Genomic DNA, 72,089 nt, shown 5'->3' with positions numbered 1-72,089 from the left:
AATTGTTAGATATTTGATTGAATTTATGATGATGATTAAGAAGGATTTTGATCATGAAGGAGTGGGAAACTTATAGTTTCTACTCACTCTATTTTCTTTGATTTGTTTCTTCATAATACTTTCTCTCTCTACACATGGTCAATATAAGACCATAGAGATAAGATAACATATGGACATATATTGTCCATACAATTCTACTACTACTTATATTCTTACACTCCTATTACATTTGAACATTACATTAACAATCAACAGAATCGAGTACTTTTTTTTGTCAAAACATTCCTTGTTATCAGGTTTTTTATTCATTTGTGCATTCAAAAATTGAAAATCTTCAAAACTAGATGTTTTATGTTTAACTAGAATTGTTCGATATGAATGCCAACAACAACCAATTCTCGGATTAATAAGTCGTTGTGCAGATATATATCGACCGATTGATTTTGATATTCTTCATAGTTGAAGAACACCGACACATAATTTGTAACATTATGTACTTTTTATGGTTTTAACTGAACCCATAAGGGTTAGAAATCAAACTCTACACTCTAAAAATAAAATAAAATAAAGCCAATAGTTGTGTGCATTTATGCTAAGCATTATGGTGCACGATTTCGCTCCATTATAGCTTAATTGTAGCGAAACCTATACTATGGTCTTCCATGTTATTTAAATGTGGCGATATCTCTTAAAAACACTTCAAGTATTATTAAATCTGACCCACCTTGTAGCCAAGGGAAATAAACTACTTTATGAAAACTCATTTTCCGTTTGATTTTCTACGAATACCGAGTATCCATTTCTGGTTTTTACATTTTTACACTAAAACTTTTCATTTAGTAAAACTCTTTTTCTTACCTACTATGTCTTTTTTTTTCTTTTCTTAGTTATTTTTTAACCTATACAAATATTCCAACTGATAAAAAAATTGGTAAAGAAAAACAGATATTCAGTTTCGGACTTTCCGTTTAGAACTTTCAGTTTGTGCAAGGTTTAGCTAAGGGATGGCGACGCGCCATAATGAAGTTCGCCCGAGACGTATATCCCTTAGCTTCAAATAAGCTATAGCTAACGAAAATGGAAAATCCTTCACCATAGTGCGCCTTTTGATTTTGAGCGCAAACAGTGGTTCCTAACCAGAAAGTTTGTCTTAATAACCTTGTATGCAAGTTGTACACGTGTTACTCTTCTTCTAGTTTTTAACGGGAGGGAAAATAAAAGAGGCAGGGAAAAAAGGGAAAGAGAGGGGAGGAGGGATTCTGTCTACTCTTGGAGTTCATATACGATTATTTTCTTTTCGAAACCCCAAGAACCCTGATCATCTTAGAGAGATCAACCAATGACTTATTTTGATATTCATACTTGAACAAATGGAGTTTGTGGTGAGTTTTGAGTTAAGTTAGGGCCATAGAATCAGCGAGAATATAGATACTAGATAAGAAAATACCTCTGACTTCCATTGCCAAATGGTGATGTTTCTTCCATTATTTGAGAAGATTGTCAAATAGGTTTCAAGTGATTTAGGGACCTGGTTGTTCATGAAGAATGGGTTTTGGTTGTATTCCAATGTCAAAAGAGATTTGCATGGCATTAGACGGTGGGTATAGGCGTGACAATAGCTGACTAACACTAGATGTTGCTGCTGATTTTTCGCAGTGAATGGTTGAGAAAATGTTTTGGTGTTATGAATGCTTAAAATTGTTGGGCTTGGTGTTAAACTTGAAATTGCAGGTGTAGGTACACATTTCATCTTACGCCACGTGTCCACAAAGACACACGTGGAGGACATGCGACTGAGAACATCAAGATATGATATCACACGTGGACAGCCAAGAGACGCGCCTTATCAAGATAGCGTCGCCACCCACCAGATCCAACGGTAGAGGATCGAGGAAGACGGAAGCACTAGAACACTGCGAAGCACTGAAGGATAACCCAAGATTCACTTTATCCTATCCCCAGAAAGATCTAAGATCTACGGCCGAGGATAGTCAGACTGACGCAGACAAGACAGGGGCAGAGGACAACTGTCTACCGCGGACAGACATCTCAACTACCCGCATTAAATACCCTCAAACAGCATACGTGTCAGTCATCCTGTGGAGGAAGCGCAGATAGCGCTGAATATTCCAACGGAACACGCATAGAAGACCAAGAAGACGAAGACCTCTGCGTAAGCGGCACAAGACACAAGAGAATAAGGTTATAACGGGCCTCAGAAGTGGACCCCATGTAACCACCCTATATATACCCCTCTCTCCCAAGTGAAGAGGGGAGGAAGAAGCATTGAGGAGAGAATAGGAGAGAGACATAGAAATAGAGAAAGTGTAAGTGAGGTTCCTCCTGCTACGCAGGCTGATATTGGTCTCAAAGTCATCCGACTATTTCTGTAACCCTCACAAATATAAAGAAAAACCCAACCCTGGAGACAGAGATCTGAGGGAGAATCATATAAGTTAATCGTTTCGTCTATGTTCATACATCTATACTTTGTATATTCAATTCGTTACTTATAGCATATCATGTTCGTACATTTTATACTTCGTCCACTATTTATCTTATTGTATGAGCCATGGACAATGATTTTAGTTGATGAGACGAGGAAGAGTATTAGAACTCTGAATCAAGGATTCGACATAACCAATCCATTCCCTTCAGGCGCATCCTATTTACTGTATTATCATGAGTCTGCGCGCATTGTTTGTAAATACTCAGATGACATTAATCTGCGTGTTCACAATCTGGCGCTCGAAGGAGGGGCATTCATCCCGGTAAAAGATTTATCTTCTCCTGTGACTTGTTTCAGGCTTCGTTTTCTGAAAATAACGATGTATGGAACACTACGGTTTTTTCCGTTCATGATTTCAAAAACCAAGATTATGAACAGATCCGCGTTTATCTAAGTGGATCTGATTTTTCATGCATTTTCTAAGTTTTCACACCTTTGAAAACTAAAATTATGAACAGATCCGCGTTTATCTAAGTGAATCTGATTTTTCATGCATTTTCTAAGTTTTCACACCTTTGAAAACTAAAATTATGAACAGATCCGCGTTTATCTAAGTGGATATGATTTTTCATGCATTTTTTAAGTTTTCACACCTTTGAAAACTAAAATTATGAACAGATCCGCGTTTATCTAAGTGGATCTGACTTTTCATACATTTTCTAAGTTTTCACGTCCTTGAAAATCAAAACTTCGAACAGATCTGCGGTCATCTACATAGATGGGTGCCTTTTGTATCTTCAAGATTTTACACCTTTGAGAACTCAAAACGCTAATAAACATCACGTGGGACCCATTGTCTTCGTGATTTTTCTCTCTTTTTCACGGAAATATTAAAAGATGGAGAAAAGCAAAGATATCGGGAAGGCAAAAGCTTCGTCAAAAGAGATGCCAAGGACAACCCCAGTGGTAACTAGGAGTAAGCAGAGAGGTGAAAAGCTGAAGGCAGCGGATAGGGCGCAGGATAATGCGGAAAGCACGACCTCCATCAATGCCAAAATCATCGCAGCAAACGCAGTAAATACCGCGGCAGCCAAAGCAGGAGCTTCAAGAGCTGGCGGATCCAAGGTTGGAGCTCCCAGAATAACCAATGCTCAACTAAAGGAACATCAGGAAGTCGTAGCAGAGTCAGGAATACAACAACCCCTCTATGGGATGCCCTTAACCAACGAACATAACATACCTTTCCCGACCAAGCAACCGCTTCTAATAGCAGGTCAACCCTCACAACAACCGTCGGGGTCCCAGGTTGCACGGTTAGATCCACCATAGCCAGTAATACAGATCGTGGATGAGGAACAGACCATAGCCGCCGATGAGCGATTGCGGGCAGGAACACCAAATCAAGGGTCAAATCATTCCGCTCAGATGATGGCCGAGCTGGAAGAATTAAGGAAGAACCAGAAGGCATACGCAGATGCTGTGGAGATATTAGCACAAGAGAACCAAACACTCAAGGAAATAATCATTCATAGCGCAGAGGTAGAGAACCAACGCGACGAAGCTAACTCCAAGGCTGTAGAACCTAATCAAGATAGAAGAATGGTGATAGCAAACAACCCGATTTCATTGAAACGAAGAGGAGCAAGGAGAAGCCAAAGATCAGACCCTGAGTACAATCCCGAAAACTCGGACTACTACGACGGTACCACCCTCCTAAGAGCAAAATCTACCATTCTTGAAGAGCACCAGATCGCAATGGAAAATCTGCATGCTGAGATGCTGGCATAAATCAAGGAGCTAAAAACTAGGCAGGGAGGCGGAAGACTAGAGCAAGTGATGAAGGAAGCAAACACTACCCCGATGACGCCACACTTGGCCAGGGCTTCCAAACCGCAGAAATGTTCGGTTCCTGCTTTCGATTGCTATGACGGGTCAGCTGATCCTGCGGCTCATCTTCGATATTATAATCGAATGATGGCCCGTTGGGATAATGAAGACTCCATACTGTGCAGATACTTCCCATCAAGTCTAAAAGGGTCCGCGTTATCATGGTTCGACAACCTGCCGTCAAACTCCATCGATTCCTACGACCAACTCACAGAAAAATTTCTGGCAACATACATGTACAACAAGGTTGTCAATACCGGCATGGACAAGCTATTCTCGTTGGAGATGAAATACAAAGAGATCATCAGAGAATACACTGATAGTGGTACAAGATTTTCCAAGCTATTGGCAACGTAGATCCTGTGGTTAGTATCAACTGCTACAAATGGGGGATGGACGGGATGAGTCCTTTGTTTGTGGAGATCCACGGGACCATCCCTACCACCGAAGGAGATCTCCGGATAATCATAGAAAAGCATGCAAGGTTAGAGGAAATTAGGCGTGAAAATCCCAGATCTCATACTCTACGTCCCACACGCACAAATTCCGTGGATCAAGCCAGCGGGTCCAAAAGAGGAATCACAGAAGAGCATCCCAACATAGAAAGGAAAGAACGAAGGGATGATAGACGAAGAGATGATCGAAAATTTGAAGATCAAGTCTATACCAAGTTGAATACCAGTTATTCGCGCATCTTGAGAGAGATCAAAGGGAGGGAAAACTTCGATTGGCCATGGTCCAAGGGAAAGCAGCCTCCTTGATCAGAAAAATCCAAGGAATACTGTGAATACCATTGTTTCAACGGTCATCAAACATAAAAGTGAAAAATTCTCAAGATAATGATTCAAAAACTAATCGACGCATGAGACCTGAAGCAATATATATGGAAGATTGATAACGAAGATAGAACCAAGAGAGGCAAGCAGGTTCAATTACCGGAAGGCAACCGCACCCTCAACACGATTTCATGTTCAGAGATTCAAGGACCATCCCTAACCGCCCATATTGGAAAGAGATTGAGAAAACATTTCGAAGATTATTGTGAGCTTTATAAGATCGATGGGAAAGAGGTAAACGAGCACGAACAATGGATGGACACGCCCATGAACTTCGACGCAGACGATGTGGAAAAATACATGGAATACCATAATGATCCTCTAGTCCTCACACTCCAAATAGCAGGGTGCAATGTCAAGAAAATTGTCATCGATGGAGGAAGATCAGTCAACGTCCTGTTCTATGACACGTTCAAACGTATGGAACTCAACGACGAGCAACTGCTGTCATATTACTACACCATCTACAGATTCAACGGCGCAGCTACAAAGCCCCTAGGGGACATTGTCTTACAAGTAGACGCAGGGCCCATGAAAGTGGACACTCGATTCAGCGTCGTAGATGCACCTTCACCTTACAACGCCATCATCGGAAGAAGATGGGTTCACAATCTCAAAGGATTAGCGTCAACTTACCATCAATATCTCAGATTCCCAACACCCCAGGGAGTCATGGAAATTAAAGGAGACCAAGTAACTGCGCGGGAATGTCAGACCTTACAGAATCAGATCAACAACGAGCGGGATGAAAACCACCAGTCCCGAAGAGCCAAAAATAAGGAAATAACCATAGATACATATTTGGAAGAAATCTCCGGAAAAAGCCTCCTAAACGTGAGCACCACTGGCAACGCAGAAGCCAGCACCTCCGCGACAAAAGAAGACGGAGAGCACACCAAATAGCAATCAAAGAATGTTCCTCTCTTGGGGGAACCAAAACCCACGTTTACGCCTGTCGAAGCAGCTAAAAAAATCAACATAGGTACTGAGAGAAATCCGAAAATTATCAGAATAGGCACCTTGATGGATGAAGAAAGAGAAGCCGCGCTAATCAAACTTCTAAAGGAATACGCGGACATATTTTCTTGGAAATTAGGGGACATGCAGGGAATTGACCCAAAGTTGGTTCATCACGAACTTCGAATAAAACCAGGTACCCCCCTTGGCAGAAGGTGCGCAAAGTAGCTCCAGAATACCATCGAGCAGTTGAAGTGGAACTCCTCAAACTACTGGACGCAGGATTCATCAAAGAAGTTAAGTACCCAACATGGATCTCTAACATGGTCATCGTACCGAAGAAAAATGGCAGAGTAAGGATATGCATCAACTTCACCAACCTCAATAAGGCTTTCTCTAAAGATAGCTACCCACTGCCAAGCATTGACCAACTTGTTGAGGCAGTTGAAGGATACGAAGAAATGTCATTCATGGATGGATACTCTGGATACAATCAATTATTCCTAGCAGAAGAAGATCAACAACATACAACATTCTATACACCACACGACCTCTATTGCTACGTAAGAATGCCCTTTGGATTGCGAAACGCAGGGGAAACCTACCAAAGAATGGTGGATGCAATTTTCAAACCATGGATTGGAAGTACGCTGGAAGTATATGTGGATGATATGCTCGTTAAAAGCAAGCTGCTGCAAAGATCATCACCAAGACCTAAAAGATATTTTCCAAGCAATGACAGTGCACAACATGAAGGTAAACCCAGAGAAGTGCACTTTTGGTGTCACTTCCGGAAAGTTCCTCGGATATTTGGTGACGAGGGGCATTGAAGTCGATCCCGCTAAAATTGAAGCCATCGTAAGAATGCCATCCCCAAAGAGTTTAAAAGAGGTTCAGAAACTCAATGGTTCGCTGGCTGCGCTGGGGAGGTTCATATCCAGGTCCTCGGACAGATGTAAGCACTTTTTTAACATTCTCAAAAAAGGAAGCAAATTCGAATGGACGCAGAGTGCGAGGAAGCTTTTCGAAATATCAAAGAATACCTGGCTGAGATCCCTATATTACAAAACCAGACCCTGATGAAGTGTTGGCACTATACATAGCAGCAACAGAAGATGCAGTCAGCGCAGTATTGGTTAAAACCAACACGAAGATAGAGCAGCCCATCTATTACATCAGCAAGACTCTGAACGCAGCAGAAAGAAACTACACGAAGATCGAGCAGCTCATCTTGGCGTTAGTATGGGCAACCCTGAAACTCAGAACTTACTTTTTGACTCACTACGTCCGCGTCCCATGCAAAGCTCCGCTAGAAGCAGTCCTTAAAAACGCAGGAAAAGTAGGCAGAATTGCAAAATGGAATACTCACCTAGATCAATTCAATATCATCCATGAACTACCACTCTCAGAAGTCACAAGTATTAGCAGATTTCCTAGCAGACTTACCATTGGATAACTGCGAAGAAGTCATCATCGAAGGACGAAAGGCAGCAGGACTACCAGAAATGGACGAAGGTAAAGACCCTATAGACATCTTGGAACCAAAAAATCCTAGGCAATGGGAAGTCTTCGTAGATGGGTCGAAAAATAAAGAAGGGGCGGGGATAGGCATCGTAATCACCACCCCAACAGGAGACAGGATCATACATGCTTTCAGGTTAGAATTCAAGGGGCATACCAACAACATAGTTGAATATGAAGCAGTGGTGCATGCCCTTCAGTTGATAATAGAAATGGGCATAACTGACGTGCGTCTGACAAGCGATTCACAGCTGGTCATCCGACAAATAGGGTTGCAATATAATGTTTATGACAGAACATTGTCAGCATACATGGAATTGGTGCAAACACTGGCATCACAAATCCCAAACATCAAATTCCGACACCTGGCAAGGAAGGAACTCAGGCACGCGGATGCCCTGGCCTACATATCATCGATGCTCAGAAACGAGGACGTCAAAGCAATCAAAGTAACCAGGATTTACGAGCCTTCAATTGATATTCAAGAACTCTGCGCTGCACACAGAGGAACCACGCAGAAGAAGAAGATATTGCAGATGATGACGTGGGAGAATTCATCGCGGATGATTTCCAAGAAGACGACATCATGGCTAAGGCAGATCAAGATGAAGACTTCAGCAAAGAAGAAGATTGGAGATCTGAGATTCATCTTTTCCTAAAAGAAAGAATTCTACCCTCAGATCTAAAGCAAGCCAGAAAAATACAGTCAAAGGCAGGAAGATATGATCTGAGAAAAGAAATTTTGTACAAAAAATCTTTTCTCGGACCATTATTACGTTGCCTATCCAGATCCGAAGGACATTTGATTTTGAAAGACATACACCGCGGCGACGCAGGCAATCACAGCGGAATGAGATCCCTAGCAGATAAGGCGAAAACTCAAGGATATTACTGGCCAACAATGATACGAGACGCTGCAAGAATGTCACGAAGATGCGAAGAATGCCAGCGTTTCGCCAAAAAAATCCACGCACCAGCAACAATGTTAAACCCAGTAGACCCCTTGGCCATTCTCAAAATGGGGCATAGACATCGTGGGTCCCCTAATCGAAGGATCAGGGAAGAGAAGATTCTTGATAGTGGCCACGGACTATTTCAGCAAATGGGTAGAGGCTAAAGCCCTGGCAAGGATTCGAGACGCAGATGTCTTCACATTCATTTTCAAAACATCATTTGCAGGTTTGGCATACCAGCTGAGATTGTATCTGACAATGGCAAGCAATTCCAGGGAAAAAACATCGACTTACTCTTCGATACTTTCAAAATTCGAAAGAACAAGTCAACACCAATTTACCCTCAAAGCAATGGTCAGGCAGAAGCCACAAACAAAACCCTCGCACTCATCCTCAAAAAGCAGTTGGACGAATACAAGAAGCGTTGGTGTGAGCAACTACACAACGTTTTGTGGGCTTATAGGACAACTCGAAGATCCCACGGGAGAATCCCCATTCTTACTCACCTATGGAGCCGAAGCTATTATCCCAACAGAAATAATCATGCCAACTACGAAGACTGAAGCATGGGAAAAGAACCTCACAGCGGACATGATGTTGGAAAGGTTGGATGATCTAGAAGAGAGGAGGGAGGCAGCACTACAAAAAATGGAAAACTATCAAAGGAAACTAGCAAGGGAGTATAATAAGAGGGTTAAGCTTAGAAATTTCGTAGAAGGGCAGTATGTGCTGAGGACCATTCCCCAATACCAACGAGAAAAGAAGTGGGGCAAATTAGCACCAACATGGGGGGGACCCTTCGTCATACATGATGTTGCAGGAAATGGGTCTTATTATCTGCGCAACCTAAAAGGGGAGATCCTCAAACACCCATGGAATGCAAAATATCTCAAGCCATACTACCCGTAGAGGGCAACGCAGACCTGCATCTACGTGAAGAGCGCCAGAAGAAGAAAACGACGCTTGCGATCGACATGTTTCTATCTCTGAGAGAGGAATAGCAAACCTCAACCTATCAATCAAGCAAACTTTTGGCAAAAAATAGTCAATACATGGAGCAACATAGTAACAAGACGACTGCGTGTAAATATAACACCTCACGAGAACCCTACACCTGTAAATACAGCCTCCGCGTCAATACTTCATCCTCCTGTTTTTTACTATTTGCTACCTCAGAGGTTCCATCAATGGAATTCTTTTATAGACACTTTAACCCTCTTTCACCCGTGGACGTAGACACTCTGCTGTCGAACCACGTAAACACTGGTGTTAATTGTTCTATTTTACTTGGGGAAAGTAGTCACCTACAATCTCTCGGGACTCCCCTATCAGCGTCTATAAGTGTAGGACCATGGGGAAGGCATCCAGCAGAAAGTGATACCCAACCAATCTTATGGCAGCGGGTTAACGGAATGAAAGTACATACTAAACAACTCATATCCTAGAACGCTGCCCCGACCCCCACCCTTTGGGAATCCTCTGGCTCAGGATTATCCAGCGGGGTGACAGGTCTCAAGACGTTCACGAAGATACACATATCTTCAGGTTCACACTCAAACACTTCTCTTACACTTATGGCAGCGGGTCGACTAAATGAACGTACATTCCAAACAACTCATATCCTAGAACGCTGCCCGACACCCACCGTCTGGGAATCCTCTGCCCAGGATTAGCCAGCGGGGTGACAGGTCTCAAGACGTTCACGAAGATACACATATCTTCGGGTTCGCACCCAAACACTTCACTATCCCTGATTACAGTCAGTTATATTCCAAATTAACCATAACAGTTATCAATTCATTAAAAGTTGATTACAGGCTTGGCAATGATACGCGGAAACAAGAAATTACAAAAGGAATCTCACGAAGCCTCATAATCAACAAAGATCAACTCTCTACAAAAATCTACTTGGATGTTCAACCCCACCAGCAGGTTTAGCAATCTTCCCCTTCTGCGTTGAAGGTACGCTCCCACCCGAGGAAGGGCCTGAAGAACCAGATGGGGGCAGGGGTTTCTCACGGCGCGGATAGTCCTGATAAGGCCATGCTCGGTCTAAATGCTATCCAGAATTTTGTTGGTCTCTTCCACTAGTTGACACCGAGCCTTGTACGCAATAACAGTATTCATCATCTCAGCCTTTGACAACAACGAGGAAAGCGACTCACTTCCTTCGAAGCGGCTTGGGAAGCCTCGTCCCTTGCTGTAGCTAAACCTTTATGATAATTAATCTGACTTTCCTGATGCACTAATTGAGATTGAGCCTCCGCAAGCTCTTCATTTGCAGTACGAAGCTGTCCCTGGAGCTCTGCAAGGAAAAGAAAAACGCAGATGGTTAGGTCCAGGAAATTGCAGAATCACACTCGATAATATAAGCATATACCTTCGACTCTCGCCGAAGCTATTTCATATTCGTTAACAGCAGCATCACGGGCTTCACCAAGAAAATCATACTCATCTGACAACTTCTTATAATCCGCTTGAAGGGTTGAAAGGGCGTACTGACTCGCATCTAATTCTACCTGTTTCATTGAATCCAAGTGACGAAGATGATTGACCTCATTGTTTAAACCCTCCAGACCCTTGTTGAGCCGATACATATTTACTTCAAGATTCCTCTCAGCCTCAGCTTGGCGTACATCAGCCCTAGACGCAGCTAAAGCTTTGCTAAGAGCACCAGCCTCAGCCCTAGCGTCATCTCTCTCCCTAGCAAGACGCTGAAGGTAATCTTTAACATCAGAAGACTGAGAAGAACGAGCTTGACGCAATTCTTCTTCCAAGAGATTGATTTTAGCTTCCAATGATGAGACTGTTCTCGGATTCACGAAGATTATCACGCGTCCACAACAACGTTCCATCAAACAAACGACGATCATTGTTATATTGGTTCTGCAAATCAATCATTTGGACTCGTCTGACCCGCCACTTCTCTGCCAGAGCATTATGTTCATCGGCACGAGCATTCCACTTATCAGCTCGCTCTTTATCTTCTCTACCAACTCTGCGATGCGAGATTTCTGACGCTGCCGCTCTTTCCGAAGCCATACTAACTCAGGAACTCCACCCACTGAAGATAGGGTGGGGGAGGGAGACTCAGACAGAACACTAATTACGGTAAAGGACAACAAGGAAGAGAGAACAGATAATCAAACCTGTAACAGCCGAAGAATTCTTCTTGGCCTCCTCCAACTCACTACGAACCATAGCAAGATCCATACGAAGCTTCTCCTCCTCCTTGCCTTGTTGCTCCTTAGCCTTGAGGAGACTCTTCAACTCACATATCTCCCTATCCCTATCAGCGATGACAGTCTCAGCGCAGTAAGCTCCTCTTCCCGAAGACGAAGCTTAGCCTCCAACTTAAGGGATTTGGCCTTAAAAAACTGGTACAACATGTGATTGCAATGCTCACTCCTCATCATCTGCGAATCAGAAGATTAGAACACCCTGACTCTAAAAATTGCTAAAAACTGATACCAGGAAAATGATAAGAGAACTCACCTCTAACATCCGTTGTTGGGGAAATCCATACTGATACCCATCAGCCAACGCCATCATATCAGCAACAGTCGAGGGAGCGTCGACTACTAGAAGCTCCGAGGCCCGAAGATTCTTATCCCACGCTACTGCAACCTGGTCCTCGGGAGACAATTGCATCATCTTACGGGTATAGGCATCAGATTTCTTCTCACCCTCCACCACAGGGCTGGATTGGGTACGAACATCAAGTTCTTCTTCTTAAACCAAGCTAAGATGGCATCATCACCCTCCAGGATCAGTGACTGAGGAAAATCATCTCCAGAAGACCCAACCGAGGCCTTACCCATGTCCGTGAATTTAGCACCCGAAGAGTTCGAGGCTACTCCTGCGTCCAAATCTGGAAGGTCTCTAGCACCGCTCCCCTCTGGAACATCACTAGCATCCACGACTCCCTTACCCTTCCCGTCCACCTTGTTAGAATTACCAAGAACATCCCAATCATCATTGGGGGAAAGCAGATTGAACTCACAAGCCAGGCCCAGGGAAGCGTTTATGTCAAAACCATCCTCCGCAGAATAAATCCGACCAAAGGAAAACTCCTGAGACATAGAAGGAATTTCACCACCAGCACCATCATCACCAAGGCCAGTGCTATCATCACCAGCATCACTGCAACCCGCAGGATTAGCTTCCGCACCAGCATCATGACACCTTGCGGGATCAATCTCACCACCAATACCGCTGCCACCAGCGGTAGTATTCCCTTCAACAAATTCATCATCATCATGACCGGGAGGGGATGTATCAGTACGCTCTTCTATGTCAGACACGTCTTCATCCTCGCCAAACTCAGTCACATGACTGTTAACTTCTTCATAAACCTCCGTCTCCTCGATTGTTGCGGTGGTGGACTGCTTGGGATTTATCCTCCTCTTCTTCATCGCCTAAAATGACAAGGCACAAGAATAAAAATCCCCGCCTTTGAAAAGAATTAAAACTGCGTCAACTAAAGGACAAGGCATATAGAAATCTTACCTTGACAACCGCAGCATTCTTCGCCTGAAGATCAGCATCGGAACTCTGTTCGTCATCTCCATCAACAACATCGAGGGAATATTGGAAATTCATGCCCTCAAAATTCAAAAGCCAAGGACGGAAATTCCCATAACGAGCAGGAGGAGCCGTACGTATCTGGATATCTGCGGTAGGACGCCATCCTTGCGGACCTGGAACCCACCCCCAAGCCCAGGGACCAACAACCTCAATAACAGTTGCGTGCCATTCATAGTCATGATCACGCTTGATCCGCTCACGAGTAGGAAACACCAGTTTGTTAGTAGAATTCTCCATACCCGGGACGTACTTCACCTTAGCACCACTTAGTTCACTCAGAAGGCGGATCTCACCACGAGGAGCGGCAATATTCTGAAGACTCACAATCCACGGTTTACGATTCCTAATGTTAACATAGTCACCGAAAGACTTGTTAAAATTCTCAGGCGTATACCACTCCCTTTCCTCAGGTTTGGGAACATAAAGAGTCATCCTTGTCTCTCCTTTACTCCGAAGATAACACTCCCTCAGTGCACGAATATAATTCCCATGAAGTTGGGAAATAGAGCGACAGTGTGTGTTCTTAGAATAACCCTCTCGACCAACCAGCACATCATAATAAAAAGAATCCCCAGACTTGTACAAAGGAAACATAAGACCCGCTTCAAAGGCCCCCACCGTGGTCAGTAGATGAAATTCATCAAACTTATACGTCGATATCATCTCATAAGTAATATCATCATCAGCAGCGTAAAAACGAATATCGAATAGTTGAAGACCATGTTTTTCCTTGAAAACCTCCAGATCAAAATATTTGAAGGTCACTTTCTTCTCCCCAACAGCGACGCTGCGTATCTCCTGAGAAATATCCTCCTCCTCCACGGTATGAGGCGCAGAATCCTTCGAAGGGTTTCTATCGGAAGCTTTTCTCTTAGGCTGAACCTTAGATGCATCAGTCTTCGAAATCAATTCTTTCGAAGACCTCACCTTGGGTTGAGACACTGGAGGGGGAGGTAGAGGATGTTGGTGAGACGCGGAAGGAGGCGCCACTGACCGAAGAGGTAGGACATCCCGCGTTCTCTTAGGATCATCACGCGGATTAGCTGAGGGACGAGAAACAGCATACCGGGAGCGAGGAGTCTCTTTTGGCCGGTCCCCCCTTTCTCCGTATTCCCTCTATGCGACTCACTCCTCTTAGAAGTTAAGCGCCTCTGACCAGAAGAAGACAAAACCCTGTGACCGCGGGCATCACCTTGGGAAGATTTAGACGAACCTCCACCAGGCGGAGAAACATCAGGATCCCTAAGCGGAGGAGATCTACGCGGACTAGGCGGTGGAGTTTGATAAGAAACCCGCGGATGATCAGCCATGTCTGCGTAGTACACAAACAAGTTTCAGATTTCCGCGGATACAAAACGAAAATCAACAAACCCAATTTTATCCAGTTCTTCATAATCATGAACCAGATGGAAAATAATAACAAAACCTAAATAAAAAGAGGAAATAACAAATAGGGGCAACCATGCAGGAAGGACGATATTATTACTGTTTATAATGACGAACAGGGGCAATCATACACACATCTATATACATGTTCTTCATCACAAACACATATAGCAGCAACAGAAAACAAACATATTTTTCAAAAGATAATCAAACACAGTAGAACCACTTACCTATAAAGGAAAAATCAGGATCGTAAAGAAAGCTTCGAGGAACAACAACAGCAACAGCATAAAAGCTCCGAGGAACGATAACAGCAGCAGCAACAACAATTAATAACAAGGAAACAAAAGCAGAAAACAAGAGTTCTGAGGAAAGAGAAGGAGTGAAATTTATGACTAGAGAATTTCCATATTCCTTCTCATATATATATACAAAGAGAAATAAAACCGCCCCACTATCCAAGAAGAAGTTATTGCAAATAGTGGGGAACGTACCCTAAAATCTAGGAAAATAATAAAGATGAAGAGAGTAACAAAGAGAAATAAAACCGCCCCACTACCCAAGAAGAAGTTATTGCAAATAGTGGGGAACGTGCCCTAAAATCTAGGAAAATAACAAAGAGAAGATGAAGAGAGTAACACGTTTTTTCTTCCCACTTCGACTAACCGCCCAGTAGGATGAAAAGGGGCAAATTGTAGGTACACATTTCATCTTCCTCCACATGTCCACAAAGACACACGTGGAAGACATGCGGCTGAGAACATCAAGATATGATATCACACGTGGACAGCCAAGAGACGCGCCTTATCAAGATAGCGTCGCCACCCACCAGATCCAACGGTAGAGGATCGAGGAAGACGGAAGCACTAGAACACTGCGAAGCACTGAAGGATAACCCAAGATTCACTTTATTCTATCCCAAGAAAGATCTAAGATCTACGGCTGAGGATAGTCAGACTGACGCAGACAAGACAGGGGCAGAGGACAGCTGTCTACCGCGGGCAGACATCTCAACTACCCGCATTAAATACCCTCAAACAGCATACGTGTCATTCATCCTGTGGAGGAAGCGCAGATAGCACTGAATATTCAAACGGAACGCGCAGAGAAGACCAAAAACACGAAGACCTCTGCGTAAGCGGCACAAGACACAAGAGGATAAGGTTATAACGGGCCTCAGAAATGGACCCCATGTAACCACCCTATATATACCCCTCTCTCCCAAGTGAAGAGGGGAGGAAGAAGCATTGAGGAGAGAATAGGAGAGAGACAGAGAAATAGAGAAAGTGTAAGTGAGGTTCCTCCTGCTACGCAGGATGATATTGGTCTCAAAGTCATCCGACTATTTCTGTAACCCTCACAAATATAAATAAAAACCCAACCCTGGAGACAGAGATCTGAGGGAGAATCATATAAGTTAATCGTTTCGTCTATGTTCATACATCTATACTTTATATATTCAATTTGTTACTTATGGCATATCATGTTCGTACATTTTATACTTCGTCCACTATTTATCTTATTGTATGAGCCATGGACAATGATTGTAGTTGATGAGACGAGGAAGAGTATTAGAACTCTGAGTCAAGGATTCAACATAACCAATCCATTCCCTTCAGGCGCAGCCTATTTACTGTATTATCATGAATCTGCGCGCATTGTTTGTGAATACTCAGATGACATTAACATGCGTGTTCACAGCAGGTATAGCAGTTTAAAGAGGAGCTCAATGCATTAAGGAAAAACGTACCTGTCGACACCAACGAAGCTGCACACCAAGTGCTTGATAAATGCCTGAAAAAGAGAGGAAAGTGGTTAAAGGTTCTCATTGCCTTCTATACGTGTTTTTATGAATTTTGATGTATTCTCTTTTGGTTAATTATCAGATGCTATATATTTCATATGGTTTGCTAATGCCAACTGCCAAGTCTCCTTAGATTAGTATGGTCAACATTAGCAATGCTTAGCAGTTTGTATTAGACAAATGAAAAGATATAGCAGGATAAGTTTTTGCTAATAATTTATGGTGTTTGTGGTCTGATGCGTATGTACTAGTTTATGTGGTTTCTACTGATAGTGGATAGTTGGTGTAAATGATTTTTTAGCAGTAGTATGGTTTAGTTGCTTTCTCGGGTCAGAGATTGGTGATCCATTTTTCCACCAGTTCATTGTCATTGTGTTGGTCTATAACAAAGAATCTTTGTTTTATAGTAGAGGATAAGTGTTAGATTACTGTGTCCCTATCAATATCACTTACAATCTTTTTTGTTGACGTTCTCACTGTCTTTCAGAAACGGTTAATAATCTCAAGCTACTTTGTGTAAGTGAATGGTGTTTTGGCTTGTTTGTTAACGCTGTTGGTTCTCATTCCATTGTTTACGTGGGTGTTGGTTGTGCTGTCTTTATAAGGCGATAGTTTTGTTACTTAAAAGAGACACAATTATGGATAGCTAATTTCTAATTTGCTTTTGCAGGACATTTAAAGGTCAGTTCCTCCTTCAGACTTTAATTCGAGGTTAGGATTTATAGTTTAAACTTTAAAACCAGCTTAAGTGTTCTACTTCTGATTATGTATACTAGTGTCTCGCCCGTGCTTTGCACGTGCCTAAGTTTATACTTTGGAGGCTTATATTCCAGGGCTTAAATTTGGTATCATAAAGATTAACGAACAGAGACTATTTATCCATTGGAACTATATATTGGCTGATCAGGCGACCTACTATTGGAATTGGATAAACAGATACCTGCATGTTGCATACACGCGTATCCATTTAGAGTCTTCAAGACAAAACTCCCCCTATTGCTGTAAATTATATGCATTTATCTGTTCAGCCAACACCAAATGGTGTTGGATATTCATATCTTTCTTTATAACATAAGCACAACTCGTACGTAGGTGCAGTATTGCATCAAAGTCAAGATGCATTACTAAGACATCCATCAATTTACTAACATCACCTACAACAATGATTGGGAACTGCTCAAAGAAGAACAGCTAAATGGTTTTTGGAATGAAACTACAGGTGCACATGGAATACAAATAAAAATAACAGGAAGGCCGACAAATGCATCTACACATTGACAACTATAGATTGTTTAAAGTTAAAGTAAAATGCCACAATGCTCTCCCTTAAGTTGATGCGTAAAGGCGGAACATATTTTGGTTGTCCACTAACATATACTGCTGCAAAATCATACCAGGTTGATGCGTCAGGGTTTTCCCTGAACTAATCTCAGAAATACAATCTCCACCCGGAAGCCACGGGTCATCTTGAGACTGATAAGGTGTAGGTTGAGTAGTGCCCAATTTATTGTGGAGGTACCTGACGTGAATCGAACACGTAACCTTCTGACATGGAGTCAAACGCACCACCATTGCACCATAGATCCGTAGTGCAAAATCTTGTCTTACTATGGGACAGAAACATGATTTACCTCCGGTGCTAGTCTTTTCAATAGCCTGCCATTGTTTCTGCACCTCAGAAGTCCTTTCGCCTGAAGAGAGGATAAGCATGTGTTGGCTTCCAAGATCTTCATCATCTGTACTTCAATTGTTCCCCCTGGAAACCACAACGACTAAACTTCACAGGAAGTCCATAGATAATTGACAGAGCAAGAAAAGGCTTCACACCATGTTGATAAAAGTTTCGTATTAAAACGAACAGATCAGTTGTACCAATTTAAGGGACTAAAAGTGAAGAACACTTGTATTAACTCTATGAAATTCATTACTGTTCATTTCACAATACTTGTTAAAAGTGCTGCATCCTGAATCGTGCAAGACTATGAATATGGCCGACCAAGAAAAGAGAATGATTTCTTAAGAAGATGTACGATGCTTCTTTCTCAATGCTCTAATATTATATATGCACATTGAATAGGTCCACTATTGGTGGGGTATGATCCATTAATCCAAAGCATGTAATACATAATTAACATTAAGAAAAAGAAAATAAAATTTTTACGACGTGAAAAATCACCACAAAACGACACCATTTACCGCGTGTAAAGTTTCTGAAGAGCCACATTAGTATAATCTAAACCCTACCCTCTATGTAAAAGTTTCATTGCATCTTAGACGATAAGTGCATACCAAGTGGTAAGTATGTAAAGGCAGTGCCAATACCTTTATGCAATCCAAGGGCAAGAACATTTTGTTATGGAATTCTACTACAAAAATCAAAATGAGAGTGAGATTCTATGGAAATTATGTACATTAACAGTTGAGCATTGCTATATACCAATCAACCCCTCTTTCGTATAAGATATCCAAAATATCTTTCTCCATGATGTTAGGCATGAACATAGACGGTTAATTCTGCACATAGAGACAAAAAATAAGTAAATAAATATGAAAGATATAGCGTATATAAAAATGAGAGTAAGATCTAACGAATATATACATCAACAATTGAGCACTCCTATATAGCAATCAACTCCTCGCTCGTATATGACAACCCTTATATCTTTCTCAGAGATTAGGCATGATTGGTGATTCGCATGAACATAGACAGTTAGTTCTGCAAAGAGAGACAAAAAAAAAAAAAGAGTAGAAGCTGAGTTTTAAGTATTTAAAAATAGTTGACTGGATTTTCTTCTGTCCAGCATTTGATACTTCTGACATACAGGCTACACGGAGACGATGTACCTTTGGTGTTCCCATTTGCATCTGAAACCAAACAATAAACGTAATGCAGCAATGACTTATCAAAAGAAAATCCAGGTTTCTAGAGAGGTACATTTGGTGCGCAACGTGTCAAAACATAAAAAAAATTACATTTGGTGCTCGAGACTTTTAGGATTGGGTGTTTATATGGTTGCTGCAATAGTTGCTATGAGTGAAGCACACAAACCGGCGTTCTGCTACTTGCTTGTACCTACACATCAATCGCAGTAGGAATCAAAGTAGGAATCAAGTATTGGGTAAAAATATTTAACCTTGAAGAAAATAACTAAAATGTAGTGAAGAATATTAGCACAAAATCATATAACCCTAAATCATGAATTGTGTCAGTGAGTTAATATTCGTGAAAAAATATATTTAGCTGATTGATCCCATTCCACATGATGTGTTTCGAGAAAACATAGAACAAAGAATTTAAGGTTTACCACTATTTCATCCTCGCCCTCATGTTATGAAGCACCTCTTTTTTCCACGCATGTGCTATAAACCCAAGATCCTAATAGCATATAAGAAGAAGCTATAAATATAAAAACAGGTTTATATATCAACCTTTGGATGTTGCTGCAAAAACGAAATAAGTAGAAGAATAGGGGAAGAGAAGAGAACAGGTTTAGACATCAACCTTTGGATGTTGCTGCAGACGTTTCTTTGTGTTGTAAAAAACGAAGGAGAATAGGTTTTACTTTTAGGGTAGACATGCCTCCACTCTCATCATAGCTGCAACATGGATTGAAAAAGAGAATAGAACTGGGGAGAAGAGAATACGGAAGAGAATAAAAGTTGGGTTTGGAGACCCGCAAAAATAACTAATAAAATTTAGGTACCCACAAATTTTATTGGGCTATATTCTCTTAAGTGGGGCCAAAAACTCTAGAAATCGAGCTTTGTTCATCTTTCGACCACAGCTTTTTAATTTGGACTCAAATTATATATACAATGCCAGAAAACAGTAGATTTTGGCTTTTGTTACGGTGCCTTCTAATTAGAAATAGCATTATGTGAGTATCCTAACAGAATAGGGAAATTGTTTTTTCTTCCTTTGATGCTCAAGTCTTACTGTTGTAAATGAATGGGATTCAAGATCTAATAACGTCATGTCTTTCTTCTTTTATGCCTTTCCACCCCTTCTGAGATCTAAGAAGGTCTTGTACTTACTTTTTGGAAGTCGGTTACATGGTAGCCCTTGAAATTGAGAATATGTCTTCCTTTTCAACTAATTGTTTACAAGTAATTAGAGAATCATCTAGTCTTCTAGAATGGTGGTGGTATGTCAATCGTAAGTGTAATATAGGTTCTGATACGTACGGGAGTATGGTGATTTTGGATAAGGGTTTACGAATTAATAAGTTTCCTCCCCGTTAATAAATATATAGTATTTTTGTACATTGGTCTGGTGCAAGGTATTTTTGGTGGTTTCTACTGGTTAGACTTTTACTTGCGTATTTCTGTATTTTCAGTCGTTGGATGAGTAGTTGTAGTAAATTTAATTGTTATGGAAGCGATAGATCTACAGGCTTAATTGATTTTCGTGCCTTTATTGTAGGGGTAGCAGAAATGAAATAAAGCTAAAGAGTTATTTCGAGAGTCCATGTTCAGCTTTGATAAGTTGTAGTTGAAATTAGTATTTTTAGCGAGTTAACTTCAATTATTTGTGGCTTCATTATAAATTAAGTGGGCAAGTAGTATATCCTTTGAATTGTCTGTATGCCAAGTGGAATGAATTGCTAAGCCTGAATCATAAATGCGTAGTATTACATAGGATGCAGGATATTGTGAAAATTTCAGCGGCAGGGTCTTGGGTGAGCCTTAAAATGAAGAATTGTCGCACGCTCTTGGTCGTGTGATCGACGAGTTACGTCAGGGATAGTTACTGCTATGCTAAGCTGTTCATACTATCTGCACTGTATAATGTTAGAGATAGTTACTGTTATGTTAAGCAGTTTATACTTACTGTTGTAAGAGATGATTACTAACCAAAGTAGTTCATATCATCTAGTAAGACTGTAAGAGATGGTTACTACTATTGTGCAGTTCATACTATCTAAACAAAACTGACGAACTACGGTTGTGCTTGATCCCCTCGATCTACAGAGAAGGGTACGTAGGCAACCGTTTTGCGGTCCAGCACAACTGTACGAGATTGTTCATATCTTCAGAAAAGAATTGGTTACTACTTGGCATTTCATACCATCTATTCAGAGATGATTGCACGATAATATAGATATCGTTGGTAAGAGGGATAGTTGCATTACTGGTTATTCATACTACCTAACGAAGAGATGATTGCTGTTTTCCAGTTCATATCATCTGATAAACCATGCAAAATGTGAGATACAAATGATTATTGCCTCTTCAATGTAATTCATACCATTTGGTAACTATACAACCCATATGACAAGAAATAATTATTATTGATCGAGGTAATTCATATAATCTAGTGTGCTTCAATGACCCTTAAAGTAAGAATTATGCTTGTCTGCCTTTAAATCGATAAACACATTTGCTTGGTAAAAAAGAAGTTTATATACTAATGAATATTTTGAGGCATTTGAGACAATATGAGGAATGACATGGAAAATACAGAGTTGGCCTCTCAAGCCCACTAGTGTAAGCAAACTAAATGGTCCAAATAAGATTCTCTAGCTCCTGTCAAAAGCACATGCTGATGCAGGGGAGAGAATGTTTAGTCCCACATCAAGCAAAACACAAGAAGTATACCAGTATTTAGATCTGTGAAATGCAAAGTGAACGTCGAGGCCGGTAGTGCGAGCTTGTAACCCAAGCGGGGACATTAAGATGGCTGGACACCGAGCCTGTTTCACTCGGTAGGTTCTTGTCCGGACAATTTATTGACTCGCCCGTTCCAAGTTGGGAGTTGGTTGCACGATCCTTGCGTAAGCTTGGCTTGTGTGATCACTAAAGCGGAGGGCCCCGCGTCAGGCTCGCTTCACAGAGCACAGCGAACACCTCTCTCTCTTGACAGCGGAAGGATAACGAGTTGATGTGTCCTAGTTCCAACTCAGCCTGGTGATCTGACTCGGTTGAACAACCATTTTTTTGGCTCTCTTTTTCATGTAGAGTGTTAAACTTCGCCTTAATTTGATTGCAGTTGCAGTGTTTGGTTTCTATGCTGGATGCCTCATCAAGTCTTTTCCTTCCTTTCTTAATCAAACGATTCGTCAGATTTCGCACTAAATTTCATCTGCAGGCAGCCAGGCAGAAATATTCAGGTAAATCTCGGTATTTTTATTAAAATTTTCCTAGTTTCATTGCGTTATTAGGAATAATTGAGATTTTATGTTCAAAATTTAATCTTTGGTTATCAAGTAGCTTTGTTTGTGAATCGGAATTAATTGTACACCAAAGTGTTTGACAAAAGGCTGGAAAGAAATAATCTAAGGTTGTTAGCATTGATGCTGTAATAGGTTAGGTTTCGCCGATCCTATTACCGCGGCAAAGGCTTTAGTGCTTACTTTCTTCTGTCATGATATGAGTGTTCAGATCCAGAGGAGATGAAACTTGCTAAACAAATGAACTCATATGGGCACAAATAAATTTAGCTTAATGTTATCTTAATTTCTTTCGTTCGACAGACATTCATAAGTTTTAGGGACAATGCCTTGTGTTCACGCTTCTAGACTGTTATTGTTTTGCGTTACCTAAGAAAATTACTTCTACAACTAAAGCTAAACGAAACAATGCTGGTGTAAAATCTTTATATGCTCACGAAGAGGAACTGATAGACGTATCTAGCTAGAGTGAGTGCTGGAGAGACTGCTTCCCCTGTAAGTATTCTGGAAAATGCAAAAAATAAAAAATCATCTTCAACATGTGTAACCATCTAACAATTATGTGTTTTCTAGTACTTATTGCCTTGATGACTGATGGGCTCTTATCAACATGTTCTCTAGAAACTAAACCGCAAAAATTGTTAAAATGCACGTGCCTCATCTTTTTTGTATTATTAATTTATGTTAAGTTGATTGGTTGTTCAGGACAAGCGCGATTTGCAGTGACAATATCACGACTTAAATACTTGAATTCTCGTCACAAGTGTGTGGTGATTCACGACCCATAATGGATTTTGATGACCCTGATCTGTATTCTGAGGATCTCAATGTGAAATCTTGATTTTTGATCCTACGACATATGGAAGTTTGTTGCAGACCCAAAACCAGACATGGATAGAAAATAGTTCATACAGACTGTTAGTAGGTTTTTGTTTCTTACTAAAATGATTCACAGTTATAGGACCCTATAAGATAAGCATGTACATTGCATTTGTCTGTCTTTCATAGAAATTATCATTAGTGGAAGTAGAATCTCCATCCCTCTTTTGCAATGTCCTGATTTAATTCTGATTTAGTATGCTTCCAGTTAACTAGTGTCACTGCACGATGAACTGCACCAATTATCTTATACAACCTTAAAATCATTTGCATAGTAAAGGGTGTGAGCTCTTGGAAATATACACTAATATTGATGATGTTGAATTGGAAAAAGAGATTGTTAGGAAAGAGATTATAACTGATCTCGGGTGGAATGTTTGCAACCTGTCAAAGCAGTATAGAGTACTTGGTTTCAAAAGAAAAAGAAATCATGGGGATGAAGAAGAATCTCATGAGACAAGGGATGGGCAGCAGCAGTTGGTGGCTTCTAGGTCCAGAAAAAGAAAAAAAGAGTCTCATGAGACAGGATGAGAAGCAGCAGGTGATGGCTTCTAGGTCCAGAAAAGGAAAACAGGAGGTTGATGGGATATATAATGTTCACATATATGGTTACTGTTGTAAGAGGAGAGAGGAAGGGGGATATGGAATTATATTACATGTCAAGTTCAGAAAACCTGGAGTTGCTTACTAAGGGTATTCCAAACGAAAATCATGTCTTTATTACCTTCTGGAGGGAATGAAGAGAGGCTTAGAGGTCGCTACTGAACGGGGACTTGCCATGAAGAGAGGCTTAGAGGTCGCTACTGAACGGGGACTTGCCAAAGTTTATTGGTCCGTCAAATCACGAAGTTACGAACTTCTTTAACTTCCTTTTCAGTTCTCCCCTCATGCTAAGTAGCGTCTGTCATGATACTGTTGCTCGCAAGAGGTGTTTGAGAAATCAAATGTGTTTGAGTAAAGCAAGTTTCAAGCAACTTTCTCCAGTTATTGAAGCTATCATAAATCTGCAATATGAAATCAAGTTCAAGTATAAATCGTACAGCTGTAATAAAAAACCCAATGCTGCTGCATATTATTTGGCAGAATGTGGAGCAAAAAAGTTTAAGAAGATGAAACTGGGTGTAAGTTCTTATGAGGTGCAAGAAGTTAAGATGGAAGCCAGACACTTTCCTGAGAGGCTGAATGAAATTGTTTTTATACATATACTGTGGGAGTGTGATAAGAAACCCTAATTCACTCCGGATTTCTAATCAGAATTAGGTTTAGTAGAGAGTCCTGAAGAGGTTTTTTTCTGCTTTTCCTCAATCAAGTCTCTTTAGGATTGTCAGGAATCTGGTTTACAATCTGTTTTGGATTTTCCCACTCTTTTTGGCATATGTTATTGCTTGTTGGTATTGGTATGTTCTCTCTTTTGGAACTTTTTTTCAGAGGGCGCTTGCTTGGGGCATGCAGTATGCTTACAGCAAATTCACTGACCAGCAAGAGATGCGCAGGTGAACTGATCCTTTTTCATTTTGTTTTTAGTGAAGTGTGAAATTTCCTGCACATGTCATTTCTACAACTTTGTCTTTCTTCACTCGATTTAATGAGCAGTACAATTAGTAAGACATCTTAAGTGTAATATGGATGATGTTGACTTCATCAAAAGACAATGAACAAACTGTTGGTTGAGGTTGGTTTTTTCCTGTCACACTTGGAGGATTAGCGACTCCTTAATCCCATTCATCAAACTGTTCCAGGCATATTTGTACTATGTTTCAGCATTCTACTCAGTCCTCGTCAACTTATACAGGGTGGAACTTTGGAGAAAATAGTAAGATTGGAATTTATTGACATCAATTTTTGGTGAAAATATAGGGAGGCTCATTACATTACTTCAACTAGTCCCCGTGTTCCTCGAATTTTCTTTTGCCATTATTTTAAATACTTAATTGAAACCTTATAAATCGGAAGCAATCTAATGAAATTTTGGGTTTCTTAATTTTTGTGGTGTTTTTTGATGTTGATATCTCTGTTTCTCATAGAAACTATGGTCACTTTAGTTATTTTCCGTTGTTTGATGGAAGAGTCTAAAAGCGTATATCAGTGGTTAGATATCTTTGCTAAGAATCCGAATGCAATTCTGCAACTGGCTCAATATTCTCCACCCCTTTTTGATCAATGTTGTTTCTCTATGTTTGCATATTCAACTGCCTTACTGAATTATCTTTAATAATCAGGACAAATGTGAGCCGTATAAGTTGTCTAGCTGGGTGTTGTGTTGGATGGGTTTGATTTTGAAATGTTCATTTTGGTTTTGATGAATAGATTCTGTGATTGAGTATTGACTCCTACCGTTGGTCAGTCCAGGAAATAACAGTTGGTCCGGTCGCATTGGTTTCTCTGCTGGTGTCTAATGTAGTGGGGGAATTGCTGATTCAACGGATTTATTATATGCGGAACGTGTGATCTTGTTGGTAATTATGGTTGGAAATTTGCAAGGTGTAAATGGCCCATGGAAACCTTGAGGTATGATCATTTTGTATAATGTATCTGTTTTTCCATTTTAAACATCAGCTTACATGAGACACCAGTAGAAAGAATCAACCTTTTCGTTACACTCTCAGCCTTGTATAGGTTTCAGGCCTTCCATTATTATGTCATGTCTAATATTTGAATTCTTACCATTCAAGGACATACTTCATTTCGGTGAATATTGCGTATATGAAGCTCTAAATTACTCAATTCCCTTGGATGAGATTTGTATCCATGTTTCTTAGAATATAAATGTGATTGTCGTTTACCAAATCGTGTATCCCGATATTGGTGCCCAGGGCTTGGATGGATTGTAGGCTTCATTAGTCACTTTGTACTTCCATGACCGGCAAGCAGGAATCTGCCTTACTCTTCTCGGGCATGCCACCAGAATTTGCTCTATGTGGAAAAGATTCCTGGATTATGGACAGAGTTTTGAATTTCATGGAAATTCTTATTGCAGCATAAAGATTTGAAAGTGGCTGATTTTCCGCATAATGGTGAGTGGTGTTTTATCCAATGTCTCATAATGTTTTAGAGAATCAACTCTATTTTCATAGGAAGCGACCCATTTCCTCATTCAGATAGGTGAGTTCCATCAAGAGTGTTTACTGCTACACCCCACTTCAATCTTAAATTGAAACCATAGAACTCATTAAGACTTCTTAAAAGTCGTCCTTCACATGCAGTCACACTATCACGTCTACACCATAGGGAAGGGACAGAGAATGGAATTCTCTGATAGTGTCTACCTTTACTCACCACAAATTAGTTGTCTCATTCGAAACCTTGATCTTAGGATCTCCAGTCAGCAATGTTGAGTAACCATCATGGCAAGTTTATTTGATGAGCTTAATTCCCATAGATGCATTACTAATTATCTCTTTGGACAAATTTTTCGTCAAAGGGTCCCCGATATTCTCCTTAGACTTCACAAAGTCAATAAAAATTATGCCAGTTGAGAATAATTGTTTCAGAGTACTGTGTCTTCTACGAATATGTATAGACTTCCCATTGTAAACGTTGTTTTAACTCTTGTTGTTGCAACTTAGGTATCACATTGTATAAATATAGATGGTACTGGCCTATGCCAGAGAGTAATATCTTCTAAAAAGCATTTTAACCACTCGGCTTTCTCTGCTGCTTTATCTAACGCAATAGACTCATATTCCATAGTGGATCGGGAAATACATGTTTGTTTGGAACTCTTCCAAGAAATAGACCCACCTTCTGGAGTGAAAGCATATCCACTCGTAGATTTAGACTCCTATGAGTCGGCTATCCAATTTGCATCACAAAATCCATCAAGGACAACATGGTAACTTTCATAACTCAAACAAAAGGTCATATAGTACTTTAGGTACCTTAATACTCTAATAAGTGCATCACAATGCTTCTTCTCTGGATTACTAGTATACCTACTTAACATACTCACACTATAGGCAATGTGTGGTCTTATACAATTTATCGTATATATCAGGCTTCCTATGACTTTTGAGTATTCAAGTTGTGATATTACATTACTCTTATTCTTCTTGAGTATACAAGAAGGATTGTACGGAATACAAGTAGGCTTACAATCAAACTGATTGTATCTTTTAAGCACAGATTCAACATCCCTAAAATCACATCTGCAGGACCTAAGTCTTTCATGTCAACGTTCTCATTCATCATGCTCTTAGTAGAATTAATCATAAGCATGTCATCAACATACAAGCATATAATCATATATACATCTTTAACAAGTTTATTATAAGCACACTTGTCAAATTCATTAATTTTAAAACCACTAGATATCCTCACATGCGATCAACTTTTTCGTGCCACTGTTTAGGTGCTTGTTTCAAATCATACAAAAACTTGTTCAGTTTACGAACTTTGTCTTCACAACCTTTCACTACAAAACCTTCAGGTTTGTCCATGTAAACTTTTTCATCTAATTCACCACTTAGAAAAGATGTATGTCTTAACGTTCATCTGATGTATCTCTAGGTTATGTATGGCAGCAATAGCAATTAACATCCCAATGGAAGTAATTCTCATCACATGTGAGTAAGTATCAAAGAAATCCACACCTTCTTTTTGTCTATAGCCTTTAGCTACTAACCTAGCCTTGTATTTTTTCACAGTTTCATCTACTCTACGTTTCCTCTTAAAGACCCATTTACAAACAATGACCTTACTGCCATGAGGTAAATTAGTAAGCTCCCATGCCTGTTTTTGTTGGATGGAATCCATTTCGCTGATTGAAGCTTCTTTCCAGAATGGGGCTTCAAGAGATGTCATGGATTTTCTATAAGTCTGTAGCTCAGACTCAGCGAGGCATGTTATGAAGTCATATCCAAAAGAGGTTTTGGTTCTAGCCATTTTACTTCATCTATACTCAATCTCTACTTCATATTCCTTTAAAGATAAAGTCTGACTGGTTGAAGGGGTATCTAATGGATCAACACATCTCTTGCGAGAGTCAGCTTTCAATGAAAAAATATTTTCAAAGAATACAACATATATAGACTCCACAATAGTATTGATACCAATATTAGATATATCAGAACTCACAACTATAAATCTACATGCAGTAGTATGTTCAGGATACCCTATGAAGACACATTTAACAATTTTGGGTCATATCTTAGTTCTCTTAGGAAGAGAAGTGGCAACCTTAGCCAAACACCCCCACACTCTAAAGTATCCATAAGAAGGTTGCCTACCTTTCCATAATTCATATGAAGTTTTGTCTGATCCATTAAAGGGTACTCTATTCAGGGTATAACAAGCTGAGAGGACGACCTCCCCCCACAATTTCACTGGTAATCTTGAACTAATCAACATGGAATTCATCATCTTCTTAAGGGTACGGTTATATGTTCAGCTACACCATTAGACTATGGTAAGTAATTAAGGAGGTGTAACCTCGTGTATTATGCCATGTTCTATACAGAATTCTCCTATATGAATTTTATACTCCCCACCACAGTCAGATCTAAATTTTTTAATGGTATCATTCAATTGGTTTTCAGCTTCTAGTTTATACATCTTAAAGGATTTTAAGGAATCATCCTTACCCCTAAGCAAGTATGTATGACAATATCTCATACAATCATCTATAAAAGTCGCAAACCATTTCTTACCACCTCTAGTTTAAACCGATTTCATGTCAACTAGGTGCGAATGAATTAATTTTAAGGGTTTAGAATTTCTATGAACATCTTTTCTAAAAGGTTTTTTTAGCAAACTTTGATTCTACGCAAATTTTGCGTTTGTGTACATTTTCCAAACTAAGTTTGAGTATGCAGCCTACGCTAGCCAGTTTATGCATTGATTTATAATTTACGTGTCCAAGTCTACCATGCCAAACATTTAATAATACACTAACATAATAAGAAGGACCAATCTTATTCATTGCATCAGAGTTTGCGTTAAGTTTATAGAGACCCTCTATAAGGACCCTCAAGCACGTCAACGCTATTAGACCAGTCAAGAGGCGATTTACCCGTTATTGGCTCGATTAGTTAATATAGATTTAGTAAATAGAAATTAATCTAACAATAACTTAGATACGAATCTAGTGCCGTTAGATAGATCTCAAAAAAGTTAGGCAGAATGGACTATTCAAACGTGTCAATCGTATACCAGACGAAGAAGACATCACCGGATTAGTAGGAAGGGTAAAGTAATCATTTCAATGATGGACTTTATGGCATCCCATCCAAGCTGATGAGTGTCTCAGTATTTTGGGTCGGCCTTATCTCTAGCCAAATCGAGAGGATAACTCTCATTCCGTTTCTCTTCTTCATCATCATTTTTCTTTCTCCTTCTCTTTCTTTCTTCCCTCTTCTTCTTCTGTTAATGATTTCGAGAATCAGTTCATGATTCCGAGTTGATATAAAGATGGCAGAGATTGAAGGTTAATTTATGGTGGTAGTTTTGGTTGATGAGGTGAAATCAAACCCAATAGAAAAAGTGAAACAAAGAATTATAATTAGGGTTTTAGATTTCGTTTTGAGATTCGTGGAATTGATTAGTATGTTGTGTTTATGTTGGATGAAGATCGAAGGGGTTGGCGTTTAATTAGAGTTTTGAAGTTGATTCAGTAGAGAATCATTGTGGAGATTTGAATTAGGGTTTCAGTTAGTTGCAGAAGAGAATTCGAAGATGAAATTGATACTCCAGAAGATCAACTGAAGATGGGTTTTGTGTGTTGAACGTAAATGAGAAGATTTAATATCTGATTTTCGATTCACAAAGAAGAATTGAAGAATTAGGGTTTCATGTTCTTCCCAATTTAAGAACTAGGGTTTTGAGAATTAAACAGATGGTTTAGGGAGGAGATGATATGGTATTGATTGTTTGAATCAGAAGAAAGAAGGGGTTGGTTTCAATTTGGTTGAGACAAGTTGATCTGAGGTAATTTACCTTCTCTGTGATTTTAGTTAAGTTATTCATTTCAAATTGTTGAATTTATGAATGTTTGTTGAGCTAATAATTGAAATGATATTGGAGAGGGTGTTGTGAATTGTTGGTGTTGAAGTTGATTGAGATAAATTAAGTAAAGGTTGTTTGAGTATGAGATTGTGAAGGATTGGGTTTGAAGTCAGTTATCAAGAAGAATAAGAGTTCAATTGTTGTTGGCAGTAGTGGTGTAATTGAATGTGCATGGTAGTTTGAGATGATTCCTAGATGAATGTTAAGTTATTAAAAGACGGAATCTATGGGAAAAGTATAGTTGATGATTTGTGGTCTTAGTTGGAGTTGTAATTACAGAACTGAAGGGGAAGTTGTAATGGTTGTGTATAAGTTTGGTTTGAGGAAGTTCGGAGAGGTGGTGGTGTTGTCTGTGGAGTTCTATTTGTGATTGAGTTAGGGATGACAGTACATGGAGGAGGCCTGAGATGCATTTGAATGGGTAATGGGGTTACAGTGCAATGAAAGAATAAGCTAAACCCTGTGAAGTGATGTAATGGTGGTCTATCTGGTATTGCAAGTGTTATGAGTAATTATATTAAAAGTGTAGGAGCTGTAGTGTTGTTTGAATTTGTGTTTAATTGAATGAAATGGAAAATGAATGGAACTGTCAGTTGCAGGAAAGAGTTGAGTTGAATCTCTTAAGTAGAAGCTTAAAGCTGCAATTGCAGGTTGGCATAGTCTTTGATTGTCAATGCAACTCGGAGTTTTGTTTTGATTGAATGTGGTATAATGATTTTGTAGACATAGAATTTGTATAATAATGTAAATGAAGAAGTTAGTATTGTAGACTTAAGAGTTTTGGTGTTGCACCATGATGGTGCATTAGTGTTATTTGGCCTGAGTAATGGCTCTGGCCTGTGCAAGGGTTTTGGCCTTGTGCCATTCAGCCTAGTCGGGTATCTGACTCTAGCTGACTTAGTCAATCTGACTGAGTCGAACGTATGGACTTACTGAGTTACCTATCTTGACCTGTGTTGACTCAGTTGACCGGTCTGGACCTGACCTTGGAATGTTGACCTGACTTTGACCATTTGACTGACGTTGATTGTTAGAGACCTGTTCACTGTTAGATTAACCGTTAGCGACTCTCAGTTGACCATATAGACCAGGCCTTAGTTTAATAGGCTGGAATAATAGACTTGGGCTTAGGCATATATTTTATACTTTGATTGTTTAGACCTTATGGTCCGAATTGACCTTTGATTCCTTCTACAAAGTTATATACATTCTTAAGAACTTTCTAATGGACTATAAAAGTATAGAACCAATACAATTGAACTAGTAAACCTTAGATATGCTAAATATAGATAATGAAAAGGGTGTAGAAATATAAATGGGTTTAGAACCATTAGATAGACTTGTATGAGCCGTTTGGCTAATTTCTTAGATTGATTGTGTGATTAACAGTTAGTCTCTATTAACAACGATCGATTTAAAAGATGAACAAGTGGATCGTGGATCTCGAGGTAGGCATGGCCTGTCATCAATCAGGTGGGAACACTGTAACCTTCTTGTAATCATTGAGCTTTCTTTTCAATCTGCGAGCATGATGTGTTCTTAATATCTGTGTGAACAAGGTTTGCAATGAATGTAAATATGTGTGTAATATGTGTCATGTGAATTCCCTGCAAGGAGTGTTCGTGTTTCCCCACGGCTTCTTGATACGTTAAGTAGGGCAATGTTACGATGTTTGAATATTACTTATTAGACCGGGGAAATCCGGTTAAATATTACGCACTTTACTTTTATATCTTAGTAGACCGGGGAAAGCCGGTTAAATATTACGCACTTTACTTTTATATCTATAGTAGGTCGGGGTAAGCCGGTTGAATATTACATCGTAGGCCGGGGTAAGCCGGTTAAATATTATATATACTATTTTATTCTTGGGAATTCACTCGTGTGCATACTATGTTTGTTTGTTAACTATCTGGTCTTGATGGTAAGAACTATGATGCATGTTGGTGATTACTTGAGTGTTATTTGTTTATATTGGGAACCTCTTTGGGATGATGTGCTCACCCGTTCCCACTTTAGTTTCAGTAATCAGAAGAAATGGTGCACGTGAAGATATTCATTTCCGTAGTGTAAAGTCTTAGTGAACTGAAGATGTTTATTTATCTTTTATATATGTATTCTTTTTTCTCTGTAAAACAACACATTATTATACTCATATCACTCGAGAGACTTTCGTTTGTATAATATCAGAGAATTTGGGTTTTGTTAGTAGCATTTTTGTAATTATGATTCTTAAAATCGGTAATCTAGTTTTGGATGCTTCAATTAGGTCGTAATCATTTTAGCTAAGCAGGTTTAAGATTTGGGACCACTAGTGGAAAATAGTTGTTTCGCGACTGTCGAAGCAAGTCATATATACGAGTTAAATGACTTGCTTTGGCAGTCGGGGAAAAGGTCGATGTTTGAGCATCTTTTTCATTTATGACGTGGCTATGCGCGTCGTTGAAAATCTTATATCAACGATCGATGTTAACGGTCAGCACGTTATGACTGACCCCAATCAGTTGTAGATATAAATCTTAATATAAAAAAAAAATCAGATTTGGTTGTCTGGCCTGACTGAATCTCAAATCAAACACAAATGAAAATCAAACTAGAATTCAAATGAGAATCAAATGAAACTCAAATTATAATTCAAATGAGAATCAAATCAAACTCAAATGAGACCCAAATTTAAATTAAATAAAAATGAGAATCAAATTAAACTTGCACACAGATAATCATTCAATTTAACATTCATTGATTCATTAGGTTCAAATTACACAAAAAAGATTAAAATCTTGAGTTCTGACCAATGTAAATCTTACAAGAAAAGCCACTAAACAAGTGTTAGAAACCAACATTATTACCTGAATATCTCCATCCCAATACTCATCATCTCCAACAGTTGCCGAAATTGAGGAGCTTCATTCGCGCTTCCAGTGAAGACAAATGGATCTTCATAAGCATTCTTGTTGGGGTTTGATCTTATTGGAGATTCGAAAACCAAGTACCAATGCTTCCTTGGAGATATCTATTGCTTCTGATGTATGTTTTGCAATCCCAAGTTTAAAACCTGAAAGACGAAATATAACCTTGAACTTAATACGATTTGTAATGAGACTTAGAGAAACTAATAACAACTAAAATGATAATAAGGAATGATGCTCAGATATGTTCTTTTGATTTACCTGAGTTCGAGCGGAGCTTGTCCATTATCTGTGTTTCTCAATCCCCATCTCTTATCAATGAAATACCAACAAAAGCAAGTTACATTCAGAAACAAAACTATGTAATAGCCAAACTAGGAGATGTAACATGTTTGCTGGCGAAACAAACCTCAAACTTCTTTGTTGAGATTTTATATCCCTTACAAATGGCACTTTCATATAATCGATCCATCTTCAACAAGTAATCCCTGGAATCCCCAATAGCATTCAGATTCAACTATTTTTGCAATAAAAGTTGTACATACCCACCGAAGTATTATATATAAAATGCACGAATACCCGACTAAAGTATTCTACAAGGAATGAATACTTCCAAGAAGAAAGTATTCAACATAGTTTTATAAAGACTAAATATTAAGAACCAAAACTAAATGAGTTCTTGAAGCTAAGCACTCACTTTCCTTTGTTGTGAACCCCGTGTCTGTCAAGTATAACACACCCCTGAGCACGACACAGGACTCATCTGCAAGATTTGAGATGAAACTAATCACAATGGTGAACTGAGAATGGAAAAATGGTTACATATTTGATACAAAGACAAATTCCAGCGAAATGGAGTTGTGTGAAAGAAGAAAAACTAACAAATCCTGACTAAACCCACCTGGTGATACATTCGACAAAAAAAGTACTCATGCATAACTCAATATTATGAACTAAGAGTAGGGTTCAGTCACAAGAACCATGACATGATATTTAAACCGCTGATGGAATTTTTTTATTTGGTTATTTTACAAAGAAACTAACATTGTTCGAGTATGGGAGTATCTTAATCAAACTGCCATTACACAAATTAAAATGTAGTGATATATGGATAGGTGTGCATCCAATGGATAAAAACATAATACAAAAAGTTACTAAGCTGCGACAAGAACGGTGAATGGTTACCGGGGTTGTTTTCAGCACAACTAGTCCTTCAACTTCATAAGTCAACCTTACGAAACCGTACTTCTTCACTATTGCTTATGTTATATGTTTCGGAGACCCGAGTTTAAAACCTGAAAGATAAGTTCAAACAAGAAAAAATGATTAACTGCCCGACAATTTCAAAAAGATTACATGGCATATGACACTGTAAGAGTACCTAAACATGATAAAAGTAGAGAGCAACTATAGGTATATATGCAAGATAATCCATCATAGTAATACGAAAACCAAGAAGAATCACATCATCATGCACCAGCAATCACACTAGCTGTTAGATTACTTCTCGGTCGAACTCGCAAGCGTTTCTATCTCAAGCTTGTTTGTCAAGTTTAGTTGCCAAAACTATAAGTCTGGATTTCTGGTCTATTAATAGCTAAGTCTCGGATTAGGATAGAAAGTGTAGTTGAGCTCCAGACTCCACGGTGTTCATCATGCAAAAATGAAGAACTACTCAAGGAACTGGTGGAACTTCATCGACAAAAAGGTATGTGGAGACTTGAACTTATCTAATACTCAAAAGTCTACTTTATCTCCTATCTTGAGACAAAAGTCGTATTGTTATATAGACTATGATTATACACATATACTATTTCGAGCTGAGTTTATCTCGCTTATCTATTTCTCGAAATATGTGTTGGTAAGCTTTCACTTTGCCCAAGTTCATCTTTACTAGTGAAGAAAGTCATATTAGTTTTAATCACTTGAAAATCGCTTTGACGAAAAATAGTTTGTGAACAACAACTATATAACGTTCTCTAAGAATGTTTCAATGATTGAAATGAGAGTTAGAATACATAACCATGGTTGGATATAAACATTGTGAGATAAATCATATGTGTGTAAGTCCAATATCCTTGAACCAAAGTATGCGTACTTTGCTGCTCAGGATAACCAGAACTACAGTCCGCATACCAGTACGCGTACTGTCGGAAGTTCACATCCCGTGAATTTCTGCTGGAGTTTGTGAAAAGAAAACAAACTTAATCCGGTTACTTTATTCCGCGTACCAGTATGCGTACTTAAGTAGGTTATTTTCTGAAAACTGTTTAATTCGTGAACTAAGACATTTATATTTCAAGGAATGCAATCTTTGCAAACCGTGGATATAATGTTCATGAATCGATTCGAGTGAATCAAAATTGTTTTTGTTTCGATTGTGTCTTGTATACTTCTATGAAATCTAAGAAATTGAACAACTCTCTAACTAGTTCATTTGAGTCATTTGAACTAGTTGTGGTAAAGAAGAATAAGGTTGATACGAAAGTGCTCATATGGCTAACCTATGGTTAACTACCGTTGAACCAACGACTTGTACACGTTTAGGTAGGTTACTCAAACCTAAATGAAGTTACATTTCATGTGTGTATAAAAAGCTTAGATTCGATCTAACAGTTGAAAGATATTAGCTTGAATCTAATCAGGTTTTCATCGAACGGTGGATATTGAATGCTTTGTTACCAAGGTAGCATTGATTGCAAACCCTGATTTGGAGACTATATAAAGGAGAACTCTAGAAACTGGGAAACCTAATCCCCACACCTCCTGTGTGATACTAGTTGTATAAGCTAGAGTCGATTCACCTTTAACCTTAGGTTTCTATCGAGACCCTGTAGGTTAACGACTTGAAGACTTCATTGGGATTGTGAAGATAGACCCAACTATTTTCTCTGTAGTTGCGTAATCTGATCTTTCTTTTTCTATCGTATTTGAGTACAATCGAAGGATTGGCTTGAGATTGATTTCTCCGATAGGCAAGATAGAAAAGTAGTCCCAAACATCTTCGGCTCATCGTTTGTGATTCCACAATATCTAGTTTCGCCATCATACCATTTAGATTATTGTGAGGTAATTGATAATTCTAGTTTTTTCTTCGGGAATATAAGTCCGGGTTATCGATTGGTTAATGTTCACCTTGATCTATCAAAAGACGGAACAAAACTCGTAGGTATTTCTGCGGGAGACAGATTTATCTATTCATATATACTTTTCTGTGTGATGCAAATTTGTTTATTAAAGTCTTCGACTTTGGGTCGTAGCAACTCTTAGTTGTGGGTGAGATCAACTAAGGGAATCAAGTGCATAGTATCCTGCTGGGATCAGAGACGTAAGGAGCGCAACTGTACCTTGGATCAGTGTGAGATTGATTGGGGTTTAACTACAGTCTAGACCGAAGTTAGTTTGTAGTGGGCTAGTGTCTCTAGCGGCTTAATACAGTACGTATTCAATCTAGACTAGGTCCCGGGGTTATTCTGCATTTGCGGTTTCCTCGTTAACAAAACTTCAAGTGTCTGTGTTATTTCTTTTCCGCATTATATTTTGTTATATAATTGAAATATCACAGGTTGTGCGTTGAATCGATCAATTGGTAAATCCAACCTTTGGTTGTTGATTGAAATTGATTGATACTTGAACATTGGTCTTTGTTACCGTTCAAGTTAATTTCTCTTGTGCTCAATTAGACTCGCGGATTTTTACTTGCTTGAGTAAGTATTGAATCGAGAAATTGAGATATAACTCCTAGATATACTTTTTGTTAAGATCGAGTCTGACTGTCTAGTTGATTCTATTAATAGTATATTGGAGTTAGTCCATACAGATTGCTAAGCGAAATAATCGATGTGGTTGATAGACCCCCGCTTTTTCATCAACAAATATCAAATGGGAAACTTAAAAAAATCAAATCTACTTAGAAGTTCAAACTTCAAGTTCCATATTTCCAATCATCTCCATCACCAAAGAATTTGACATCATAATTAAGCAGGTCCATTATGCTCTTGTACTAAGAAAATTGGTTCATCCACTGAAGACGATCCATACCAATTCCTTATCATAAACCAAAATAAAATAAAAATACTTACCAATTCCACTAACTTCCTTATCAAAATCTGAACTTTGAGAAAACCCAATACTTACTTTTGATTTGTAGTCTTGCTAAACCAAAGATTACAAAATAAAAAAAAATAAAAACTTAAAAATAGTATATAATCCATTAGAATTCAATCTAAAATATGTAATCAAACTAGAAATTTCAATAAATATAATGGAATAAAAATTGAACTCAACCTACCAATGATACCCCTTTCATAAAATACTTCAAAATCACCAGCCGAACTGAAACAATGAAATTCCTTCTCAACCACCACCCAAACAGAAACAACATCAACTCATGATATCAGAATATCCCTGAAAGACAAATTAAAGAAACAAAAAATAAACATCACAAACAAGCAGTGTAACGATCACTCTTGTAGTAAATCATTCCATTAAAAAAAATTAATTACCTGACCTCACAAAACAGACAACAGTGTATCGAGAAATCTTCTTAGCAAACTGACCATCTTCTGCTTCATCACAACCACTACACCATCATCATCAGGAATCACAATAGGAACCAGTTGAAGTAATCCGCACCCTAATCAAGAAAAACAATACTTCAATCGAAGGAAAATCAAGAGCTTGAAAATTTACCCTAACCTTAATATTAAAATTAAATTTCTGTAATTGAAGGTGATGAAAAAGAATGAACCTTAGATAATTACCCGGTTGGTAGTGAGAAGGATTTTACAATTGAAAGCACAGACTACCATTGAAATCGATTATTTTTTTGAGGGTATTGACTTGTACTCCATCTTATGGATCTGGAGACTTTGTAGAAGAAGACGATGGAGGAAGATTGAGAACAAATAATGAAAGATATGAGAGAGGGGAAGTCAATGAGCAGACTCGATCTCCATGAAAATTTACAGAGAAAAAAAACAGAGAGAGAGAGGTGAGGAATTCTGCTGAGAAAGAGGTGAGAGAGAAGAAAAATGAAAGAGATGAAAAAGTGATAAGGTTATTTGGGATTTAATATGGAGAGAAGATATTTAATCACAACCCTAGATCAGTGAGCAGATTCAATCTCGAGAAAATCTAACCACAAAAATATTTAGGCTCAGCGGTCGCGCCATCGGTAGTTGAAGAGGATTAATATGGTAATAAAAAATTGTTATTCAACGATCGTGTTTAGCCGTTAAAGAATATTTTCGTGTTTTTAATTAAATCTATGAACGTCTTCACCGCTCCACGGTCAGTTGATCGCCATTAACGGTCGGGTTGTGGGTTATAAAAACCCCATTTTCCACTAGTGGGCGTCACACCCTCAATCTTATAAGCCTTACCCACATAATCCTTACCCTTAGTGACAACAACTTTTCCCGATTTAATTATCATTTTGAAACCTTTATCATCTAAAACACTACAAGAAACAAGATTTTTGCAGATGTCCGGAACATGAAGAACTTCATTCAATGTGAGAGTCTTGACAGAAGTGAGCTTTTTCCAAACTTTGCCTTTTCCTGCAACCTCTGCTGCAGATGAGTTACCAATATAGAGTTTCTCGTCATCCCCTACCTTTTGATAGGAGGTGAACATATCTTTGTTTCTACAAACATGTTTGGTAGACCCAGAGTCTACCCACCAGTCTCTCACATTGGTTACCAAATTTACTTCAAACCCATAACGGAAAACTCGTCCTTGTTGTTCTCAACCAAATTAGCATTATGTTTCTTCTTATTAAGGTCCTTACGTCAACTACAGCAAACTTCCATGTGGCCAAGAATTCCACAAGCATAACAAGCACCCTTAATTGTATTAATGGTATATTTAGATTTCTGAAACTTACCTTTCTTGTGAAGACCACACTTAGAGTTGTATTTGTTGTTATCACCTTTTTCATCATTAGGAGATTTTTGTTCAATTGCATGAGCTTTCTTAGACATGTCCCTTGCATAAGATATATTCTTTTCCTTGGTGCTTCTTCTACTTGAATCTTCTTACCCGATTTAACTAGTTTCATGGCTCAATCTTCGTTTGTACTTTGACCAAGAAGACGGTAATTTCTCAATCACAACAAACACTTGAAACGTTTCATCAATAACCATACCTTTAGCAAAAAAATTCGTTAATAATTTGATGAAGAACAAGAAATTGATCCACAACAGACTTATCGTTCGTCATTTTAAAATCCATGAACTTAGAAACCATATTTTCCGTGCTCCATGCAGTCTCATCTTAGTAATTTGATTCTAATGCATTCCACAAATCAAAAGCACTGAAGTTTTTCCTTAGCATTATAAAAATCATATATTGCATCATATAAACAGTTCATAATGTGATTTTTAGCCATATAGTTCTGTCTATTCAAGTCATCAAGTTCAGCTTCATTTCCATTTTCATTCATGACATCATCAAAAGGAGTCACAACATCATGATCTAACTCATGATACTCAGGAAAAACAACTTCTTGGATTGCCATCTCTTGAATCCTTTTCGTTAAAATTTTGTGGTCTTTCAACATCAATCATTCTTTCTCGTTGTTATAAAAATATTATTGTGTTAAGATTGTTAGAAATGGTAACAATGAAACAACAAATGTAAGATGAATCTAGCAATACTGAAAAGTTACTCGACTAGATTGAACACACAATTTGACACATGAGTGCAGAGGCACCTTCTTAGTAAATCGTCCTTGATACAATAGCCTGCAGGTACTCCTCAAGAATAAGTGATGCTATACCCCCACATTAGGGATGTATCCAGGATAAAACTGCCCGATAGAGAATGTATAACCACAATACAATTTTCCCAATTTCGAACTCAACAACAAGGATTAGAAAGATAAATAAACACACAGAACGCACAACAAGGTGAGGAAAGGGGATACAAGCTAGGAATAGTACGTAGGGTCGATCCTAAGTATATACATATTTTCATCTAAAGGTCTAAAGATACTTAGTCATTTTCTATGAGGGAATGAAATGCAAATATGAGAGGGCATGAGACACCTGCCATGCCTAGTGCTTGTATGCATATTTGCATTTGCAGAGCCATGAGCCAAACATTCATGAATTCTTAAGTTATCGACGAGAAATAGTTAGCTCTAGTTCGAGGACATTTCTCCCCTAATCACAACTCAGACAAAAGAAAACTGGAAAAATAAAAAATAAAAATCTCATTTTGTACCATATAAATTAAGACGATTCTCATTAACGTTTATTTAAATTTCTACTGAATTGTATGTACCTTAATCATAAACTTGTTTATCATCAAGGCATGGGTTGAGCTCTAGTAAACTAACGGCAACCTTATTTATTTATTTTTTTCAACTCCCGATTATTAGTACCTAACCTAATATATTAATCATTAGTAGCATATAATATGTGTATAAAAATTCAGAATTAATTGCAAAACGTGATCATGAATGGGAAAATAATTTCATCAAAATTCAAAAACCAAATCTCCATTATAGGTTATAAACGGAGAAAAAAAATACAAGCATATCCATAAGCAACATAAGAGAAAAACAAGAAATTAATTGTACAAGAAGATGGTGATGATGATCTTAAATTAATCTGACCTTAATTTCTGAATATCATCCAAATTTTCAAACTCCACCGTAAACCTTTGCTCCAATGCCATTGCCGAACCACTACCCCGAAGATTACAGAAACAAGTCAATGATAACGCCATCATCACCACACGCACTCGAAATTCTACATTGATCTAATTATCGATCTATCCAAGTCAATAAGGAGGTCGACCAGCCCCGGCCCAGCCATCATTAGGTATCTGACAACCAGCCATATTGAGTGGATTAAACAATGGAAGAGCTGAAGATTGGTCAGGAAATGGATTGTTTACGCTACCACCAGCACCTCCGCCGCCAAGACCACCCCCTCCAGATGATTGAGAAACAGATGGTTGCATTTGGAGTTGTTGCTGATCATCTTCATCTAATGGTAAACGTTCATAAGCTACATTAGTAAAAGACGACGCAATTACAATAACTGGACCTGCAGCAATCAGCGCACCTACTACGCTTCCTCCGACAACTTGACCTTGACCACCAGCTAAAAATACACTCAAACTAGTCGCTCCCGGTGGTGCTGGTGGTGGTAAGAAAGAACCTGATAGTGATAATATCTCAAACCTACCGTGTAACGTCACAATAGCACCAGCAGTGGCCGGTTGTCGTAAACTAACATTAGTTACACTACCAGAACCACTTAAGATACAGATACCACGCTGCCGTCGACGAGCATACGTTGCAACACAATCGAAAACATCACAACCATTTCCTACCTCCAAAATATGTGCTCTAAGAGTATTTGCACTTTCTCTTGTTATAATCACTGGTGGTTTAGCTTTGTTCTTAGATCCTGGTGGTCTACCTCTAGGTCGACGCGCAACCATATCGCCATGTCCTCCAGAGTTTCCATCTAGTCCTTGGTGACCACCGCTGTCGTTATCATCATCGCCGCCACCACCTAGAAATTGATGATTTCTGCCGTTGTTGTTGTGATTATCTTGATCTGGTTCTTGATGTTGTCTATGGAGATGTAATTCAGGAGGATGAAGTTGATGAACATAGCGAGAAGCAGTACCTAAATCCAAACCTGACATCCCCACAATAACCAAAAGAAAACAGATAACAAGAAAGACGGGAGATAAAATTAAGAATTGTTTTGGGAGTAAATTAAAGAAAGCTAGAGTGTGATTATTTTTATGTTTTTGAATAAAGAAAATGGAGGAGAAAATAAAAAGAAAAAGACTCAGGAACTTGAGCCCTAGACTAGATTGAATATTGAAAAACAAAGTGAAGAAACTGATGATGATGAAAATATTGGGGTTGGATCTTTTTCTTTCTTTTCTTTTATTTTTTTTTGATAATTATAAGAAGAAGTGAATAGAAAGGGAAGAAAGAGAAGAACATAAAATAAGCAATCACATGCAGCCAAACTCACACACCCATCTTATAGAATTTTTAAATGGTTTGTGTCCAAGACTTTAGAGAAGTTAATGTTTTTTCAGTGTATTTTTGAGTTATTTAGGAATATAAACTCAGCTACCCTCCATTTAAGATGGCTTATTTTATATAGCCATTTAATTAGCTGAAATGGCCTCGAGTTGACTCTCGAAATTGAGCAATATTTAGCTATTATTACATGTATATAATACAAAACCTATAAATATCTTTATGTATTTTCCATTATTTTTATTCTTCAAAAAAAAAAGGGTTAAATATCTTAAAATGAAATTCAAAGGAGGTTACAAATTCAAACGAGGTTACAAATTCTTTTCATGAATAAATTATTCCCAATGAAAAATAACAATATTCATTTGAATGCCTTTCAAATAACTTTGCTAAATACCATTATACGAATTCAATAATAACGGGATGCATTATAAATTTGTGTATTCTAAAAAATCAGGGATTTTGAAAACCTATATTCTTTGATCATATTTCCAATACAAAGTAAAGTGATTTTTAAAGATGAATTAACCAATAATAAGAGTATCTAAGCACCTTCGTTGTTGGAGTGCACAAATTTGTTGGAGTGCACAAATTTGAATTCGACTTCGCGTGTTTAAGTTGGTTTATATTATTCTATACATATGCTGATTTTTATGATCATCAACAGCAAGTTTCAACTTGGTGGACACATCAGCTTGAATTGAGACTAATTCTTCTGATTTTAGTTGAATCCAACTAAATTTCGTCTGCGTGCAACAAATGATGTCTATCGATCTCCAATGATGGGCGAGCCACTCAAAAAATTGATGGAGATCATTCATCTGCGCCAAACCAGTTGGTAAAAAATTGAATTTTGTTCTCGCGAATCTACTAGGCGCATCAAACTTCACTCAACCTTCTTTACAAGCACTTGCTTGATCTATATTTTGAATCAACAATTTAGGCTGGTGGGGAACATGAAAGTGGAAGGGAAATAAGAGCAAACCAATTAACTAAAAAATTCTGATCGTCGGACGGAAGGAATTAAAGGGAGACTCCATAATTTCGTGGTGGTTTAGAATTAAAAGAGTTATTTTCTTGGATGAATACGGTCGAGAAAGTCTTGGAATTCAATGAGGTACTAGAAAACAAACGACTTTCATTGACGAAAACTATGTTAGTGGAAGAGCTAATTCAATGTCCAAACAAATTATCTTTTTTTTTTCTTCATCAATATCCAATAAAGTTTTAACTTGGTCGACACATCATCCTGAATTGGAGATTAACTCTTATGGTTCAGTTGAATCAATACTTATTTTTGCCCAATAGTTGGGCACAACAAATGATGTTCATTAATTTCTAATAATGCGCCAACCACTCAAACAATCAACAGACATCATCCATTTGCGCCAAACCATTTGGCGAAAAAAGTAAAATTTTCTTTTCGCTCGATCATTAGGCGCATAAAACTTGATTCAACCTCTTACTTGATTCTACAACTTGAATCAACATATTTATCTGCGATTCTACTACTTGAATCTTGAAATAGATGACCTAAGATTTAGCTTATGACAAAGGTGAAAATAAAACAACAATTTCAAACATGTTGGGTTTTAGACTCTTTAGTTTTTCCATTTTAAACATGATACTTCCAATTTTATATTTTCAAATTTGTGGAGGTTTCATTCCATTTTCTTACAAGTTATATAGTCCAAATGTTATTCAATCCTGAAAAAACCAAGTTATAGTAATTTCACAAGTTATAGCCTTAACTACATCGTTAAGTATGCTATATATAAATTTGGTGCATTTTTTATGACCTCTCGGTCAAGGTAGTCACTATCGATTGTGTCGGCCGATATTATAGGTTTCTATCGTGTATCGGGAAAAAAACTGTACGATATCTAAAATATCGGCGATACAAGGATGGATCGATAAAAACACTCATATCGGTCGATACAAACGGATATATCAGGTTCACTTGTACATTGATAATATCGGAAAGAGTAATTTGGTAGAATAAATTATTTATATATTAAAATTTATAAACGGAACATTTCCTCCTAATTATATTCTTCCTTTATACCCTTGAAAACCCAATCTTATTCAGTAATGATGTTGGAATATGATTGAATTTGTACATTGAAGCTTTTAATCTTGAGAATTAATGCATCATATGACATCAAAAAATTTAGATTGAAAAATTGAAAATATTTAAAATTCTTGGTCTTAATGATGTATCACCTGTAAAAACCGATATAATCTTTTGTATAAGTGTATCGGACGGGGCCGATACGAACCAATACACGATATAAACTACTTTGCTTTCGGTGCACTAAAAGAAAAAGAGTTACTAATGCACAAACTTGTGAAATTACTAGGTATAATCATATCATGAAAACCAAAACGTTTGAAACATGTGTTTTGGTTTTATCTTGTTCACCTGCTTTTGGTGCAGTGGTTTTCTTTGTTAATGCAATAGTTTTCCAGATGCATTAGAAGAAATAGTGTTGGTGTTCTGCATATAAAACTGATGCACTTTTTACTCAACATGGCAATATCGGGGCATGCATATGAAGGAGTTGAGAAATTGCTTGGGAAGAACAAGTGGAGTGGGTGGCTATCAAAATTAGGTGACTAGACCCTTTGTCAAAATGATGAAAGTTATGATTGATATATTAACCAAGGTAACAAAAAATATTGCATTAGAGCAGTAGAAAAGGATCAAAGACTTCTTTTTATTAAAAATGAAAGGGAAATGGAAGTATTCTTTTTTGAGTTCAAGGTCTCTTTGGAATTTTTTTCAGTTAATAAAAGTACACTTAGTTGATTGATTTCATTGATAAGAAAATTTATTTATTATTTTTATTATTGCGATAGATTTTGTGCTTGGTTAAACAAATGAAAATTATGTAGAATGACAGTTTTAGTTTTAATATGCAAAAGTAAAGAATTCTAGCGTTCCCAGTTATTATTTTTAATAGGAGTTTATAATAAAGATTAGTACCAAAGCAATGATTAAGGTAATATATATACTGCATCTTGTGCTTAATCTCTCCGGCCATTAGTTTCTGTCGAATGACTTATAATACTGTAGCAGCTTTGTACTTGTAATGTACATGTTAGCTAGCGATAATTTAATGAACGAATTACGGATTTTCTTTTGTTCTTTTCTAACTCGATTGGCTCGTCTCAATTAGACGGATTTTCTTCCTTCTTTCCTGACTCGACTGGTTCTTCTGAATCTGATACATTATATAAATCTGACTGACTCAAAACCTAATATTAACTAGTAGAGAGCTACTGAAAATCGAAACTATTGAAATCTGACTCATAAAAATTAATTAGATTCAGAACTCAAGCCAAATACCATAAAAATGGAAAGAACCAAACGGTCAGACATCTAACTCAGGGGAAGTTAGATTCAAACAAACAATCAGACATAAATCAGACGGTCGGACATCTAAATCAGACGTAAGCGAACAATCAATGACGATGAACTTTGGTTTCTTTAAAATCTTGATTTGTTCAATGTTTTGAACTAATCAAACTTATCTTCATCGGCTTCAACATCCAAGGACCATTTCAGCGCACTCATCGCGCGCGTCCCCTCACCTTTTGATTCTTCCAGCTAAATTTTTTAATTAGTGTTTCCAACTAAGCTTTGTCGTTTATCCCTGACTAATTATTTAATTAGCGAATAATTTAACCTTTCGTGATAATTTTAATGATGATGGCATCACCCTAAACCATTCAAGTTGTGTCTTCGGACACTATAAAAGTAATCTAAATCAGCTTTTCCTTAATATAATCCCAACTCCCTAACTGGACCACAATTTTTTTAATCACAAATTGTATTAGTTAATCTTCCTGGGTTAATAAAAAAATACCCACTAGTTGTATTATTGGTGAGCACTTGGAGGGATTTCTTCCGTTAATTGGTTGAAGTTTTTGTGTTTTAATGATATTCTAAAACTGGAACGTTAGGTCATTAGTCTCTAGTTAACAAGTTTTCACACAATATCACCCGAAAACTCCTAGATATTGCCTAAGCAAAAGAGTTGAAATGTTGAGGCATTTTATAATAATTTAAATATGAAACAATTGAATAATTATTTGGTTTTTATTGATGGCAATCTGGAGAATTTTCAGACGAAAAACTATTTACCTAGTTGAAGAGTTGTGGGTTATAGAGTGTTAGAATGTAGTACTTTGAGAAAAAAAATATTTATCGGTCAAGTAGAGATTTCATTGAAAAAAAGGCATTCAAGGGAGGTACCTTAACCCAATGATTACAACCGAACAAAAAAAGGGGAACCGAAAGGGGATTCGGCTACCAAAAAAAAAAACATAAAAACTTCGGAGGCCGGTAAAATGAATCCGATAAAGAAATCACCATATTTTCCGTAAGCGCTAACAATCTTGTGTTCGATTCCCAAAAGAATGCTTCTAATTTGATATCTCTAATGAGTCTTGCCAAAGTTTTCCTTTTGTTATCAAAGGTTCTTGCATTTCGCTCTTTCCATATACACCACCATATACCAACCGGGATGTTATTCCATATTCGACTAAGTCTTTCGTCTCCCCAATTAAACTTCCAAATCTTCATAGATGTAATGATATTAGGGTCGTATGACCATCCAAAGTGGCACCCTTAAACAAAGTAGTCCCATATTCTTCGGATTCTCCAACAACCATAAAACAAGTGTGAGCTCGATTCATCGTCTTCCTCACAAAAATGACAAATACTAGAGACATCCATACCTCTTCTTAAAAGTTTATCCACTGTCATTACCCAATCATGAGAGAGAAGCCAAAGAAAGAAATTGATTTTGTGAGGGTACTCATTGCTCCAAACAACATTGATTGGATAATCCATCTCTTCTTGATGGTCGTTGTCTGTAATTCCATCATTGACCGTATATTGACCTTGATCACTACCAACCCAAATTCTGGTATCCATAACCCCTTCTTGAATAGAGATGGAAGAAAAAAGATTTGATATAGATAACACTTCATTTGTTATGGTTTGAGAGATCTTTCACTAGACATAAACTCCCACCTTACACCACCTTCCCTAACTTCATACATACTAGCCACCACGAACTCCTTGGTCCTTGAAGCTTCATAAGCCAAAGGAAACATATCACATAATCTCCCTTCACCAAGCCAAGAATCTTCCCAAAATCTAGTTTCCTTACCCGCTCCAATCTTGAATCTAATACTTTTATTGAAATCTTCAAGCTCTTTATAGATATTACACCACAAGCTACCACCTTTCGCCAAATTTTTCAACCATGATCTTCCTCCACAAAGCTTCTTTCTCTACGCCAAAGCGCCACCACCATTTTTTTAGCAAAGCCGAGTTCACTTTCTTAGCTCTTCTTATACCAAGACCACCTTTTTCTTTTGGTATTGAAGACAATTTCCAACCAGTATTGTGAATTCTTTTCCTATTTTCATCATCCCACAAGAAATTTCTCACAACTCTATCAATTTTCTTAGTTATGGAGCAAGGAGCAAGAAAAATAGAGAGATAATAAAGGGGTAGTCTAGCTAAAACGCTTTTGATGAGAGTTAACTTGCCTCCTCTTGCTATTGTTTTTCCATTCCAAGAAGTAACTCTTTTTCCACAAATTTCAAGTATTTTTTCCCATTTTTGAGTGCCTCTTATCTTTCTCCCAAAGGTAGGCCAAGATATATGCTAGGAAAACTCTCATACTTGCATCCTAGCATGTTAGCATAATTTTCAACTCCTTCCTCGACCGCGACTCCAAATAAGCTACTTTTAGAGAAATTTATCTTCAAACCCCAAGTTAATTCGAAACAAAGAAGAAGGTAACGAAGGAAATCAACTTGTTCTCTCTTAGCATCAAGAAAAATGATAGTACCATCGGAAAATTGCAAGTGATTTATCTTTGTTCCCCACTCCTTGACGGAAAAACCCGAGATTTGACCATGTTCTTGTGTTTTGCTCAACATACAACTTAATACTTCAGCATGGATGGTAAAAATAAAAGGAGAAAGGGAGTCTCCTTGACGAAGTCCTTTTTCACTACCGAAGTAACCGAAAGAAGATCTATTGACAAGAACCGAGAACTTTGAGAATGTTAAACGATTTCTAATCCAAGCCCTCCAAACACCACCAAACCTCATTCTGAACAAAACTTCATTTAAAAAATTCCAATTCACATTATCAAACGCCTTTTCAAAATCAAGCTTGCAAACCAACCCCGATAATTTTGACGAAGTCTAGAATCCACACATTCGTTTGCTATCAATACTCCATCAAGGATTTGTCTTCCTTTAACAAAACTACATTGAGTTGTTGAGATTAGAGTAGGAAGGTATACCTTTAAACGCTCCGCCAAAACTTTTGATATGATTTTGTAAACACTCCCAATAAGACTAATAGGCCAAAAATCTTTTACTTCTTCTACACCCGCCTTCTTAGGGATAAGCGCAATAAAATTGTTTTTCAAAGAGGAATGAAAAACATTATGGTCATGATATTCTTCGAAAACCTTCATCAAATATTCTTTTAGAAACTCCCAACAAACAAGAAAGAACTTCATAGGAAATCCATCCGGACCCGGAGCACGGTCAATTCCCAAATCTTTAATTGCATTCTTAACTTCTTCTTCATTAAAAGATCTCTCCAACCATAAGCTTGCATTCTCATCAATACGCTTTAGACACATATTTTTGATTCTTGGATGATTGTTGGAAATTTCTTTAAATGCTAACTCAAAATGATTTGCGATACCCAACTTGATTTCTTCTTTGTTTCCGGTCCATCTACCATTGATACGAAGGTTATTGATGTTGTTAAAAGCTTTATGACCCCTCACTACTCGATGAAAATGTTTGGTGTTTCTATCTCCATCACGAAATTATCTAATTCTTGACTTTTGCCTCATCATTATGCTTTGACGACGATGAGCCACATCAAACTCCACTTTAGCCGTCACAAGCATGTCTTCTTCACCTTCAGTAAGACCTCTTTCATCATCTATTTCATCCAACTATTTCATCTTGGTAAGTGCCAAGTCAATCGCCCTATTAATGTTCCCAAAGACGTCACGATTCCACACCTTCAATTTCTACTTTAAAGCATGTAACTTCTATGAAAAACATTCACCCGTCGTGCCTACAAAAGAAAAAGATTCCCACAATTCTTTCATTAAAGAAATTATGTTAGTTCCTTCAAGCCAAGCTAATTGAAATCGAATAGGACAAGCACCCCAATCCGATTCCTTTGAGCATAACTCAATAGGAAAATTATCCGAAAAAGGTCTTGCAAGTCGCTTGAAGTTGATATTTGGAAATGATCTTCCCAATCCGACGAGAAAAGAAAACGGTCAATTTTGCTCTTCTTGTTAGGTTTTCTACTCCAAGTATATTTCGCACCGGAAAGAGGCAAGTCGATAAGGCCCAACTCATTACATAGGTCATCAAAGAATTTTATTGAATTCGAAACTCTACGAAAATCCCTTCTCTCCACCATGTATCTTATCTTATTGAAGTATCCACCGAAGCACAAAGGAATTCCATTCCAATAACCATGCAAGGTAGCTAGCTCCATACAAAATATTTTTTTTTTGTGTTCACAATGCAAGGACCATAAACACCAATCAATACCCACCGGAAGTTATCCTCTAAACTACGACAAGAGATACTTATAGTAAAAATCCCTTCAAGAAAGTCATGAACTTCAATCATATCTGAATTCCATATCAACAAAATTCCGCCCGAACTTCCATAAACATTTAAGGCAATCCATCTACACAGAGTCGCACCCCAACATTGACGCACAATCGTGTCGTTACAAGCACTTAACTTAGTGTCTTGAATCATAATAATAGTAGGCTTCCACCGTTTCACAAATTTTTGTAGCTTCGATCATTTATTCGGGTCATTAAGACCATTAACATTCCAAGATATAATGTTAAACATTAAACAAATTACAAGCCCCTAAAAACCAAACCTTCAAACATGGGCAATCAAGATGCTTCCGTTTCTCCCATCACAAGCTCATCTTTGAACGCATTAACATGAGCCAAACTTGAAGTTTTAACAAAAGAGAAATCTTGTTTGGAGAATACAATACCCGAAGAATGACCGGAATCTGTAAGTTTGCCGTAGCGGGTATTAATTTATCCGATGTACCTTTAAGGCTCCTTTGAAGAATCACCGTATGCATTATGAATAGGAAAATTTGCTATTTGGTTCTAAGCCCATATACTTAGTTATAGTAGGGTCCAACCGGAATTTTTTATTATCCGGAGGTCCAAAATTAATTAAAACATGGAAATGACTGGAATACCCATCGTTCCCAAACGTGTGTACTAACACGCCTCCTTATATCATTCGATATTCTTCTCTCTCTCATAGAAAACTCAATCTCTGTGTCCTTCCTCTCTCTTCGTTTTTCCTTTCTCTTCTCTGTTCTAAGAGAAATTTTTGTGTTTCAATCGGAGAATCACAAACCAAAAACGTAGATTTCGATCTAAGAGAAACCAATACTCAAAAATACAAAAAGATTTCGATTTTCCAATTTAAATCAATATTTTTTTCTAGATCTACGAAGATAGTACCGCTCTCATATAAGAAGAAGATGATTACGAAGAATCACCAACACCAAAGACCAAATCAACGAGCAAAAAATAAAATAAGAGTTTGAAATCAATAGCAGAAAAATGTATGAATCAGTAATACATATATGTTGTACTGAAAAAATCTTTAACCAATATGATACATCACTGTGTATAAGATGGTTTTTTAGCTTTTGACTGTTCAAATCACCAGTACATAACTTAAAAACTGATGAAAATCATCATAAGTGACGTATGGTTTGTGTTTGTGTTTGTAGTTTGTGTTTCTGGTATATAGATTTGCGAGTACATAAGTCAAAAACTGTTGAATAACAATCAAAGACATGCGGTGTGTTTTTATTTGTATTGAAAACATATATCCAACGATACATATATACAATACTGAGGTAAAAACGCACTATGTTGTTTATTTTTGGTTGATGAGATAATGATCCGCCAGTACATATCTCTAGTACTTATGAAATAGGTTTTTTTACGCTTTCATTGGATTTAGGCACTATGAACATCAAGTACATAACTCACATACTAAATAGTAACCATTATTATGCTTTCACATGTGATTTTGGGTGTTTTAGGCATATGAGTATGCAGTACATAAGGGCAATACTGATTATGTAACATTGGTTATGCTTCTATATAAGATTGTTTGTGTTTCTTGCACATAGATTTACCAGTACATAACTCAAAACTATCGAATAACAATCAAAAGTGACATGAGGTATTTTCTTTCATTCTTCTTTTCGCTGCACACCAGTACATATATGTTGTATTGAGGTATAACCGTGCCTTTGTACTCTAAAATCATTAAGTTGGTTTATGAGATAATAATCTTGGGTATGCAGTACATAAGGCCAATACTGATGAATGTTTTTATGCTTCCATATATGATTGTGTTTAAGGAACATTGTTTAATTTCAAAATGGTGGTGGACAACAGGTAGTGGCGATGGTGGTGGCGGCGGTGAAGGATTCGGGATGGAAGATCTGTAAATGTGTTAAATTTGTATAATTTTTCTTATTTTATGTCCTCTATTCTTTCTTTGTTTGTTTTAATCATGATGTGGATTTTGGTTGCCAGTGTACCGGCAATTGTTGATCAAACAAAATAAAGTCAGTTTAATTTCTACGATTCTGCTAATTCCGGGAAAAAAACAGGGTCGATTTTACAACATGATCCTATCATTAACCTTCAGTACATATTGGTTGTACCGAAGAAACTAGATCAATTTTGACATTTTCAACTGCCAGTACATACTGTTCGCTCAGGAATAAATTCCAAGGTCATTTTAATTGATTTATACATCATGATCAATAGTGATACTAAAAAAATCAAATTTTATTAAATTTGATAGACAACGAATAACCGACAGGCACATCAGTTACAATTAGATTCTCTTTTCTTAAAGTGGAGACAAAATTACATGAGCTCACCGAACCCTGAACCAATGATCTATTAATTACAATAAACTAGACTAAGATAGTACAAATCACATGGTGTATAAATTGAATTAATGCAATTAATACGAGACCTCTCACAAATATATAAACTTTGAAGGACTCAGGTCTATTCTACATTAATGCATCATGAATCCAAGAGTATTCTCGCAGGGAAAGTAGAGCAACTCTATGTTCAGGACTTAAATGTTTGTTGAACATCACCCTCAGTTTGTGTTCAACAACAGATATTGCAGAGGCGCACAATATTGATGAGCTGAATATTACCACCGCCTACTGTATCAAACGCAACTCTGCAGGGAAAAACAACATGTTCTCTATCAAAATAATAGTGCAACAACAAGCCAAGCAGTTCCCTATATTTATGGGTTAAAATCGAAATAGAAATAGAAGCACTTATGAACAATATTTGGATACTGATTTTCTATGGAGTGCAGAGTTTATACACCGAGAAATAACACAGTACAACATTTATACACTGACAAAATAACATTGTACATCGTTTATACACTGCTTTTATCTGGAGTCCATAGTTTATACACTGTCCAACAATTGATACGATCCTCAAATGTCAAAACTCTGCATAGTACATATAAATTTCATTAGCAAAACTCGTACCTGTCAATCTATGCGGTCCTCAAATCATCACAATGTTGTTCCCATCCATCCACAATGACCGAATAAGCTTCCTTCCGCCGCAGAACTGATGCAAATAATACTGCCAAACAATGGTGTTACACTAATTTATTAGGGATGCATAGATTTCCAAACAATGGTGTTGACTAATTTGTATGAACTGTTGCACAAACAACGACACTTTAGAAAATAGATCATACAAATACCATGTTGTGAACCCTGGATTTGTGTTTGCGCTATTTAGCACCAACTTTCTCTGAGGTGCAGCATCTATGCACTATGATTTTTCATTAATTTAACAAACAAAATAAATAAACAACTGTAAACAAAATGATGTAACCATTATATTCCAGCAACATATTACCACAAAGAACAAACAATTCATCTGAATATTAATGTTTTCATTTAATTGGACACAACAGTGGATCTGGCAGCATTACATTGCCATGGATCCATGTTGCCAAAATATGGTGCACCCAAAATGTATTCAATTCATTCTCAGTATATCAAATATACATTCAATTAATTCATTCTTAGTATGTTAAAAACCACACTCAATCTCAACAATCAATACCTATTTTCATGCACAGATCAAAACAAAGCAATCCAAAAATTAAATCAACTATACTTACATTCGTATTTCTTCTCAAGTTCACCAGTAAGATGTCTCTTCACAAAAGTAGTCTCCTCTTGTTAGGTATCAAACACAACCAAGAGAAATTTCTATCAGTATGCGATATATGTACTGAAGATTCATGAACTACATATCAACTGTATCACAATACAAGTGACGGGTCTGTATAAAGTAAGAGAATAGAAACACATAGTACAATATTTCATATGTGTGTGGATGATTATGCACTGATTCGGTAGTGTGAAGACGGGTATGCAGTAAGAAGAAAAATTACTTCGAGATAAAATCCAGTATAGTTGTTATGCATTGCTCAAAAATCCAGTACAGTTCTTATGTACCTTATATGTTTTCCATATTTTATTCTAGTTTCGAACATACTACATTGGGTAGTAGAATCTAACATAATCCATATATATATACTTATGGATGAAACAACAACAAATGAAAAAGTCCAAAGCAGTTCGCATCAGTATGCCACATATTTACTGCTGATTCATGAACTAAAACAACTGCATGGAATGAATCTATAAAAAAAAATATAATCGAGAGAGTATTATTTCAGTAACGCATATATGTACCTATGGATCAAACAACAAGTGGTAAAACTAAGAAATAAAGCAGAATCAAAAGCAGTTTGTATCAGTATGACACATATGTACTGCTAATTCATGAACTAAAAAACAACCATATGTAATGAATCTATCAAAAAAACGGAATCGAGAGTGTCTTATTTCAGTATCGAAGATATGTACTTATGGATCGAACAACAACAAGTGATAAGATAAAACTAAGAACAAAACAGAATCAAAAGCAATTTGTATCAGTATGCAACATATGTACTGCTGGATAATACCCCTGAAACAACAAACAAGCACGAATTTGATAAAATAAAGAAGCGAAAACAACAAGATAATCAAAGCGACAGTTCAAATATGTTAAAAACACCATAATCTAACCAAAAAATTGAGTAATTACGATCAAGATTCATAAAAAACAAACCAAAACAAAAATAAACCTAAAACTAAGATCTATGTGTACTACCATCAATAAATAAAAACTAAGATCTATAATAATCTAAACAATTTTCGTTCTCTAATGAACACATGAACTGCTCAATAAACAAATTCCATTATTCATCAGAAATACAAACCAATTAACAGATCAACAATCAAACATTCAAAATTAGATCTATACTACTGTAACTAATAGATCTAACACAATAATCACCCAGATTTCAGCAAGAACCTACAAAAACAAACTATCATAACAAATATAAAACTCGATCAAGAAAGAAGAATAGACTGAAAATGTTAAAACCCTAAAGAAAAATTAAAAATCTCACCATTTTTTTGGGGTGCTAGAAAGGATCAATCGAAAGAGATAAAGAGGAGTAAATCTATGGCATAAAATCTTGCGGAATCTGATCAAATCGATCAAAGATCTTGGAAGAATCTTCATCGCCAATCGCCAGAGCTTTCCTGACCGAGAGAGAATGAAACAAATGAATTAGGATCTAGTTCTGTTATTCATGAATATTAAGGTTCTTTTCGGTATTTTGAAAAAGATTACACGTGTGGTTGGACCAGTGGATAAAAATTTGGGTCCAAATTTTTTATTTGTTATAAAAATGGACCTCCGATTACTGAGTTTTAGTGGATGAACCTGCCACTAACTAAGAACACTATAATAGTACCTATAGGTAATTTCTACTTATGAATACTTCTCACACTACCACTAGTATGCGACGATGCATCATCACTATCTTCATTTAATGGGTCCATTTTCTTGCCGATATTTCCCATTGATAATAACACACCAACTTCCTTAATAACTTCATATTGATCACTTCCACTGTTTACATCATTGTTTATAGAAGTAGACAAAGAGCTGGAGGCTCTTTGGACATTTTTAAACTTCTTAATGAAGAAGAGTCCAGACTGACTGATCTGGAGAGATGAGCACCAGGCCCAAAACCAGGAGTAATAGATAGACTAGAGCTTGAGACCTTGACATTGATGCTGATTGGGCTTGGCATCCCAAAGAAGGCCCACTGTTTACATTTTCCATCTGATTTGAGGTAACCACGTCAATATGAATCATGTCCTCGTCATTCCTGACGTCAACGCTTGGAGGATTCAAATTCAAAATATCTTTTGACACGCGTCACTGGCACATTTGTTAAATCTTCTGATGCTAATGGCCCACCCAGCTGAGGGCACCCCACTTTTGCAGACATGTGATTAGTCTCCCGTTGGGATTGATCCACCACTCCCATACTGCCATACTGCCACACAACAACACTTCATCTTCTTTGTTGCAGACCTCCGGCTGAGTTTGCCGACGCCAACAAGAACCAAGGGAAGGCTCCATTCGATCAGCAGCTATGAAGACATGTTTCATATCGTCCATGGAAGGCTCCAAAGTATCACCAATAGATCTTACCTCAACCCACACTTTTCTATTGCCAATAAATAAATGTACTTTGAGAAATTATTTTTTGACTTTTATGCAATAATTTTACTGCTTTCAGGAATTTGTGAAGAGCATAATAGACATGAGGGTTATACAGGAGTTTGTGAACCCACCAAGGGTTGGTTAAGGTTAGTTGTTATATTTTGTCAAAATCCACAAGTCGTTTGATTAAATCACTAACGTCAATTTTGTTTAGGTTAGACTAGAAAGTCAAGAAGCGTTGAGACTTATATTATTCTGAAGACCTAAAGATTTCATAGACGTATCGACACCAACGTAATACATGACTTGACTTGTTTCTAATTCTACATCGTAAGTTTTCAAGTCGTTTCTGATTGAAAACATAACATGCGAAGTTATCTACATGAAACTCTAATATTAAAGACTTGATCATCATATTGTGATAAAACTATCAAGGAATACTATATCCATAGTTATGAATGCTTTATATTGATATATTAAATTTTGAAGTATAATGCTTATCTTTTGAATTTCATAATTGCGACATTGATACGATCTCTGTAACTTGGTACTAGGTTATGTAGTGAACATAGGTTTGATTTCGTACCTAGAAAACTACGTTTAATTACATAAGTTTAAGGAAGTAGACGTACGAACTTGTTTCGTAGTTGAGAGGAAATTAATAAGATTGAAGGTATGGTTCTCATTTAAGATATATCTAAGGTTACACCTATCCTAACCTATATAGGGAATCAAGGTAGAACCGATCCTAACTTATATTGGGAGTCAAGGTATAACTGATCTTACTTATATTGGGAGTCAAGGTAGAACCGAACCTAACTTGTTTTAGGAGTCACGGTAAAACCGGTCCCAATAGGAAAAACCTATTTTAATAAGTCACCTACACTTTAGGGTTTGTGTGATTTTGGAAATTGGATTTGAAAAATAGGAAAGTTCAAGATCTCGACATAATGGATAATTTGAACATGAGCTAAAATCTTATTTATTAATAGTCCAAAGCTATTCCTTGATACTCAAGGTGAGATCTCAAACCGAAATGTTTGAGAATCTTTTGAGATTTTCTAATGTATATATGTTTTCATGTTTACCAGCAAACAAAACATATCTATGGAAAGATATATTAGTTAAGTGATAGCTAATATTGAGTTATCCAAGAGGGATTACGGTTATACAGTTGGATATTGGTTGGAATTAGGCAAAACTGAATTAGGTGTTTTATTGCATATCTTGATAATATTATAGGTTATTGAAATTCCTTGATGTCAAAACTACCTTGGTCTATAAATAGTGAAGTTTGTTCTTCTTACAAACTTATCTTGAGGCAGGCACTTCGTTTCGTAGTCACTGTTGTAGCCGACTAATAGTGCTCTCGTAATACTATCTTCGAGGGGAGAGTAACCTAAATGGGCGAAATCTCTTGCATCCGCTATTTTAAAGATTTCTTTGGGATCAAGAGCGTCTACTAATACCATTGGTGGGAAACTAGAATTATATTTTTATTTTAGTTTTTGATTATTGATTTGATTGACTAAAGGTTTATTAGCATTTGATTGCACCTAGTTTGATTATTCTTGAGAGCCTTCACTTCTGATATAGGTTCACTCAAACTAGATCAAGAGATTGTCGGTAGTTCAGATCTATTTTTAGATCTGACGTTGACTTGTGATCATCCACTGTTAACATACTCCGTTCTTTGCTTGATCAATCATAAATTAGAATTAAGTTTGTTATTGTGCAGGTGCAGAAGACTATAGAAGATTTGAAGAGATAAAAAGATTTTTCTTATTGGTTTTAGGGTTAAGGGTTCAAACTAGATTTAGTTTGCTTCATGCATAAACTTGATCAGACAAGAAGATTTTTCTTTGCGATTTGCTGCGTGCACAAACTTGATCGACTGGGATTCGACTAGATGTAGTTTATCTTTTAATAGACTTGTTATTGCTAGTCGTATTTAGATCGAAAATCTATCATTCGGTGGTACTCTTCAGTATCTGAATCTGGTAGTTCTGCTTGACTTGATCCGGTTAACTTGTTAATCCAGATCTTGGAAAATCTAAAACTGGTGAAAGAGTTTAATTGATTTTAAACAGAAAAGTCTTTGTCACGCTCAACTATAATATTTCTGATTAACTTCCTGAGATAAGAGAGTGGTTACTAAAATCCTTTGTTGTTTGGAAGACGATCGAAATGTTTGAGTGCTAAGTCTTCAGAGAGGCTGAAGCAACTTAAGATAGTGGACTCTATCTTACGATTCACGTGCATTATCCAGATTGGTTGTAGGCGCAGGGATACTGAGGAAACTAGGTAACTAGGGGTATTTTACTTGGTCTCAACTATATGAAGTTGGTAGAGGTCTTTGTATAGAGGTTTAATTATGAGAGTATTCAAAACTGGAATAAGTCCCAGGGTTTTCTACATTTGCGGTTTCTTTCACAAAATCTTATTGTGTCTTTACTTTTACTTTTACTTTTCGCAATTATAATTATTATTTTAGTTATAGTTAAAAGAAAATACACTGTAGTTAATCCTAAACACTTGGGTTGATCCCTATAATACTTTTAGGTTCGATTTCGGATTTATACTATATATCAAGTGTATACCTTGTGGTTGTTATCTTCTTGAAGGTTTCTATCTATAGTAGATCACGCAAGGTATCATACTTATAGGTTGATATCAAAAACATTGTGGTGTACTTGGTACCCTCGTCATTTCAATATCTATCCCAAGAATTGGTGTAAGTTCCTTTCCCCTGGATTGGCCATCGTTCCACCAAAATCACGTTGTATTCAACTGTAGTGACCCGACCCTCCACCGATACTGTCACCACTTAGAAATTGCGGCTTTTTGACTGTAAAAACTCGACCCTGCACCAATACTATCATCACCTAGCCACTATGGTTATTCGACTATAACGACACGATCCTCTACCGATAGTGTCACCACCTAGTCACTATGGTCATCCAATAACAACTTCCCATAAATTATGCATCTCAGGATTACTCCTGCCCGGGCATGCCTAACTGAGGAGCTTTTTACCAATTATGGATCCAATCGTGCTGAAAAGGCCTTGGTGTTACGAAAGGACAAACCGTTGCCTATGTTACCTACCTGCCAAATGAGGGTGTTATAATACCACCACCTTAAATTGGAGTCGTCCTTGGATCCAAAATATATTCAATCCCAGATCTCCGACATTCCCTTCCACTCACGAGATGCATATCTAACCTAACCCATCCAATATACTTTGTCATCCCCGACAGGTGACCCGTCGTCAGTTCATATACCATTTTTAATGATTCGATCCTCCATAGATATTATCGCCATTTAGCCACTGCGGTTGTCTAACATTATGGGGTTTTAATGGGAAACACTGCAATCATTTAGTAGCATCTTTCCAAGAGGTAACATAACCCTGGACTTCTCCATCCCGAGCACGCTTAACTGCAGACCTTTTTGCCAACATTGGAGCCAAAGACCTTGGTGTTAGGAGTACAAATTAACCATTTTCTATATTCCATTAGGAGAACACTACCTTCCGAGTCGGGGTATTACACGGTCTAATTGATCCAACGTATATTTTCGCAAAGTTAGATATTACATCTGATATATTGGATGGTAAAACTCATTGAATTAAAACCGTGCGGCATACCTGAGTAAGGAGTTTCAATTTGAAGCCTTGGAGAATGTTATAATATTTGTGCACGAGTAGCTCAAAATTTTCTTTACGAATTCTGTCAAAGAATAAGGGGTAGCAGTACCTTTTCGTCACTAGAGGTACTTTGAGAACGAGAGAAATGATTTTGCAGTGTTTGAGGTGCAAACGCGGGATGAAATACATTCCAAATTTCTTGTGCTTCACCGTGTGGCCCGTAATAAAATCGAAAGTACGTGGGACTGAAAAAGCGGGGTCTAACAACCACACCAAATATTTCGTTCGGATATCTTTATGGACTAACTCCAATATAATTCCATGAGAATCAACTAGAAAGTCAGACTCAATCAAGAAAAGATATCCAAGAGTTATATCTCTTTCTCAAATCAATCAACAAATCAACATGATGGAATCCGTGAACTGATTGATATGAGAATAACTTGAACGGTACCAAAGACCAATATTCAAGTGTCAATCAGTTTATATCAACAACCAAAGGTTGGATTTACCAATTGATTGAACTGCGCACAACCTGTGATGTTTCAACTATATAAAAAAATATAATGCGTAAAAGAAATAACACAGACACCAGAAGTTTTGTGAACGAGGAAACTGCAAATGCAGAAAAACCCCGGGACCTAGTCCATATTTGAACACCACAATGTATTAAGACGTTATAACCACTATCCTACTACAAGTTAACTTTGAACTGGAATGTAGTTGAGCCCTAACCAAGTCTCACACTGATTAAGGTACAGTCACATTCCTTACGCCTCTGAATCCCAGCAGGACTCTATGCACTTGATTCCCTGAGCTGATCTCACCCACAACTAAAAGTTGCTACGACCCAAGGTCGAAGACCTATAAACAAATCATCTCCCACAGAAAAGTCTATTCTGATAGATAAATCTGTCTCCCACAGAAGTACCTATGAAGTTTTGTTCCCTTTTTTGATAAATCAAGATGAACAGGAACCAATTGATAATACGGTCTTATATTCCCGAAGAACAGCCTAGAAATATCAATCACCTCATAATAACTTAACTATATGGTAGTAGAAGAAGTTATTGTGCAATCATAAAGAATGAGACGAAGAGCTTTGTGATTAATTTTTATATCTTACCTATCGGAGATAAATCTCGAGAAAATCTTAGAGAATATAGTACTCAATACGATAGCACAAGTTGAAAAAGCGGGGAGTCTAACAACACCACCCAATATTTCGCTTAGAAATCTATATGGACAAACTTGAATATACTTTTAAGAGAATCAACAAGACTCAATCAGTTAAAAGTATATCAACGAGTTTATATCTCTCTGTTGATTTGATTTACTCAAGTAGGAACTGCGAGTTCTAATCAAATGCAAGGAATAACTTGGATGGTACCAAAGACCAATATCCAAGGATCAATCAATATAATTCAACAATCATAGGTCGGATTTCCAATTGATTGATTCAAACGCACAACCTGTATTATTTCATTATAAAGATAAAACAATATAATGCAGAAACTGAAATAACACAGACACTAGAAATTTTGTTAACGAGGAAACCGCAAATAAAGAAAAAACCCCGGACCTAGTCCAGATTGAGCACACACTGTATTAAGCTACTACAGACACTAGCCTACTCCAAGCTAACTTCAGACTGGACTGTAGTTGAACCCCAATCAATATCCCACTGATCCAAGGTACAATTATGCTCCTACGGCTCTGATCCCAGCAGGATACTGCGCACTTGATTCCCTTAGCTGATCTCACCAACAACTAAGAGTTGTTACGACCCAAAATCGCATACTTTGATAATAAACAAATCCGTCTCACACAGACAAGTCTACCAAAGGATCAATCTGTCTCCCACAGATAAACCCTAAAGGTTTTGTTCCGTCTTTTGATAATAATCAAGGTGAACAGGAACCAATTGATAATCCGGTCTTATATTCCCGAAGAACAACCTAGAGTTATCAATCACCTCACAACAATCTTAATCTTATGGTAGCGAAACAAGATGTTGCGAAATCACAAACAATGAGACGAATATGTTTGGGATTACTTTTTATATCTTTCCTATCGGAGATATCAATCTCAAGCAAATCAATCTAATTGTACTCGTACGATAGAAGATGCAAGATCAGATCACACAACTACGATAAAAGTAGTATCGATCTGGCTTCACAATCCCAATGAAGTCTTTAAGTCGTTAAACTGGTTTTAGAAGAAGAAAATCAAAGGTTAAAGGAGAATCGACTCTAGCACGCAAACTAGTATCACACGAAAGGTGTGAGGATTATTTTTGCACAATACTAGATGTCTCCTTTATATAGTCTTTCAAATCAGGGTTTGCAATTAATGTTAGCTTAGTAACAAAGCATTCAATATTCACCGTTAGATGAAAACCTTATTTAGATTAAAGCTAATATTTCTCAACCGTTAGATCGAAAACTTAGCTTGTTACACACACTTGCCAATGCACCTTCTAGGTTTGTTAATCGTACCCAAACGTATGCACTTGTTGGTTCAACAATAGTTAACCAAAAGGTTAGCCATATGAGTATTTCATATCAACCATGTTTTTCTTCACCATAACTAGTTCAAATGACTTCAAAAGAACTAGTTAGAGAGTTGTTCAATTGCAAGGAAATCTTATGTACTACACAAGACACAATTGAAGCAAAGATGATTTGATTCACTTGAATCGGTTCATGAACTTTTATAGCCACGGTTTGCAAACTGCATTCCTTAGTCTTTTTAAGTTTAAGTTCAGAAATCATCTTCAGATATATAACCTTCTCAAGTTCGCAGACTAGATTCGCATACTTAAGTTACCGGGCAGAGTTTACAAATTCCAACAGAAATTCTCGGGTATGAGAACTTTGCCGGTTCACGGACTTAGCTTCACGCAAGTATTTTGTCAACTCCAGCAGAAATTCTCGGGTTTGAGAACTTCGGCAGTCCGTGGACTGAGTTCGCGAACTTGGATCACGCCATTCTTCCGGTTCTCTTGATCAACAAAGTTCGCAAACTTTGGTTCAAGGAATATGACTTATACATAAATGTGTTTCCACAACAATGCTTATGTCCACCATTGGTTATGTAATCTAAACTATCATTTCAATCATTGAAACATTCTTAGAGGATGTTACATAGTTGTTACACCATTTCTCGTCAAAAAAAATTTCAAGATGATTGAAACATATCATGACTTTCGTCACATGGTAAAGATAAACTTGATCGAAGCGAAAAGCTTACCAACACATATTTAGAGATATAGATAGGCGAGGTATACTCGGCTCGAAAAACCAAATATGTATAATCCAAGTCTATATATATAACATACGACTTCTTGTCTCAAAGAGTAGGAGATAGAGTAGATATACTTTTGAGTGATAGATAAGTTCAAGTCTTGACACACCTTTTTGTCGAGAAGTTCCACCGGTTCCTTGAGTAATTCTTCTACTTGTATGATGAATCGCCATGAAGTCCTTGAGCTCAATTACACTTTCTATCCTAGTCCGAGACTTAGATATAATAGACTAGAAATCAGGACTTATAGTTTTGATCATTAACATTGACAAACATGCTTGAGATAGCAACGGATGCGAGTTCGACCGAGCAATGCTCTAACAATCTCCCCCTTTGCCAATTTTAGTGACAAAACTATCAATACATATGGAATACAAAAAAGATAAAGAAACTTTAGTAGCTCTTATTCCACATGTATAATCTTCAACATTCCTCGAAATCTTCGTCACTTCCAAGTACTCCAATGATCCCAAAGGTTGTAAGTTTAGCATCACCGTTGTTGAAGATCCGTAGCTATAACAATGAGAAAACATAGTTCTCGATCATTGTTATACAGTGTCATAGTATTATTACACATTGTCAAAGTTCAATTGTATCACAACTTCAACAATAATACTATGGTAATATGTATCACTCCCCCTTAGTCAATACTCCATCTCACATGGAAACCACTCCCCCTTACATAATGATCCGAAAACCATATGTATTTGTAGTGTGAACTACATATTAATTCTCCCCCTTTTTGTCAATAAAATTGGCAAAGGTACAAGAACGGGATCATAATGAAATTTCCGAGAGAGACATTTCATGACAAAAGGAAAAAAAAATACATACCAACTAATTTAGATGCAATCATAAAGCCGAAGCTAAATTCATTCATCAGGGAGTTTAAAGATACAAGATAACCCTTCTAATGTTCCACATCCGCACACCCTTCAAGATATGACCATTAAGCACAAGTTCAAAAGAACTATCCCCCATTTGATGTCATTCCCGAAAGAACAACAAGAGCGACCTTAATTTCAAAAGAAAAGAAGGATTTTATTGGACACCAAAAACCATGAGAATGATTTTCTATATCCAAAAAACTCAATCAAATTAATCACAAGTAAACCTATGATTAATTTAATAGGAATACGCAATCAAATTAAACACAAAAGTTGATCAATTCAATTGATTATGCTCAACATAAGAGAAATTATGGAGACACGAAAATACTCAACTAGATTAATTACAAGAGAACCCATAATTAATCTAATTGGAATACACAACCAAACTAATCACAAAAGTGATCAATTTAATTGTCATTTGTTTTGCTTGACATAAGAAAAATTACAAAGCAATAACTAAATAACCAAACAAGATGATTAATTTAGTTCAATATGCTCGTCATAACATATCCCACGGAACACCAACTAAGCTAATAAATCAACTTGGTTGTATAGTGCTCAACATAAGATGCATTACGTATCCTCACAGTAATACATAAAAATATGGATCAGGAATGATCAATACTGCGGAATACACAAGGATTCATTCTATCTTCAATCAATATTTGCATAACAACAATTAATAGACATAATCCTTGAGAACAAAATATTTTAACCTATCTTCCATCAAATGTTTGACAATATAGATAACTTTTGTATTTGTCAAAAGTCTATTCATTCTTTTACCAGTACGTGAATACCGATCACAAACGACTTTACTTTTGACAGAATATGGAACCTTCAAGTTCACGGATGCAAACATACATATCCCATTAAACATTGCAATATATAGAATCATAAAGATTAATACTGCAAGAATCATCCTTCAAACAAAGATTTTTAGAATATAAACCCAATAAAACCTAAAAATAAGAAGATGAAAATAATAGCTATGTGTAGTCACAATCATTGCTATTCCAAGTCACTAGTTATTCTCCCGACTAAGCCAAAAAGAAGATTTACTAGATAACAAAAATAAAACAAGCTAAACGAAAACAGACTCCAATGCTATTCCGAACACGAACTAAGATCATATGGACTGTTCAGAATCCTCATGAGACAACGGGTCTTTGAGCTTGTGAACAACAACATTCATTGCAGAGAGGTGATGCTCTTTGCGAAGATCATTGATGTAAGACTTTATGAGACCAAGGTCAGCAGTTACCTTTTCCAACTCAGTTTTTAATGCATCAAGATTTTTCAGAGTAACAATGAGATCTTGTTTTTCTTCCCCAAAGTACCTAAGAAAGTCATGAACAACTTCAACAGAAATCATATCATCCTTTTCAACATCCTCATGAACGTAGGCAAAATAACATGAAGAGTTAGGATGATCTTTACCTACAAGGGTTATTTTCTTCTTGGACTCAATAACAAAACCTTTGTCAAGGAATCCCCTTGAAAAACCACCATAGCAAGACGAGGAAGAAGAAGACATGCTAAAAAAACACAGAAACCAACCTAGAGTATCTGAACGTGACTTTTGAAACTCAATAGGTCGGATATTTAAGGGTTTCTTAGGGGAGGAATACTTTTAGGGTTTACAAACAGTTGTTTTGTGCCGGAACGGGTATCCGTGCGAAAACAAACTTGACCCACGGAAAACTCAAACAAAAGTTTTATTTAAAAAAAAAAATACTTTAAGCAATCATTTCTGCAGACCAGTAGTTTGGCTATAGACGATAAGAAGATAGCTTCACTAATCAGAAGTAGTATGCTTAAGGTATACCTGAAAATGACACATCTTACTGAACAGGATTTTTATGAGTAAGTTCTTTACCCCTTGTGATTAATTAGCACAAGTATGAGATACATGCTCATTAAGAGATTTGTGTTTATGGTCAAGTCTCTTTTTCCTCCTGAATCTATAGAGGGATTCCCTTTTTTGTGAGAAATTATCATAAAACTTACTTTCATCAAAATACGAGACATAGTTTGAGTTCTTAATAGAAGAATTTTGGTTTGAGGAGGAAGACAACCTGTTGACGAATTATTTATACCCTTCAATTACCTCTTTCAGATTATCTCTCATTTTATCAATTTTTCTTATTTCTTCTGCACTTCCTTTCTCATGAGGGGCAACGTTATTTCCAGAGACCATGACTTGATCTTCCTTTAGACGATATTTATTAAGACGTCTCTTTTGTTCTTGAGTGTTCGAGTAACTCATTGAACTTACTTTCCTGGTAGTATACACAGGGTAGGTACGGAAACCAATTGGTTTAGTCATACGAATGTCAGTTACACCTTTAAGAATTAAATCTAAGGTGTGTTGAAGATGAACCAAGGAGTTTTTATTTAACCTAGAGGTTCCCTTTCGCTAAACAGAACTCTTTGTCTCGTAGACAAGACATACTTTCTGATCATCAGAATGATTAGATAGTACAGTCTTAATATCATCGTTAGAATGTGCAACATCCTTGAGTGATAGAGACTTCAGACACATCCGTTTTACCAGAAGGGGCTTCTGTTTTTACTTCTGAGCATAAAGCCACTTTAGTTGTGTCAGAAGTACTTGGCATACTTGTTTATGGGTCAAAATTATTTCTGCTGGTTTTGGTAAATTTGGGTGTGTGCGGATGAGAAACGAATCTAAAACCTAAACATATGCACTGCACGGGAGTGCTTTTGATTCGAGAGATCAATCTATACAATTCTGGCCTAAACCAAGAAATGGTCGTTCCAGACTTGCTTCGGTCACAAAGTGTGAAGGATATGGGGTTGATCTTAGGGAGGGAAGCGAAGAAGGTGTTGAGATTATGAAGGTGTTGGCTGCTTATGACTTGTATCAGAATGATGAACTGGCTCGCACAATGAAAGATATCAGTTCTGGTGTTTTCTGGATACTGATTATAACACTTGGTTTCTCTGTGTTTGTTTGTGTTGTTTGGAAATAGGCGAAGGACCTATTTATACAAGTCATTAAGCGCAAACCCTCATCTCGTAGGAAGTGGAGGAAGTTGAGTGATGGAGTAGTGGGGTCGTTGATGAGTGCCAAATATTGTATATATTTATCCCTTTTTGTTGGCATTTAACTCATCTTTTGTGCATTAATTCTACATTTTATCCCATATTCTGTATTTTCATTGTTTTCAAGAATAAATATTTTTCTTAATTAATTTTGCATTTTTAGGTAATAAATAAAGTCTGGATGACTTGCGGAGCAAAAAGAGCAGAAAAGTAGTGAAAAGCCGGGAGAAATCACGCAAGGAAGCCGCGAAGAATGGTGCGCACAACCTCATTTTCTACACACAAAAACGCCTCCGTTCTCAGCCATCAGATCAGTTCTCAGAAGCATCCGACGGTCGCTCCTTCATAGAGCATCAAAATCTGAAGTCTCTGCCAAGCACCACAGCGCTGAAATTCCAAGCCTTCAGATTAGATGGTAGTTGAATCCAACGGTTGCTCCCTTGTTGTTCATCAAAGTTTGATATCCCCGCCTTACACTACAGCACCTAACCTAATCTAGCACCGTTCGTTTCGTTGTATCCCTTCATCCTACGGTCGCTCCTCGCTTGCCTCCGCATCACCGTCCGATCTACCTACCAGCTCCACATCCCACGGCTCATCCTCGCTGTTCATCCAATTTGATGAAGCCGCCTAACACCCTAGCAACCAAACCCTATACCAGCTACCCAAACGCACCCTTCTCCCAAACCATCGACTTCACCTCCCCCATTCCTCTCTGCAACTTCACCACCTTCTTCAACAGAACCGTACCACCACCTTCTTCACCTCCACTGCCACCACCACACCTCCACCATCATCACCCTATCGACCAACAACCAAAACCCATCTCCCCCTAGCCCTCTAGTTCCCTATTTTCTCACTTTTTCACGCTTCTTTGCCTGAATCCCTAGGCGTGAAAAACTGATGAATTAGGTAACCTAGAGTTGCAATTGGCGCATGAGAAGAGGTCAGGGAGCAATTACAAAGCATGGGTCGACGATTTCAAGGATCAATTTCAAAAAATTAGGTAACCCTAATTCAACTGATTTTTGGGGAAGAACCCTAATTTTGTAGTTTGGGGAAATTGGGTCTGTGGGTATAAATATGTATTGTTGGGTTGTGTTAAAGACATGCTGGAATAGCCAGTGTCCAGGACTGTGAAGTTCTGTTAATGTTTAATTTCTGTTTTATTTCTGTTTTCAATTTCTGTTTTATTTCATGTTTAATTCCATGTTCATTTAGTTTATGTTCTTATAATTTCTGTTTGTCTCTAATTTCAATTTAGTTTTGTGTTTAATGTTAGTTCACTGTGATGTTTAGTTTCTTCAATTTTTGTTGTGCATGTTCCTATGATGTTTGTGATGTTTTTTCCTTCATTGTCCAACTGTGTTTCAATTCATTGTTAAGAAGTGATGGTATGCTAGGTTAGAGCTTTCAGTACACTGTTTTGATTGAGCAGTGGGGAGAAACTAGTGCTCACTAGTGACAATGAGCAAGCTAGTTTTCTTCCCACTCCATTTGTATGCTTAACTCTCTTGCATTGTTGTGATTGAGCAATGGGGGAAATTAGTGCTCATAGCAAGCTAATTCTCCTCCCATTCCATTGGTATGCCTAGAGCTACTGCTACTATCTCCTCCCATCTCCCTTGCCCTTGGCCTTAGGCCTAGGTTCATTTATCTTGTTCACACTGTTTTCTTCATTGTCATCTTTCTTTGCTGTCTAGTATTTCCATTGTTGTTGTTTACTGCATTGCCTTTGCTTTATTGCCTTGTTCTCCCACTGTTTTCTTCCCTGCCTTGCACTGCTGCAACCCTGTTGCTGCTGCTGCTTCCATCTTGGCCTTGTGCTGCTGTGCACTGCTTGTGCAGCTGCTGCTGCAACCCATCTGCCCTGCAACCCTGCTGTTGCTGCTTTCCTTCTCCAGCTGCCTTGCTTGCTGCCAGCTTCTCCACTGACCTGTCACTCCTTGCTGGACTGCTGCTGCAACTGCTTCCTCTCCTGCTGCCATTCCTTTCCCTGCTGTTTTCCCTTGTTGCAGCTGTTGTTTTCCCTTGTTGCAGCACTGTTGTTAGCCCCAGCTGCTACTACTTGCATCTGCTCTGCTGTGCACTCAACCCAAGGCTCAAAGCCCATTGTAAATTGTTGAAAGACCACAGGCCCAGCTCAAACCAAAGCCCAAACCAGTCAACTGTGGGCTTAATCCAAAAGCCTGAACTCAACTCTGAGGCCCAGTTCAGCCTAAGCCTAAGTCTAAGGCCAAAGCCCATTTACACTTCAAAGACCAACTGAGCCCAAGCTCAGTTCATTTTATTGTTATCAAACCCATTAGTACTCAAAGCCCCATTTAAGCCAAAAGACTTCATAGCCCAACAACAATTTAGGAACCCAATTAGCTAGAAAACTCAAAACACTCCCGATCTCTGTGGATCGACCCGTACTTGCACGAGCTACAACTGACGACCGTGCACTTGCGGTATTACTGTAGGCCCCCGTTTTTATTGCGCTTAATTTTATACATATCTCCGGGCCCACCAAGTTTTTGGCCGGAGATAATTTTTAGGACCTTTTAGAAGCCTGCCAAGTTTTTGGCGCCGTTGCCGGGGATTGGTGCTGTGTTTTTCGTGTGTTTTATTAGCTATTTTTGCATTTCACTGCATAGCATTTGCATCTGCATCTGCTTCACTTCATTTGCTGTTGGACCTGCTGTTCTGAACCTGTTTTTCCTCTGCTGGGACGCCACCAAGGAAAAGAACCAAAACCCAACTGGGTTTTTGCAACAATATCAGAGCAGCTGGGCTGTGCTTAAAAGGTAAGCCTAAACCCATTCCATTGAGAGAACCCAACCTGTGGGCTTACAAATTTCTTTAATTGTGGGCTTGTAATAATTAACCCAATTTTTTGGGCTTTTTATTTTTCTATTTTGGGTTTGTAATAATTAATTTGTGGGCTTGTTATTTAATTTGTGGGCTTGTATTTATTTTGTGTGGGCTTGTTTAAATTATTCCATTGGACTTGTATTTTGTATTCTGGGTTTAAACCCAGCTGAGCTTATAACTGATTGTGGGCTTGCTTCCACTCAAGAGTGGACCTCGAAACCAAAGTTTTAAAACAAACGTCGGGCCTTAACCAACTGGGCCAAATTAAACTTTCAAAATTAAAACTTAGTGTTTCTTGAGCCGCAGCCTTCCTTTCATTCCATTAGAGGACCAACAGTGGGCTTGCTCCCAATTTTAAAAAACCAAATTTTATTTTCTTAAAAAAAAAAAAAAAAAAATTCTTTTTGCTCCCAATTTTAAAACCAAAATTCTACTTTGCTCCCATTTTTAAACCAAATTTCTTTTATATCCCACCAAAACCAAAATTTTCCCAAAAATCCAAACCCATTAAAAACCAAATAGTGGGCTTTGTGTCTTTCAAAATGGGCCAACCTCATGCTCTCCATGAACACATGTATCCATCAATAAAAATTCCATTATCATGTATTGTATTACCTCAAACCAATAACCCTTTTAAAATAAATGCAAGCATGATACAAATACTTCCTATATTTCGAGGGATCGATTCTGAGAACCCCTATACTCATGTAAGAGAGTTTGAACAAATTTGTCGGACTATGCAACCTGATCATATGTCCGAAGACTCTCTGAAATTGCGTTTGTTTACATTTTCTTTAAAGGAAAGGGCCAAAACATGGTTTTACGGTTTGAGACCACAATCAATCAACACTTGGGACCAACTCACAGATCTATTTTTCAAAAAATTCTTTCCACATCATAGGACCATCGCTATTCGTCAAAATATCAATTGTTTTGTCCAATTGGATGAGGAAACTGTTTTTCACTATTTTGAACGTTTTAATGATTTGTTGAGTGAATGTCCGCACCATGGAATTGAGAAGTGGAGACTTGTCGTCATCCTCTATGAGGGACTAGACTTTAAATCTCGAACCATGGTTGAGTCTATGTGTAATGGTGAGTTTATTGATAAATCTGTGGATGATGCATGGAATTTTTTAGCCGAGATTGCAGAGAAAACCCATCAATGGGAATCCGTTAGGGAAACAGGAACAACACCACATGATATGAATCACCCCCATGAATTAGAGTTTTATTCTTGTAATAGCTCCGACCTTAGGATTGAAAATTATCCTAGATTGCAAAATGCCTATCATGATGATGATGATGATTATGATGTTATGTTAGAAGAACATGTCTATACTAAAAATGTTATGGAACCTTTGGGTTCAAATACATTAGGCTTCTCTGCCCCGACCTTAATGCATGATATTTCTTCTAGTATTCCATGTGATGTTTCCCCTGATGTGCCGATACACGAGAATAAATCTGTTGATGATGTTGATAATTCTGATTGTAATCTTGCCAATTTGATTGATGATTGTGAGCATGATGTGACATGTGTAGATGAGTTAGAAGATTTTGATTTGATTGATAATGATATGCCTATTCTTCTACCTAAGTCACAATCTGATGGCCTTCCACCCAACCTAGATTTGGTTTGTACCCATATTGTCAAACCGACTTTTCTGAAAATTCCTAATCTAGGATTGGAACTGTGTGCCTCCCAAGTCCTCTTGGACTATTTTGCTTCAAAATATAACACTTTTAAAGAGCCACAGTTGGAAATTGCATGTTTGCCCATCCCGAAAACAGTCCATTATGAGTTAGACCTTTTGAATCCTGAACCCCTAAAATTGTTAGATTTTGTGCTTAAAAGTAAACCTGTTGAAAAATTTTGGTTTAGGGGTGATTCATTCGGTTTTTCACTCTCACTCCCATTTAAGTCCAATTTTAGTGTTTTGAAACTTTGTATGTCTCTACACTTTTTCTTTTGGGCTGATCCTCAACTCTTTAGATTGTTAGTGTATGGTGAATTTTTGTATATAATCCAGTAGATAAAATTTCTTAAAAACCCTTTTGTTCCTTTTTGTATATATTTTGCTCATCCAATATGATCTCGGCTGAAATATGTTGGATTTTTTGCCTTGAATAACGGAGTTTTAATTCTGCTTTCGCCGAAATCGGGTATTCTCTCTCCTTTTACTCTACT

At 37.6% G+C, this 72,089-nt stretch overlaps 1 protein-coding gene and 2 long non-coding RNA genes across 3 annotated transcripts; 1 reads left to right on the top strand and 2 right to left on the bottom strand.

Moving 5' to 3' along the window:
- The first annotated feature begins 22,331 nt into the window (after positions 1 to 22,331).
- Positions 22,332 to 27,833, top strand: LOC113278398. Its single transcript, XR_003325485.1, has 5 exons — positions 22,332 to 22,490; positions 23,256 to 24,922; positions 25,779 to 25,937; positions 26,243 to 26,443; positions 27,778 to 27,833. It is a non-coding gene; the product is annotated as an uncharacterized LOC113278398 (long non-coding RNA).
- Positions 27,834 to 37,497: 9,664 nt separating this feature from the next.
- On the bottom strand, positions 37,498 to 38,346 carry LOC113278397. Its single transcript, XR_003325484.1, has 3 exons — positions 38,101 to 38,346; positions 37,843 to 37,973; positions 37,498 to 37,744 (listed from the first exon to the last, which is right to left on the bottom strand). It is a non-coding gene; the product is annotated as an uncharacterized LOC113278397 (long non-coding RNA).
- Positions 38,347 to 40,796: 2,450 nt separating this feature from the next.
- LOC113284138 (AT-hook motif nuclear-localized protein 23-like) lies at positions 40,797 to 42,282 on the bottom strand. The gene has a single exon (XM_026533554.1). The coding sequence runs from the start codon at positions 42,002 to 42,004 to the stop codon at positions 41,126 to 41,128; it is 879 nt and encodes a 292-aa protein (XP_026389339.1). The 5' UTR covers positions 42,005 to 42,282; the 3' UTR covers positions 40,797 to 41,125.
- Between the last annotated feature and the right edge of the window lie 29,807 nt (positions 42,283 to 72,089).

The sequence above is a fragment of the Papaver somniferum genome, chromosome 5, assembly GCF_003573695.1.
Source record: "Papaver somniferum cultivar HN1 chromosome 5, ASM357369v1, whole genome shotgun sequence".
NCBI lineage: Eukaryota > Viridiplantae > Streptophyta > Magnoliopsida > Ranunculales > Papaveraceae > Papaver > Papaver somniferum.
The sequence above is the reverse complement of the archived record's forward strand: the minus strand, read 5'-3'. Positions and strand labels throughout refer to the sequence as shown.

Bases quoted from the DNA above. Each gene is read 5' to 3' on its own strand.
- LOC113284138 (XM_026533554.1), bottom strand. From the start codon at position 42,004: ATGTCAGGTTTGGATTTAGGTACTGCTTCTCGCTATGTTCATCAACTT.